The following is a 72,089-nucleotide window of genomic DNA, read 5'->3' on the forward strand; positions in this document are numbered from 1 at the left end:
TGGCGGGTATGTCCAGTCAACACAGAAGTGTGAATGGTGCAGTGATAATCCCCTACTACTTTAATAACATCATTAATATAGTCATTGTGCTTCTGCATAAACAACACAGGCCTAATTTCATCTTCATGGACAACAATGCTCCAGCTCATGCACTTCAGGATGGTGTTTAGAGTTATTGGTTTGAGTCTCTGCACCTGGAAACTGTTGATCTGTCGCACTTTGAAATCTCTAACAGACAAAAAATTTTTTTTTAAATCATAGTTACCCTTTAATAAATACATTGCATTTGCCTCAAACAAAATCTGTTGTGGTTGCATGTAGCCCAATGGTGTCCAAACACCTTTGATAGCTGCTGGCTGGAGATATATTTCTCCTGATTTCTCCAGTTACATGGACACTTATTTCAGTATAACATGTATCTGTCTTCTTTATTGGTTGATAGTTGGTTAATATCAACAAAATGATCCAAAGTGTTTTAATGTATTCAAGAAATTTCATACATGGTACGTTTACCCTAAAACGGAGCTTTCATGACTGACTTCTCAGAATTGTCTTGGTGAAATTGGGACTGTGGAAAGGCATGAGATTTCAGCTCTGAAAACGGCAAACTTGTGAATGCAGCTCTGGACACCAATACAGACTGTAACCCGGGACGTTGGGACTGGACTGTCGCTGGAAGAGGCTGCAACAGAGTAGGTTGAGCCTCCGCTACTGACATAACCAGTAGCGTTCCATAGTTGAAATGATGAACTCTGACTGATAAGTAACGTTTAAGAATGTGCCTCCCTAATGTGGATTGAAAAATCTTGTAAATAAAATGTTTCCTTTTTCTTATAGTTATGCAAATAAATCTCGGGATGTCCTGTAGCTCGGGGACGAGCTACATTTAACCAAGGGGGTATGTGACTCCCCTGGACTATCAGGTCGTTACAGGGTACTGCACAAGCTGCCATCCTGTACAGTATTCTGCCTTCCTCTTGGTTCTGGGTCCCTAACTAAATGGTGTTGCCTCAAACAGCAAATCAAATCCTAGATACACCTTGCACCACACCCACCGCACACACCAGTGGACGGCTTAAGTGGAATAGAGTCACCCACCTGGGGGGTCAGAGAGGGGAGGTGAGGAGTGTAGGCAGTTAGTCAGTGAGAGTGAAAGCGAGAGTAGGTCGGGTGCGGTGGCTCCTGGAAAAGCTGTCTAGGTTGCAGACGGTGGTCTGGGCCTAGAGGAGTCGGACCGCTGGTCGCAGGGGATTGTGGCAAGGGGCCTGGATCTGTCGAGGAGGACAGCCGGCAGCCGAGCACTATCACCGGTCCGGGACTGAAGGCAATTCAACTGAGGAGAACGGAGCCTTTATGATCCGTTCTCACCCGCTCCAGAATCGGGGCATTAGCGCAACGAGGAGGGGGATAGGACTTTCCAAATCCAAAACAGTCCAGAAAATCCCAAGCGTGAGCCCTGAGAGCAAGCTCCCATACTTAGCTATAGTAGGGAGCGGGGCCCGGCTAGTTCCATGCTACCGGACCCACAAGTTGAAGTCAAACTAAGTGCCAGGAGGCAGGTCAGGGATCACCAGGCAGCACAATTGGGGACGGGACCCGGACGAGCTCCCCTCAGCGGCAGCGGTACCCAGAGACTTGGTTTACCCGGTTGACGGTGTCTGCTACTTACCTGTGGAGGGTTACAACACCTTGCTGCCCCACTTCATCACCCCAGGTGCTCTTAACGGCAGTGGCGGTACTTCCCAAATTACTGTACACTACGGGTGGCTTCACAAACTACATGCCAAATACCCTGTAAATATCCGCCTTACATTTGAGAGGCCGTATGACCCCCGGGTCCGAAGACCCTTGAGCCACAGCGAACCCGGATCCGAGCAGCTCGGGTGCGGCACACCTGCACCAGCACTACCTTGATGACTGACCCCTAATGTTGGGGGGGAGAAAGCTTATTTCCAGTTGGGTTTGAAGTGCAGGAGCCAGGCAGTTTCGGAATGCTATTAATCTGCAGATTAACCCCCTAAGTGCAGGTTAAGGCTGAGTTACCATGTCCTGTATGCATGCGCTAGAAGGGATCCTACAGAGATAGGTTGAGAATAAAGTTCTGCAAACATAACTTTTTTGTTAAATAACTGATGTCTCCCAGATCAGTTTTTTTTAACATGGGAGTCTATGGAGAACGGATATGTTAACAGATTGCCATTTAGTCATCCTTTTTTCTTACAATTGTAATGGATCTATTTTCTTCTTACAGGATCCATTACAAATGGAAGATAAATAGCAATCCTTTACTGGATCCAGTATTCATAGACTCCAATGTTAAAAAAACGGATCTGGCAGAAATCATTTTGCCAACGGATCTCTGTAGGATCCATTCTAACGCATGGTTAAAAGATATGTAGACTTAGGTTAAGAGTGAGGGGCACTGCAGCCCGAATGTGGATACTGCCCCCTGACTGCTGGCCCCCCCTCGGTAGTTATGTGCGTTCCCCTTTAAGAGACCCCCCCGACATCTACCACGCCCCCGGAGGCATTTCTTGGTCCTCCGCCCCTCCACATACATCTTAGCACCACCAGTTTCCGGCCACTCCTAGTCAGGACCCGGACCAATTTGGACTGCCGGCACCATGGACCCGCTACAGGAGGCGGTAAGAGAGCGCATCAGCAGGGAGGGGAGAGACTGGCTCACAGGACTTTTACCTGTGGGTGGCTTCCTCTCTGCCCAAGGCTCAAGCGTTCAGCGCCGGTGTGCGGCGTTCTAAGAGACATACCCACCCGCCGGTCCATTTGAGCCCGCCGCAAATTTCAAAAAAGAGCGCGAAGAAAAACCCTTTGCGCTCTTATGTTGTATCCCCGCCCACCTGCTTTAGCTCTGCTGTCGGCGCCATCATGGGGGACGCTCCGAGGGACAGGGTAACAGCGCAGGGTGAAGGAGCTCCTTCTCAGTCAGCAGGCAGCTGCGCTTTGAGAAGGGGAGCTGTTTACCCGCAGCAACCAGCGCTTAGCTCTGCCCCGACCTGCCTGCCCATAGTTCCTATGGGGGCCAACAATGCAAGCCAGGGTCTTCTGGGTCTAGTAGTGGCTCAGCAGACCTGAGAGCCCTGCCTGATCCGGTACCACAGGTTCAGAGGGGAGGGGGAGAGGGGCCCCTAAATGTTACACCGGTTGACGTCCAGTTGGTCCTGTGGCCCCCATCTGATCAGACACCGGCACCATCACAACTGAGCCAGCCTTTGTTTATTGCCCCATTAGGTTCTGGCATAGCTTCCCAACTTAACCCCCTCAGTGCACCAGCATCTACTCAGCTGGCACCTTATGTAAGGGGGGATGGTGCCAACTCGCCAATTTTCCTGCAGAGTGGAGCCCAGCAGGTGATGGCGGGGACGGTTAGTGGAGCCTTCCAGAGCATATCGCGGTCACGTGCTGGGACCCCGGCCACGGGTATTGCGAGTGGTGCGGGCAGCCAACGTGGTGTCGGGATTCATCATCCTCATCCGAGGATCAGCACGCGCGTCGGCGCAGCAGGCGACGTCGCAGCAGCCGTCTCTACGGTAGAACCAGGTCCAGGCGGCGTAGCCGGAGTTCTAGATCTTCGCGCTGGCGCTCTCCCTCTTCCTCAGACGAATCCTCGGAGAGGTCACACAGGGGACGAAGAACACCAACTGGTACAGCTGTCCAGCGAGTGGAGGTGGGTCCGACATCCGGTGAGCAGCTCCAAGATCTGGGGATTACGGCTTCTTCGCCGCATGGTGAGTACCCTTATGTGGGTGTGTGGAGCAGGGTCGGGTCCACCGGGGTAGAGGCCAGGGATCTGTCTCAGGGCCATAGGGTCTTCGTTAACCCGAAACTGTTACAGCTTCCCGACGTGTCAAACCCCCCCCCTCCCCGTCCGGACCTTTACAAACATGGCCTTTTCTGTGTGGTCCCTCCCCTCGGTTCCCATCTTGACGGACAGGTGAAAGAGCTAATTTGGGCTAACAGTTACGTCGATATATGGTCGTTAATCTTGACGGACCAGCATTCGGTAGACCGGGAGCGGCGTCTGGGCGAGAAGGTTTACGACCGTAAGCCGAAAGTTGCCAAGACCATAAATAATTGGTTGCAGGCATTCGCAGTTTTGGGATGTCTTATGGGTCAACGTCACCCGGAAAGGTGTTCGGAATTGTTCATTTACATGGACAGTATCTACAGCTCCTACAAGTCCCATGGAGGGTCAGCATGGTGGAGATATGACGAGGATTTCCGCCGACGCCTTGACCTTCAGCCCCACCTGGGTTGGGGGGTTAAGGCCACAGACTTTTGGCTCCGTTTGATGATGGCACAGAGGGCTATCCAGCCCTTTTCCGGGGCGGCCGCCGTGCCCGGATCTCACACGGGCATGGCGGCCGTCTGCCGGCCAGGAACATGCTGGCTTTTTAATGACGGCTACTGCAAATACCATACGCTGTGCAAGTACAAGCATGAATACTCGGCGTGTGGGGGGCCCCACACTGCCTCCAAATGCAACAGATCTGCCCAAAAAGTCCACGGGGCCAAGCCTGGGACCCAGGAACAGCGTGACCCCAGTGAGCGTCACCAGGATGGCACCATGGTTAAACAATACAATACCAATAAATACCCCAATAAATCGGCGGCAGCCCAAATCAGATTTGTTTTTTTGTTTGTTTTTTTCATACCTTTTGTTTTTTCTAAGCTCCCCTCGTCATCCCCCAACCTGAAATCTGCCAGGGAACATCCTGATGTCATTCGGTCAAAACTGGCCAAGGAGGTTGCTTTAGGGCGCTTCCGGGGCCCGTTTAAGGACCGCCCCTTTCGCAACTTGCGGGTGTCCCCTTTGGGGGTTGTTCCCAAAAAGGAACACGGGCTATACCGCCTCATTCACCATCTGTCCTGTCCCAAGGGCAGGTCCGTGAATGACGGTATACCGGAGGAAGATTCGGCGGTCCATTACGTGTCCTTCGATAAGGCAGTGGAATTGGTCAGGTGGGCCGGTAGGGGTGCGCTCTTGGCCAAATCCGATATTGAGTCATCTTTCCGCCTCCTGCCTGTACATCCGGATTGCCACCACCTGCTGGGGGCAATGCTGGACGGTGAGTATTACTTCGATACCCGTCTCTCTATGGGTTGTTCCATTTCCTGCCAGTACTTTGAAATGTTCAGCTCATTTTTAGAATGTGTTGTCCGCAGGGAGACAGGTTCTGCTGGAATAACCCACTATTTGGACGATTTCTTATTTGTTGGCCCCTCTGACTCACTGCTATGCCAATCGGTTTTGGATCGTTTTCAGTCGCTGATGGGATGTTTGGGGTCCCCCTTTCAAAAGAAAAAAACATTGGTCCAGCCACGGAATTGTCTTTCCTGGGGATAGTCATTGATTCCAATGCAATGGAGTTCAGGCTCCCCCCAGAAATAATCAGCGCCCTGCTCGACCTTATTTCGGTGGTTATTTCCGTGGGTAAATTTACCCTAGTCCAAATGCAGTCACTATTGGGTTCCCTCAACTTTGCGTGCAAAGTCATGCCCATGGGCAGGATCTTCTCCAGACGCCTTTCCCTGACCACTCAGGCTCCCCCACCATAGAATCAGGATAACAACCCCCCTAAAGAATGACTTGGTGGTGTGGCAGAAATTTATGAGAACATACAATGGCCACACTTGCTTCCAAGATGCTGAACGTACAAACTCGGAAGTAGAACTCTTCTCTGACGCCACGGGAGCATTTGGATTCGGGGTCTTTTTCGGTACACAGTGGTGCGCCGGAAGATGGCCGGAAACCTGGGTACAGTGGGCTGGGTACTGGGAACCTAACCCTGCTTGAACTCTTCCCTATAGCGGTCACGGTCGAATTTTGGGGGGAGGCTTTGAGGAACAAGCGGATCATTTTCTGGTGTGACAATTCCAGCGTGGTGCACGCCATCAACCACCTGTCTGCTTCTTCCCCCCAGTCATCAGCCTGATCAGATTTTTGGTCTTAAAATGCCTATCTGTAAACGCGTGGTTTAAAGCAGAGCATGTTTCCGGTTGCCACAACAACATGGCTGACGCGCTGTCGTGTTTTCAATTTCAGACATTCAAGGAACTGCATCCGTCATCACAGGTACAAGGTTTGGAGTGTCCAGCCTGGATGTGGGCTGTCCCGCTCAGCTGATCCCGATGATCCGATCCTCGGTGGCCCCATCGACACGGAGGGCCTATGGTAAGGCATGGAATGATTGGTGTGAGTCGGTGGGGGCAATACCTGGCGTTCCTTCGAGCGAGGCATTATTACAGCTTACACTGAGGTATTTGGTGTCCCTGAGCAACCGCCGGGCATCAGGGGCGGTAACACGTAACCGGCTGTTGGGCTTGGCATTCCATTTTAAACTTAGGAACTGGCCCGACGTCACAAAGTCCTTTTTGGTGCACCAAGTCCTGAAGGGCTGGAGGAGAAGTGACATAAGGGTGGACCACAGAAGGCCCATTTCGTACCAGCTTTTGGCTGCGTTAATTACAGGTGCAAAGGCTTTGTGTAATTCCTCCTACGAGTCCACCCTGTTTTCTGCGGCCTTTGGAATCGCTTTCTTCGGGGCCCTCCAAGTCGGTGATCTTGTACCTAAGGCGCGGGGATCCACAGGTGGCTTGCGATGGGACGATGTTTTGGTTTGTGGCGATGGGTTGCGGGTACGCCTGCGGAAAACTAAGACTGATCAGGAGGGCAGGGGCACATGGTTCCCTCTTTTTTCCATTTTTGGCCCGGTGTGCCCGAGAGCTCTGGTCAGGGCTTTCCTGGCGATCAAAGCTGATGGCCCTCAGATTTTTACGCATGAGGACGGTTCCCCCCTCTTGGCGGGGCAGTTTTTTAATTTTACGAGGCGCATTTTGGTTTCTCTCGGTTTGCCAGCGGCTGAATTTGGCACTCACTCTTTCCGGATTGGGGCTGCCACCGAGGCTTCACGGGCCGGCATGCAAGATTCGGAGATCCAGCGGGTCGGGAGATGGCACTCCAAGTGCTTTATGAGATACATCCACCCCGAGTTGGTTTTAGAAACAGGAACCGCAGCGCAAGCCAACAACACGGAAGGGGAGTGGGTAGCAGGGGCAGGCTGCGGTGTTTCGCGAGCGGACGTCACTGATGTAGCGGGACGTGTGTAGCTTGAACCTTGCGAAGTGCGAGGGTACCAGTTATATTTGGTTTCTGTGGTTTGACATTGTTTTCTTTTTTAGATCTAAGCCATCCCAGTGTGTGGATCCTAGGTCATTCATTCGTGTACTGGGCTGCTCGGAGAGCGGACTCTCGACCTGGTGGCCGGTCTTTGGGTTTACTCGACATCAACATCAATTGGAGAGGTATCAGGGGCCTGTCCTGGCCGCAAGTGTTACTGGAGGTGGTCAAGATAGCAAGGATGGTTTCTTCCCCAGTTGTTATGGTGATACACGCGGGTGGTAATGACCTGGTCTCCTTCCCGCTTGCCAAGCTACTGACCCTCATGCGGTCAGATATGGACAAATTTCCCTGTTTCTTCCCCAAAATATGCTGGTTTGGTCCGAGGTAATCCCCCGGCTCATCTGGCATGGCGCTAGGGAAGGCTTCGCCATAGAACGAACACGGCGAATGCTGAACCAGCGTATCTCTAAATTCATCCGCTTTAAAAACGGGGTGGTGGTTCGCCATCACCAGCTGGAGGGGGATAATGCGGCTTACCTGCAGGCTGACGGTGTGCATTTGAATGATAGCGGGCAGGATGTATTCATGGCAGGAATCCATGAGGGTGTGGTGCAGGCGCTTCAGGCCCTGGGTGGAGGGGTCACAGCTCAGTGAAATTTTGCTGCTCCTTGGTGGAAGGGGTTGGAAACAAGGAAAAATGGAGGCGAAATACCCGCACCGGACGGCCGGACGGTGGTACTTTTACCTAAACCCCTGGTATCTTGGCTGGTTTAATGCCTGTTTGTAGAGCTGTGACCATAATTTTATCCCAAAGTAAAAGATGAGAGCATTTGTTTCCTGTGACTCTCCAAAGCAAAAAGATAAATAAAAATGGTATGTTTTAAAGAAAAAATCTGTGTCGTGGTATCTCTTAAGGGGAGAGTATGTGTTGGGGTCCTGGCAGTCTGAGGGGCACTGCAGCCCGAATGTGGATGCTGCCCCCTGACTGCTGCCCCCCCCCTCGGTAGTTATGTCCATTCCCCTTTAAGAGACCCCTCGACATTTACCTCGCCCCCGGAGGCGTCCCTTGGTCCTCCGCCCCTCCACATACATCTTAGCACCACCAGTTTCCGGCCACTCTTAGTCAGGACCCGGACCAGTTTCCCGTCCACCCTCCCCTCTGTTTTCGGTTCTTAGGGCTGCTTTGCACGTTGCGACATTGCACGTGCGATGTCGATGGGGTCAAATCGAAAGTGACGCACATCCGGCGTCGCAGTCGATATCGCAACGTGCAAATCCTTTTTGATACGATGAACGAGCGCAAAAGCGTCGTTATCGTATCATTGCTGCAGCCTCTGACATTTCCATAATGCCGGTGCAGCAACAGGTGCGATGTTGTTCCTCGTTCCTGCGGCAGCACACATCGCTGTGTGTAAAGCCGCAGGAGCGAGGAACTTCACCTTACCTGCCGCCGGCTGCAATGAGAAGGACGGAGGTGGGCGGGATGTTTACATCCTGCTCATCTCCGCCCCTCCACTTCAATTGGCCGCCTGCCGTGTGACGTCGCTGTGACGCCGCACGCCCCGCCCCCTTAGGAAGGAGGCGGGTCGCCGGCCAGAGGGACGTCGCACGGCAGGTATGTGCGTGTGAAACTGCCGTAGCGATAATAATCGCTACAGCAGCTTTCACTAGTTATTGCACGTGCGACGGGGGCGGGACTATTGCTGCAGCATCGGTAATACATTGTTACCGATGTCGCAGCGTGCAAAGAACGCCTAAAGGAGATGTGGTTATTTGGTTTTTGGTTATTTCAGTCACAGCAGCAGAAGGGGTTGGAAACAAGGAAAAATGGAGGCGAAATACCCGCACCAGACGGCCGGATGGCGGTACTTTTACCTAAACCCCTGGTATATTGGCTGGTTTAATGCCTGTTTGTAGAGCTGTGACCATAATTTTATCCCAAAGTAAAAGATGAGAGCATTTGTTTCCTCTGACTCTTCAAAGCAAAAAGATAAATAAAAATGTTATGTTTTAAAGAAAAAATCTGTGTCGTGGTGTCTCTTAAGGGGAGAGTATGTGTTGGGGTCCTGGCAGTCTGTTTTTTCACAGGACTGGTTCCCTTTAAGAAGAGCACATATCTCAGTCCGATGACCGACCTACCCAGTACTTCTATCCTTCATATCTTCTATCAGGGAAGAGTTTGGACACCCACCTACAAGTCTCTAGCTTATCGTACGTATGTGCTTGGCTATTTGTACAGCAGGTTTGATAAATGCTGACTGCTTTTCTCTATTAGTATATCTAGCCCTATTACTTGGTGGAATAAATGTCTTTTTGCATAAAACCCCCAGTTTATATGAAAGACGTTGGATACACTATAGGCATCCTATCTGTTCTGCAATCAATTATTTACACTCCATGCCAAGCATTCACGTTTCAGTCTTTCTTCCTAGCACATGACTGACCTTCTCATCACCCACCATTGTTTAATAGAAGCATAGCCCATCTATTCTGTGCAATGAAAACCTGCTAAATCCTTAAACAATGCGGAAATGCTATAAATAGAGCTGCCAATTGAGTGATCTTTGTTCTAAAGAGTAGAGAGATTTGCAACAATGCAAAAACACAGCACAATGGTTATTCATTGCTCTGATGTTTATTGATGAGTCCTCTCCAGCCAGGAAGGATTTGGATGTGAAGTTGATAGAACTCAGGCACAATACAGTCATAGGCGGGGTTAATTCACCGAATCATAGAATGACGGGTCACATCTATTTGGTCATTCAAGGCCATAGTGTAAATAGTAGTCATGTCACCTTCCACTATGTTAAAGTGTTAAGCGGGCTTTACACGCTACGACATCGCTAATGCGGAGTCGTTGGGGTCACGGAATTCGTGACGCACATCCGGCCGCATTAGCGATGCCGTTGCGTGTGACATCGATAAGCGATTTTGCATCGTTGCAAAAACGTGCAAAATCGCTAATCGGCGACACGGGGGTCCATTCTCAAATCTCGTTACTACAGCAGTAACGAGGTTGTTCCTCGTTCCTGCAGCAGCACACATCGCTGCGTGTGACGCCGCAGGAACGAGGAAGCTCCCCTTACCTGCCTCCCGGCCGCTATGCGGAAGGAAGGAGGTGGGCGGGATGTTACGTCCCGCTCATCTCCGCCGCTCCGCTGCTATAGGGCGGCGGTTCAGTGACGTTTCAGTGACGTCGCTGTGACGCCGCACGGACCGCCCCCTTAGAAAGGAGGCGGTTCGCCGGTCACAGCGACGTCGCCGGACATGTAAGTATGTGTGACGGCTGTGGGCGATGTTGTGCGGCACGGGCAGCGATATGCCCGTGTCGCGCAACAGATGGGGGCGGGTACCCATACTAGCGATATCGGGACCGATATCGCAGTGTGTAAAGTAGCCTTTATACTCAAGTTTGAATGTTATTCCTTATGTGTTGGATAAGGGATAATGTTGCATCACTGGGGTCTGACTGCTGGGATCCCATCGATCCCAAGATCTGGGGTTCTGAAGAGTCCTGTTTGAATGGAGCAGAGGTTCATCAAGTGCACTTCATTCATTATAGGAGTGGGGAAGATGTACCGTCCCTGCCCATGCTTACTGGCCCACGTATCGGTGGTAATATGAACCTTTCCACTGATGGCATTGTCCAGTGCACACTTGATGTGGTAAACAACATGTTTGTGCAAGGCAGGGATGGCTTGCCTGTTAAAACAGTAGCGGCTCGGCACAACGTACTGTGGTAAAGCCACCACCTTCAGATTTTTTAAACAATCTGTTTCCACAAGCTGAAACGGCAGCATTTGTAAGGTGAGCAATTTTGTAATTCTGTCAGTCAGGACCATGGCTCATGGGTAGGTAGGGGGGTACTTTCTCTTTCTATCGAGGGTTTGTTGGATGAAGAGCTGAGACTGTGGACATGGTTGGTGACAATGATGTTTGTGGTCATGCAGTCACATCCTCTGTTTGCGGGGAGCTCAGTGGCAATGTTGTTTCTTGTGAGGAAGAAGCTGAGAACCCAGCCAAAGCGAGAACAGGACGAGGCTCTGATCTTATTTGGTTTGTCAAGTATATGTAGCGTCCACGGGGCCTCAGGGTACTTGTCACCGGACCAGTGGTTCCTTGGGGTTGCTGTGACTCGTCTGACCCAGTTTCGTGACCCCGTCGGCTACATCTTAAATAAGAACAGCAAACGGACAAGTGTCCAATACAGATGATGATGGAAGGAGGGTGACGGGCCCCTGGAAAGTGTGTCACCAGTTGCAGCGGGTCTCGGCCTCCTCCACTGCCGACCCTTCCTGCAACTAGTCCTCTCCCAGGGGCAGTACTGGATGAGGAATGGGGATGCTTCGCAGCACCACTCGCGGTATACGGCCAGGAACTAGCAGCCGCTGCACAGTCTCTCTCCGGGGCAGGTGTTATGTGCAGCCGGGATGGTATCACTCCCCACGGGCGGAGCGAGGTACCCCGAGAGGTTTGTGAGAATGGGTTCGGCAGTCCACGGGAGCGCCGGAGCGTAGGGCGGCGGCAGTTACTCACAGAGTCACCAGGTGCAGGTTCCAGTCACTTTATTTACTGGCTCAGTTGGTATCGCACCCTGGGTACTGGTCCTCGCCATCAGAGACTCCGGTCGCTTCCCAGGCAGGTCAGAGGCTGGATCTGGTTTGATAATCTGTGACCCCTCTCCTCCATGCACAACTCTGTACTCTCCCCCAGGCCTGGCCCGAACGGCCGGCGGCCTGAGCCTCTCGTGGGTCAGACTCCTATCCCTTTTCCCACGCTCCCTCTCTGCTGTCGTGCCGCGGCCACCGTGACTAGGGCTCTGTACCTCTCTCTTGTGCGCAGTCCCATTCTCTGGCGACTATTCTCTTTTGGTCCACGATTACAGGTACCGGGTCCCGTCTCTATAGATGTTACTGGCCCCCAGCTTGGTGGGGCTGTCTGCTTGATGTTACATCCAGACAGCGCTGCTCTGCCTCCCTGAAGTGAAGACCTGATAGCTTCTCTTCAGGGAGCTGCACACGTCTGCTCTGTCTCGTGTCCAAGCTGTTCTGCCTGGCTAAAAGTGAAACGGTCTCTTTACTACTCCTAGATCCGAAAAAATTTCCGGCACTCCAATATAAGAAGAAAGAACACAGTCTGGGTTTCTTTGGTGCTTTTTTATTGTAAGCAAAGTAAATGAAAAAGTCTGTCTCAACGTTTCGGTCTCGATGGGACCTTTATCGAGAGTTGTACCAGACTAGGTAAAAAGAAATACAAAGAAAATATTGCATAAAGTAAAAAAAGCGTGAACATGACATGAACACAATACATGATATGGTTCAAACACTCAAGTTCATATACAAAGTGTATAACATAGAATACATAATACAGATATCTGTGCCTGGATGGAAAAAACTGCAGACGTAACAATAGACAAATAATACCCAGTGTCAGAATGGAAATAATCCAAGAACAGGGGAATACTATAAGTACATTTTGGTGTATACATGAAGAGATGACTAGAAGGGGGAAAAAGGGGTACACATACCTAAGGAATTAGAATTAACATACGAAATGCACCGACTTGGAACCGTGTGGGTCATCACCAAAAAAGGTAAGTGTATAAGTGTGAGCACTAGATGAAAAGACAAGATGTCCATTAAGCAGTCATATAAATCCTATCGTACACAAATTTCTATCAGGTGTAAGCGGATACCTGTGACCAATATACTGAAATGTCAAAGTTTAGCTAGTGGGTGTTGCCAGATGTATCATGCAGTGGCTTTCTACGGGGGTAGGAGACCACAGTCCAATACTGAGTGAAAAAATAAAAAACAATGAGGGGAGAAGGTTTACATATGTCAAGGTGATCTATAGGGTTGCAGCCTTAAGTCATGAAAAGGCTCTTTAAGGCCCTGTAAAAAATGATAGTAACAGCAATACCTGCCCGATGGGAGTCAAAAGCCTAGTAAGTATTACATAATCAAGTCACCTGATTGATCCAACAGAAATGCCCTAATGAAGAAGAGTGGAAAAATGGATAATTACTGTATACCCAGGTGGAATCTATGAGAGAAATCTATGAGAGAAAAGCAAAAAGGAGTACTGTGAGAGGGGGGGGGGGGGAGTGGGGGAAGGGGGGAAGGGGGGGGGAAGAGGCTCAGCACAATCTACCTGTTAGAAAATGGTGGAGAAGGTACACAGTTGATATTGATATCCTAGCCAGGCTATGTTCTAGAGGTGGCAGGGAATATCCTGTTAAGCAGTGGCGGTCTCCTGTACTTGTTGTAGGCTCATATACTTCCGGGTGGCGAGCATAAATGTGCTACATGTAAAGGAGGAGAGTCTCAATAATAAATCAAGTTGAGAGAGACACAGTGAGACATATCATTGTAATACCTTAAAGGGAGTTAACTGGCAGGAGGACTGGCCCTGTGTTGCAGGATTTTTCCAAAAAGGGGGGGTTGCTAAAGAAACAACAAAATCACACCTGGATATAAAGAGAATGGGTATCACAATGAAAAGGTAGTAGTTGGAAAAGGCTGTACCTTATGGTGAGCTGATCAGAGGACCCATGAGGAACAAGGGGGACCTATATTGATAAAAGGGGATAAGTGAGGAAAAGTACCTGAAAAAATGCCTAATGTTTGAGGCGGTACAGACCTGCGTCCGGTAGAGATCCTGGCTGGCTGGCTGCTACAGGGTCTGTGCCTCGGTGCTGCCTTAAATGGTGGGGATACTGACCGGAGTGGCAGCAGGTAAGCGTACTTCCTGAATGCGAAGTGGAACGCAAACAGGGTCAGGTGGAACGCATAGTGGCGCATCCGCAGACAGGATATAGTCCGCGCCGGCGTACAGCCTGGTAGGGCATCTGTAAGGATGTTGGTGGTGAAAGGTGGAACTACGGCGCTATACCGCGCCTGCGCTGCAGAGGAGATGCATTTCTGCAGGGTGAGGTGAATGGATTATATACTAACCAATGTGGCATGAGGGAAATGGTGCCGTTCAGGTGACCGTTGAGAGAGAAGGGTGAACCAGTGGTGATGAATGATGGGCAGGTGTCACATGGTGAGATGAGCCTGAAAATAGGAAAAATATGTTAGTAGACATAATAAAAGGGAGAACAATATGAGGGAAGTAATTGTGTTAAGGCTACAATAAGACATAACATTTCATAAATCATAAATATTCTCCTCTGGTCATGTGTCACAAGTAATGGCCATGGTTACATAAACATAGCAAATACCCACAAGGACTATTTAAAAGAGCTAGAGCATAAAATACCAATCATGATAGAGGGATAAAAAGAGTACAAGGGATAAGTGAATATCAGAAATGGACCTCATATTCACGATTCAGACCTCGGGGTTCAATAGTGCCCAGTGTGTAAATCCAGAATGCTTCTCTCTCTTTTAATCTACGGATTCTATCACCTCCCCTACGCATCAGTGGGATGGATGTGTTCGATGACCTGGAATCTGAGTTGGGCCACTGTGTGTTGAAAGGTGTCAAAATGGTGGGGGATGGGCAGTAAAAGTTGTTTACATCTGATCGTAGATTTATGTTTACTAATACGGTCCCGGATATGCTGGGTGGTCTCCCCAACATATCCGAGACCGCATGGACACTTAATCAGGTATATCACAAAGGAAGAATCACAAGTATGGTATCCCCTAATGGAAAATGTTCTGCCTGTGTGAGGATGTGTGAATCTGTCGCCTTTAGTGAGGTTATTGCATTGGAGACAATGCAAGCGTGGGAAATTGCCTGTTTTAGGAGGTCCTAAGAAGGTCTGTCGTGATGGAGTGGAGGATCCTATATCAGCCCGAATCAGGCTGTCCCTAAGGTTCCTGGCCCGTTTGTGGCAAAAAATTGGGGGCATGCAGAATTCTTTAATGGAAGGGTACGCTTTCTGTAGCAGTGGCCAATGTTTCAATATTATACCCTTGAAAACTGGAGAAAAAGGGTGATAGGTTTGAACACAGTGAACCCGTGGGGTGTCCATGCTTTTATCACGAGTGCGAGTAGATCGGTTAAGGGCTACAGTGGAGGGGTAGCCTCGTGAGATGAATTTATCGCCCATCTCACGAAACCGGGTTACTTGTTTCTGGGGATCAGAGACAATCCGTTCTATCCTTTTGTGTTGAGAGATGGGTAATGATTTTTTTATATGCGGAGGGTGGCAGCTCAAGTAAAGTAAGAGGCTGTTCTTATCAGTAGGCTTAACATAGAGCTCTGTAGTGATTGTCCCCTCAGGGGATAAAATGACAAGAGTGTCTAAGAAATTAATCTGGAGACGATCACTATGTATCGTGAATGTGAGGCCCGGTCATTATCCCCACCATTTAAGGCAGCACCGAGGCACAGACCCTGTAGCAGCCAGCCAGCCAGGATCTCTACCGGACGCAGGTCTGTACCGCCTCAAACATTAGGCATTTTTTCAGGTACTTTTCCTCACTTATCCCCTTTTATCAATATAGGTCCCCCTTGTTCCTCATGGGTCCTCTGATCAGCTCACCATAAGGTACAGCCTTTTCCAGCTACTACCTTTTCATTGTGATACCCATTCTCTTTATATCCAGGTGTGATTTTGTTGTTTCTTTAGCAACCCCCCCTTTTTGGAAAAATCCTGCAACACAGGGCCAGTCCTCCTGCCAGTTAACTCCCTTTAAGGTATTACAATGATATGTCTCACTGTGTCTCTCTCAACTTGATTTATTATTGAGACTCTCCTCCTTTACACGTAGCACATTTATGCTCGCCACCCGGAAGTATATGAGCCTACAACAAGTACAGGAGACCGCCACTGCTTAACAGGATATTCCCTGCCACCTCTAGAACATATCCTGGCTAGGATATCAATATCAACTGTGTACCTTATCCACCATTTTCTAACAGGTAGATTGTGGTGAGCCTCTTCCTCCCCCTTCCCCCCCCCTTCCCCCCCCCCACTTTCACAGTACTCCTTTTTGCTTTTCTCTCATAGATTTCTCTCATAGATTCCACCTGGGTATACAGTAATTATCCATTTTTCCACTCTTCTTCATTAGGGCATTTCTGTTGCATCAATCAGGTGACTTGATTATGTAATACTTACTAGGCTTTTGACTCCCATCGGGCAGGTATTGCTGTTACTATCATTTTTTACAGGGCCTTAAAGAGCCTTTTCATGACTTAAGGCTGCAACCCTATAGATCACCTTGACATATGTAAACCTTCTCCCCTCATTGTTTTTTATTTTTTCACTCAGTATTGGACTGTGGTCTCCTACCCCCGTAGAACGCCACTGCATGATACATCTGGCAACACCCACTGGCTAAACTTTGACATTTCAGTATATTGGTCACAGGTATCCGCTTACACCTGATAGAAATTTGTGTACGATAGGATTTATATGACTGCTTAATGGACATCTTGTCTTTTCATCTAGTGCTCACACTTATACACTTACCTTTTTTGGTGATGACCCACACGGTTCCAAGTCGGTGCATTTCGTATGTTAATTCTAATTCCTTAGGTATGTGTACCCCTTTTTCCCCCTTCTAGTCATCTCTTCATGTATACACCAAAATGTACTTATAGTATTCCCCTGTTCTTGGATTATTTCCATTCTGATACTGGGTATTATTTGTCTATTGTTACGTCTGCAGTTTTTTCCATCCAGGCACAGATATCTGTATTATGTATTCTATGTTATACACTTTGTATATGAACTTGAGTGTTTGAACCATATCATGTATTGTGTTCATGTCATGTTCACGCTTTTTTTTTACTTTATGTAATATTTTCTTTGCATTTCTTTTTACCTAGTCTGGTAGAACTCTCGATAAAGGTCCCATCGAGACCGAAACGTTGAGACAGACTTTTTCATTTACTTTGCTTAAAATAAAAAAGCACCAAAGAAACCCAGACTGTGTTCTTTCTTCTTATATTGGAGTGCCGGAGATTTTTTCGGATCTTGGTTGACTGTTTTCTCCAGAGCACCCTACCATATAGTGAGCCAGGTCTACTCGATATACTATTCTTTACTACTCTTGACTGCTCACCCCACCACTTTCCAAAGTTGCTATGGCAACCTGGGCCGGCTAGAAGCTGGATGAGTCACTTTCTCTGTCTGTAGAAACATTATTAACTCTTTCCTAGTGACTGCTTCTCCCTGCTGTATGGTGGTGTGAGGTGTGTGTAGAACTTACTAGATTAGCATCTTGACCTGCCAGGGAAGGATATAATGATATACCCTCTAGCGACCAGTCTCAGGGGCGCTACATTCCCCCAGAGCGAAACACAGCACTCCGGAGCTGCAAGGAAAATTACATCGCAAAAATGTTTTATATATAAACACTTAATATGTCCACTTTTACCGGGACCCAGTAAAGGAAAGAAAGAAGCAGGATGGAAAAGAAGAAAAAGCTGGAGAAGAAAAGAAAGGAAAAATAAATATTTGCATCAATCAAGCAACTTTGAAAACAAGTCCTTTAACGTTCTGGAACGACAAGTCTATCTGGGAGTGGGGCTCTTTCTCGCGCCCTTTCTGGGCTCTGCCCACGATGGCACGCCCATTCTTCCCGTGCCAAGATGGTCAATGGTGGGCAAATAGTTCTTGTATACTCCATAAAGCACACAACATTAAACTTCGGTCTGTGCCACCAGATGGAAAGTTCTTTAAGGCACTCAGTACCCATGGTTGCGGGCACGGTCACCCTGCTCGCAGCACCAAGATGTAGCTTCCACAGGGCCTTAGGGTACTCGTCACCAGGCCAGTGGTTCCTTGGGGTAGCTCTGACTGGCCTGACCTGGTTTCGTGACCCCGTCAGCTACATGTTAAATAAGAACAGCAAATGGACAAGTGTCCAATATAGATGAGGATGGAAGGAGGGTGATGGGCCCCTGGGAAGTGTGTCACCAGTTGCAGCGGTGACTGGAGTCTCGGTCTCCTCCGCCACCGACCATTCCTGCGACTAGTCCTTTTCCAAGGACAGTACTGGATGGGGAATGGGGATGCTTCGCAGAACCACCCGCGGTATGCGGCCAGGAACTAGCCGCCGCTGCACAGTCTCTCTCCGGGGCAGGTGTTATGTGCAGTCGAGATGGTATCGCTCCCCACGGGCAGAGTGGGGTACCCCGGGATTTGGTGAGAATGGGGTCGGCAGTCCACGGGAGCGCCGGAGCGCAGGGCGGCGGCAGTTACTCACAGAGTCACCAGGTGCGGGTTCCAGTCACATTATTTACTGGCTCAGGTGGTATCTCATTCCGGGTGCTTGTCCTCGCCATAAGATACTCCGGTCGCTTCCCAGGCAGGTCAGAGGCTGGATCCGGTTTGATAATCTGTGACCTCTCTTCTCCATGCACAACTCTGTACTCTCCCCCAGGCCTGGCCCGAACGGCCGGCAACCTGAGCCTCTCATGGGTCAGACTCCTATCCATTTTCCCAGGCTCCCTCTCTGCTGTCGTGTCGCGGCCACCGTGACTAGGGCTCTGTACCTCTCTCTTGTGCTCAGTCCCATTGTCTGGCGACTATTCTGTTTTGATCCATGATTACAGGTACCGGGTCCCGTCTCTATAGATGTTACTGGCCCCCAGCTTGGTGGGGCTGTCTGCTTGATGTTACATCCAGACAGCTCTGCTTTGCCTCCCTGAAGTGAAGGCCTGATAGCTTCTCTTCAGGGAGCTGCACACATCTGCTCTGTCTCGTGTCCAAGCTGTTCTGCCTGGCTAAAAGTGAAACTGTCTCTTTTCTACTCCTGACTGCTCACCCCTACCACTTTCCCAAGTTGCTATGGCAACCTAGGCCAGCTAGAAGCTGGATGAGTCACTTCCTGTGTCTGTAGAAACATTATTAACCCTTTCCTATTGACTGCTTCTCCCTCCTGTTTGGTGGTGTGAGGTGTGTGTAGAACTTACTAGATTAACATCTTGACTTGCCAGGGAAGGATATAATGATATACCCTGTAGCGACCAGTCTCAGGTGCGCTACATATGCGTTCCACTGAATCGAGTGCTTTGCTTCCAGATGCCTCATCATGGAGGTTGTGCTCAGTTTCAGAACATTTTGTTCTCGCGTCAAGTTCTGATGGCACAGTTTGCAAATTACCCATATCCTGTTGTTAGGACATTGTTTGAATAAATGCCACCCCAGGAAGTTCTTTAGAGCAAGTTTAGGTGTGCTCAGTTCATCATTGCGGTGGGTAGTAGTAGCCGACGTACTGGTTTGGGCTCAGCCATTGTCTTTTTCTACCCTCCTCCCTTTGTGGCTGTGTTGCTGGGTCAGCGTGACTGTCACCTTATCATCCGAACTGGGCATGTCGCTATGATGTCCTTCAATTCATGTGGGGTCTAAGCCCTCATCATAGTCTAGACACTAGTCACTCTTGCACTCCTTGCCGGTATGCACATCATGGACATCCACAGCAGTTGTTACCTGTGTTTCATCATCGAAGCTGTGGTGTGGTGGTCTGCTGACCATGTGCATTGGCCTTCCCATGGACTCATTCTCCAACAGAAAAAATGATTGGGCATCAGGGAACTCAGTATCTTCCACTTCTGAGACAGGGTCAAGTGGAAGGGAAATGAAACCCAAGGCAGCAGAGCCCTCAAAAAGCATTAGTCTGCTGAATGCCTTGTGGCTCAGCCTCAGACAGCTTGGCTGATTTGCAAGGTGGTGAGAAAGATGGATGCCTATGGCCCGCAGGTGAAAAATCTGCGCTTTCTTTAGTAGACTGGGCGGAAGAAAATGCAGAAGAATGTTCTGTCCTCAAATCTGTCCAGCAGTACTTGGGCATACCGAATGAGATAGACCGCCCTGTCGCTGGCGTGCTCCTCGGAAAGGTGTTTTGGTTGGTGGCATAACAGGTGCAGGATCAGCATGTCCTCTCCTTGTAGCTGCTACACCAGCACCTCTAGCTGCACCACTTCCACGTTCACGTCTACGGCCACTATTTGATGATCTCATGTTTATAACTAACTGCTTTGTTCCACAGGCTGTGTGGTACAAAGAAAACAGGCAGCGTGGGTGTGATGTCTTCACAGGGTAGAGCATACAGTGTAATGTGTAGTCTGCTTCAAGGTTAGTGGGCATGACTGGCTTGCTTGGTGGACATGGCTACATTACCACCCATCCACTATAATTATACAATCAATGCAGTGGTTTCCCCAGACCCTCACTTATAGTATAAAAAACTCCTTGTCCATGTGGACTTTATAAAATAAAGTTTATTCAGTCTGGAAACATCGGGCAGCACACATTTTGTACACTTCCCTATCACATGAGGGAAATGACGTCATACCTGGAAAGAGACCATACATTCTGGCATCTTCCTTTGTTCAAGCCCAGAGTGTATGATCTGTCTCTGGGTTAGTGGGTGTGACCAGCTGAGCAAGACTACATGGCTGTCCCCTCCTCTATAAGCTTTATGGCTGTGTGAATTTCTTGCCATTTACAAATGTATGGGCTGGTTTCAGATTACTCCAACAGGCAATCACAGACACACATTCTCTCAGCCGGTGTCTATGATTGCCTGACATCACAGTACTGTAAAAATAAATAAATCATTTAAAAAAAAATGGCATAGCTCACCACAGTATTTTTGATTCTCATTGCAGATAAAGCGGACGGCTATGGACTGCCACCCCATCGGCCTGTCTTTACCTTGGCTGGCAATCAAAATTAAGAGAAGTCCTACATTTTTTTTTAATTATTTAAATAAATATTTAAAAAAAAAAAATTGTATGGGTTCCCGCCATATTTTGATGGCCAGACAGGTAAAACCAGGCAGCGGGGGGCTGCAAACCTCAGCGCAGGGTGGCCCAAGTGTTCGGGGCCCCCCCAAGCTAAAACTCACAGCCGCCCCTGGAAATGGCGCATTGTTTCTTAGTGCCATTTCCAGGCACTTTACCCGGCTCATTCAGTGGCCCTGTTGGTGGTGGCACACTGGGTAATAAAGGGGTTAATACCAGCTTTGTATTCTCAGCTGGTACTAAGCCCCAAATTTATAGTGTCATGTCAAATTAGACATGGCCACCATGAATTTCTAGTAAACAGTAAAAAAAAACACAACACAGATTTTTTTTATTAGAAATAAAACCAAAAAAAAATTAGAGACTCCATCTTTATGACAAAAAAATATTTAGTCTGACGTTTTCCACAGGGACAGCAATGTTAGCTCTGCTTCATCACTTTGTACAGACAAGCATCTAAGAAATGGACTCGGGTGAACCCTGACATCACCGCGAACACAGCTGAAAAAACCCAAAAACTGCTGAGTGATGAGCGGTGCAGTGAATATCACCGAAAGTGATCGGACCCGGAAGCAGAAGCGGCTGGGAGATAGTGGGTCTGCAGGACGTGTCACTGGACCGGTAAGTATAATCATAATTGTTTTTTAATAATTGTGTTTTTTTCAGCCCCTGGACCCAAACTGTAACACGGGTTTCCTGCGGTTTGTTCGGGACCTTGTGCACGAACACTATGTGTTCAGTATGGGTCCAGAACTTTATAGTTCGGGTTCGCTGATCAGTAGTCTTGAGTGGCTTGACACAAGGAATGCGACAGTTGTAGCCCATGTCCTGGATACATCTGTATATGGTGGCTCTTGAAGCAATGACTCCAGCAGCAGTCCACTCATTGTGAATCTCACCCAAAATTTTGAATGGCTTTTCCTTAACCATCCCAACAAGGCTGCGGTTAACCCGGTTGCTTGTGCACCTTTTTTTTTTGCCCCATTTTTTCCTTCCACTCAACGTTCCATTAATATGCTTAGATACAGCACTCTGTGAACAGACAGCTTCTTTAGCAATGAACTTTTGTGGCTTACCCTCCTTGTGGAGTGTGTCAATGACTACCTCATGGACATCTATCAATTCAGCAGTCTTCCCCATTAGGCTATGTGCCCACGCTGCGGAAAATGCGCGGATTTTGCCGCGGATTTCTCGCGGAAAAGCTGCAGATTTTCCGAAAATCTGCAGCACAGCTACTCCCCAGCCATTTCTATGGCATTTGGGAAATGCTGTGCCCACGCTGCGGATTTTTCCGCAGCGGAAATCGTGCGGATTTCCGTGCGGAAAAATCTGCAGCATGTCAATTATTGTAGCGGATTTCTCCGCAGGGTCCCATATACTTACCTGCCTTGATAGAGACCCGAGTCATTTTCTCCTGATCAGTGTAGCGGCAGCGGCAGCAGCGCGGTGGATCCAGCCAGGTACAGGAAGGAAGAGGTGGGCGAAGCTAGTTCAGGCCCGCCCACCTCCAGCACAGTGAAACCAGACACTGTCTGACAGGGACCCGGCCGCCGGAAAGCGAGGTGCTGCATGATGGAGGTAAGTATAAACTTCCCCGATCACGGCAGCACTTGTTCTGCATTGAGGATGCAGTGCCGAAGCCATGGTACTGTATCCTCAATGCAGAATGCCCGCAGCATATCCGCACGACATTCCGCAGCATGGAAACAGACAAAAGTTGTGGTGCTGTTTCCTGGGAGCACCTGCGGAATGTCGTGCGGATATATCTGCAGGACACTTTCCCCGTGGGCACATAGCCTTATTGTGCAGTCTACCAAACCAGACTAAGAAACCATTTTAAAAGCTTAGGAAGCCTTTGCAGGTGTTTTGTGAAAATGATTCTAATTTTCTGAGATAATGGCTAGAGATGAGCCACTCCCCTAGCGTTCGAGATCGGTTCGGTTCGTCGAATGGAGGCTCCATTCGACAAACGTTCGACGAGCCGTTCGACGAACCACTCGAACCCCATTGAAAACAATGGGAGGCAAACACAAACACATAAAACACATTATACATGTACACTTACAGTTAATAAACATTGCCATAACACTTACAGGTCCCCGCGACGCATCCTGCACTCTGTCTCCCGCCGCTTTTCCTTCCGATAATCACTGCGTCTTTCCGGTAACCAGCACTGATGATAGGACCTATCGTGACGTCAAAATAGCATGTGACCAGAACGTGTGTCTATTATATCATTGGCTACAGACTGGTCACATGGCTAGACATCATCCTAGGTCCTGTCAGTCCATCTCTCTGGTACGCAGTGATCTTTCCAGCATCTCCATGCACCGGCGAATTGCTCTGGCACATGGTCGGCTTCCCCGTTCCTGCATGTGGGCGCACTTTACAGAGTCAGCCACATGCAAGGACTGGCTGCCACAGCCAGTGAATTGCGGCACCAGGAACCATGTGATCGGAGCATCGTTGCTATGGTAACCCGCCTGTCAGCAGTAGAGTTGAGCGCGGTTCACGGTTCGTGGTTCTCCAGTTCGCGGTTTGAGTGATTTTGGGGGCTGTTCTACATCGAACTAGAACTTGAGCTTTTTGCTAAAGCTCGATAGTTCTAGTTACGTTCCCACTAGTGCAAATCTATTGCAGCACCTCTGCATTGCACACTCCACCTCATTGTTACTAAGCCATTATACTAGCAAACACTTAGTAAACTTAGTGGCATCCTAAAAGTGTCTGTTGGACTTCCATTAGTGTCCCACTAGTGCAAATCTATTTGCAGCACCACTGCATTGCACACTCAAGCTCATTGTTACTAAGCCATTATACTAGCAAACACTGAGTAAACTTAGTGGCATCCTAAAAGTGGCTGTTGGACTTCCATTATTGTCCCACTGGTGCAAAGCTATTTGCAGCACCATTGCATTGCACACTCAAGCTCATTGTTACTAAGCCATTATACTAGCAAACATTGAGTAAACTTAGTGGCATCCTAAAAGTGGCTGTTGGACTTCCATTATTGTCCCACTGGTGCAAAGCTATTTGCAGCACCACTGCATTGCACACTCAAACTCATTGTTACTAAGCCATTATACTAGCAAACTATGCTGCCAGTTTAAGGGCCGTAGTTGCATTGCCAGGGATAGTTATTGTTGTTTATTCTGCTGTTAATAAAAATAGACCACCGCTGCAATCTACACCACCTCTCAATTTTTACTACCACATTTTAAGTGCACAATCTTGTCGCAATCAAAATGAGTGGCAAAATGACAGATGCTGGTGGAAAGGGGAAGAGGCGTGTTGGAAAAGGAAAAAAAAAAGGGTTTGTCCGTGGGGAAGGTGGCAAAGCTCCATTAACATCTGCTGAAGATAGACCATCTTCCAGCAAAAGTAAGATGTCTACTACTTACCGTGGACAATCCGATGTGCTCCCTTTTTTACGGACACGAACAACTGGAACAAAGGTAGATGATGGCCAAAAAAAGAAAATGCTTGAATGGATCTCAAGTTGTCCAACAAGTGCCCTCTCCGCCACCTCAACTACCGCATTCAAAAAACACCAGTCCTCTGAGTTGTCATCCCAATCACACTTGCTTTCTCCCAGCTCTGAAGTCTCCATCAGCCCTGCACAGTATGGTGGAACTGAGATGGCTGAGTCTGCAGAGCTGTTCAGTCACACTATAGCCTGGATATCAGAGGTCTGCTCCCAAGCTACAGTGAGTACAGACCAGGAAATAGTCTGCAGTGATGCCCAGAACCTTTGTGACTCTGATTTAGGCCGTGAGGACCAAGTTTCTGAGCATAATGTTGACCCTTATTCACAAACTGTAACACCTGTTGTTATAGACAATGAGGAACATACTGATGACGATGAGACGCAGATACCAGATTGGGATGACAACTTAAATATTGGTTCACATCAAGAAAAGGCTCGGTTTGAGGGTGAGGGGAGTGAAAACACAACGCTTGATGAGGAAGTTCTAGATCCCACCTACTGTCAACCCACAGTCAGGCACTTCAGGAGGTCAACAGAGGCGGTGGAGGAGGATGCTACTGACGACGACGTTACCTTGCGCCTTCCTGGACAGAGGATTAGTACTGGTAGCACGTCTACAACTGTATCCTCAGCCACCACTCTGCCTCTGAGCACTAGTCGGGGGGGCTCAGCAGGTTGCATGCCCTCTAAGCCTTGATTAGCCTGGACCTTTTTTGACATAGAAAAAGATCGCCCAAATCATGTGATATGTAAAATTTGTCGTGATTCTGTTAGTAGAGGGCAAAAATTCAGGAGCTTGACAACTTCTTCCATGAATCGTCACATGAATAAATATCATATGTCCCAGTGGGAAGCTCACCATGCTGCAATGCGGTGTAGCGGAGCGAACCATCCACCGGCTGCCCCTTCAAGTGCATCCGCGCGCTCTTCATCTTCTAGGACTGTGGGGACAGCTGTCACACCTGGTTTTCCACGCACAACTTCCACCACTGTAACCGCAACAGGCAGTTTGCTTGGTAGGTCGTCATTTGGTTTGGAAGGGGAAACAAGTGCGTGTGTACAGCTCTCTCAGACATCGATAGCATCAATGTTGGATGAAGGCAACATCATGTCTACGCCTGCACTTTCCTCACAAACCTGCATTTTTTCACGGACACCCTACTCACCACCGTCTACACACAGCAGCCAGATCTCTGTCCTTCAGATGTGGACAAATAAAAGGCCATTTCCTGCGACCCATGACAAAGCTAAGAGGTTGAATTTATCCCTCTGTAAGCTCTTGGCTACCGAAATGCTGCCTTTCCACCTGGTGGACACACAGGATTTTAGAGACCTTATGTCTGTCGCTGTGCCCCAGTAGCAGATGCCCAGTCGCCACTACTTATCTAAGAAAGGTGTGCCTGCGCTACACCAGCATGTCGCACACAACATCACCACTTCCTTGAGAAGCTCTGTGTGTGAACGGGTGCATTTCACCACCGATACTTGGACCAGTAAGCATGGACAGGGACGTTACATGTCGCTGACTGGGCACTGGGTAACTATGGTGATAGATGGTGAAGAGTCTGCAAAACACAAGTCTTGCCGTCCCCACGACTTGTGTGTCAATCCTCTGTCTGTCCAAGTTCCGCCACTGCTTCTGCCTCCTCCACCTCGTCTGGGTCCTCCACCTCCGCCCCAAGCCTGCCTGGTCAGGCCACCAGCGTTGTAACTGCGCAGAAGAAATCACGCACCCCTCATTACTATACTGGCAGCAGAGCGCAACGGCATCAGGCGGTCTTTAGCTTGAAATGTCTTGGAAATAAGAGTCACACAGCGGCTGAGCTGTGGGCAGCTCTGGAGACTGAGTTTAATAAATGGTTGTCTCCACTCAACCTGCAGCCTGGTAAGGCCGTGTGCGACAATGCTGCAAAACTTGGTGCAGCCCTTTGCCTGGGCAAGGTGACACACGTGCCTTGTATGGCTCACGTGTTGAACCTTGTTGTTCAGCAATTTTTAACACACTATCCCGGCCTAGATAGCCTTCTGAACAGGGGATGAAAACTGTCTGCTCTCTTCCGCCGTTCAACCACCGCTGCTGAGCGACTTGCATCGCTACAGAAGTCTTTCGGCCTGCCGGTTCATCGCCTGAAATGTGATGTGCCGACAAGCTGGAATTCAACTCTTCACATGATGTTACAGCGACTGTGGCAGCACCGTCGAGCCCTGGTGCAATACGTCATGACGTATAGCCTGGGCCAACGAGATGCAGAGGTGGGGCAGATCACCCTGATAGAGTGGTCTCAGATCTATGCACCCTTCTGCACAGTTTCGACATGGCGACGAATATGTTTAGCGCTGACAATGCCATTATCAGCATGACAATTCCAGTCATTTACATGCTGGAGCACATGCTAAGTACCATTCGGAGTCAGGGGGTGGGACAACAGGAAGGGGAGGAACCACAGGAGGATTCATACAGTTAGGTCCAGAAATATTTGGACAGTGACACAAGTTTTGTTATTTTAGCTGTTTACAAAAACATGTTCAGAAATACAATTATATATATAATATGGCCTGAAAGTGCACACTCCCAGCTGCAATATGAGAGTTTTCCCATCCAAATCGGAGAAAGGGTTTAGGAATCATAGCTCTGTAATGCATAGCCTCCTCTTTTTCAAGGGACCAAAAGTAATTGGACAAGGGACTCTAAGGGCTGCAATTAACTCTGAAGGCGTCTCCCTCGTTAACCTGTAATCAATGAAGTAGTTAAAAGGTCTGGGGTTGATTAAAGGTGTGTGGTTTTGCATTTGGAAGCTGTTGCTGTGACCAGACAACATGCGGTCTAAGGAACTCTCAATTGAGGTGAAGCAGAACATCCTGAGGCTGAAAAAAAAGAAAAAATCCATCAGAGAGATAGCAGACATGCTTGGAGTAGCAAAATCAACAGTCGGGTACATTCTGAGAAAAAAGGAATTGACTGGTGAGCTTGGGAACTCAAAAAAGCCTGGGCATCCACGGATGACAACAGTGGTGGATGATCGCCGCATACTTTCTTTGGTGAAGAAGAACCCATTCACAACATCAACTGAAGTCCAGAACACTCTCAGTGAAGTATGTGTATCTGTCTCTAAGTCAACAGTAAAGAGAAGACTCCATGAAAGTAAATACAAAGGGTTCACATCTAGATGCAAACCATTCATCAATTCCAAAAATAGACAGGCCAGAGTTAAATTTGCTGAAAAACACCTCATGAAGCCAGCTCAGTTCTGGAAAAGTATTCTATGGACAGATGAGACCAAGATCAACCTGTACCAGAATGATGGGAAGAAAAAAGTTTGGAGAAGAAAGGGAATGGCAGATGATACAAGGCACACCACATCCTCTGTAAAACATGGTGGAGGCAACGTGATGGCATGGGCATGCATGGCTTTCAATGGCACTGGGTCACTTGTGCTTATTGATGACATAACAGCAGACAAGAGTAGCCGGATGAATTCTGAAGTGTACCGGGATATACTTTCAGCCCAGATTCAGCCAAATGCCGCAAAGTTGATCGGACGGCGCTTCATAGTACAGATGGACAATGACCCCAAGCATACAGCCAAAGCTACCCAGGAGTTCATGAGTGCAATAAAGTGGAACATTCTGCAATGGCCAAGTCAATCACCAGATCTTAACCCAATTGAGCATGCATTTCACTTGCTCAAATCCAGACTTAAGACGGAAAGACCCACAAACAAGCAAGACCTGAAGGCTGCGGCTGTAAAGGCCTGGCAAAGCATTAAGAAGGAGGAAACCCAGCGTTTGGTGATGTCCATGGGTTCCAGACTTAAGGCAGTGATTGCCTCCAAAGGATTCGCAACAAAATATTGAAAATAAAAATATTTTTTTTGGGTTTGGTTTATTTGTCCAATTACTTTTGACCTCCTAACATGGGGAGTGTTTGTAAAGAAATGTGTACAATTCCTACAATTTCTATCAGATATTTTTGTTCAAACCTTCAAATTAAACGTTACAATCTGCACTTGAATTCTGTTGTAGAGGTTTCATTTCAAATCCAATGTGGTGGCATGAGAAGCCCAACTCGAGAAAATTGTGTCACTGTCCAAATATTTCTGAACCTAACTGTATGTGCAAGACACAACAACATCACCAAGGTCCAGACAATCATCATCACCAACGCGGCAGGCATGGGACCATGGGGGACAGGGATCAACAAGGGCGCATAGTAGCAGGCAAAATGTTGAGGAAGGTGCAGGAGAACATGAAAAAAATGGAAGACGAACTGTCCATGGACATGGAAGACTCAGCGGATGAGGGAGACCTTGGTCAAATTTCTGTTGAAAGAGGTTGGGGGGAGATGTCAGAGGAAGAAAGAACAGTTAGCACCTCTATGCCACAATCACAGTGTGGACTTGGTCCGCATGGCTGTGCAAGACACATGAGCGCCTTCTTGCTGCACTACCTCCAACATAACCCTCGTATTGTCAAAATTAGAAGTAATGATGAGTACTGGCTTGCCACACTATTAGATCCCCGGTACAAGTGCAAATTTTGTGACATAATTCCAGCCATAGAAAGGGACGCACATATGCAGGAGTATCAGCAGAAGCTGTTACTCGATCTTAGCTCGGCTTTTCCACCAAACAACCGTGGTGCAGGGAGTGAATCTCCCAGTTGTAACTTGACAAACATGGGACGGTCTCGTCATCTTCAACAGTCTACCCGTACTAGTAGCACCATATCTGGTGCTGGTAACAGCAATTTTATTAAATCTTTTCATAATTTTTTTAGACCATCCTTTGCAAGGCCACCAGAGACAACAAGTCTGACACATAGTCAACGGCTGGAGAGGATGATAAAGGAGTATCTCCAAATGAACATCGATGCCATAACTTTGCAAATGGAGCCTTACTCATTTTGGGCTTCAAATCTTGAAAAATGGCCAGAGCTCTCCATTTACGCCTTGGAGATTTTGTCATGTCCAGCTGCCAGCGTTGTCTCTGAACGTGTCTTCAGTGCTGCTGGGTGTGTGCTGACAGATAAGCGCACGCGTCTGTCCAGTGACAATGTGGACAGACTAACGTTCATCAAAATGTACAAGTCATGGATCCACAAGGAATTTACTACTCCTGTGTCATCCTGGGGAGAATAAATGCTTGTGGATGTTGAATGTGCTTGATGCAAATCTAGCTGTGAAGTGTACAAGTGGGGCACAAGTGCTGCCACTGAAGGGGTGGGTGTGTGTGGGGCCCAATTTTTGGAAAAAAATGGAGACTCCGCTTGGAGTCCCTTGCTTTTATTGTTTTTAAAAATGATCCAAGATGAACAGAGCTGGGATCAGGAAAGACTTAGCTACCTACCCCGGTGTCATCCTGGGGATGGTTAAGGATGGTGTATTTTTGAATGTGCTTGATGCAAATCTACCTGTGAAGTGTACACCTGTTGCACAAGTGCTGCCACTGAAGGAGTGGGTGTGTGTGTGGCCCAATTTTTGGAAAAAAGGGAGACTCTGCTTGGAGTAACCTTCCAGGGTTTTACATGATTTTAGAAGGGCATGCCATGCCTATATCTGTGTCTCCTCCTCTTTTTCCTTGTCCAGCTCTTTTGTTTTCGCATGAGTATATGTCCTTGTCACTTTCCCATGTGTTTGTGTTGTGTTGTGAGTTGTTTGTCACCTTTTGGACACCTTTAAGGGTGTTTTCTAGGTGTTTTTATGTGTTTGTGATTGCCTCCTATTGTTTCCTATGTGGTTCGAGTGGTTCGCCAAACCGGTTCGCCGAACCGAACTCGAACGAGACCTCCGTTCGGCGAACCGAACTCGAGCCGAACCGCGACCGGTTCACTCATTTCTAGTCAGCAGTGACATCACCGCTTACAGCCAGCAGCCTCTGCTCACTGAGTGAATAGACTGCACGGGAGCAGCAGCTTCTTCCTCCCATGCTGTGCTGTCTGATGTAGCTGAACTGCATGGGTTGAAGGAGAAAGAAGACAGAAGAGCAGGATCATGGAGGGCTGACAGGGAGTAAGAAACATTGAGTCTTTATGTGTGTCTGTGTATTTATTTCTATTAAAGTATTTTTTCTCTGTGTGGTGTCTTTTTTTAACCCTTTATTGGAGATTCTTAATGGCTGGGTCAAACTTGCCTGACATTAAGAATCTCTGGCTTAATACTAGCTAGCAAAACAAAGCTAGTATTAACCCATTATTACCCAGCAAGCCACCCGGCTTCAGGGCTGCTGGAAGAGTTGTATACAGCGCCAGATGATGGCGCTTCTATGAAAGCACCAATTTCTGGGGCGGCTGCGGACTGCAATTCGCAGCACAGGCGCCCAGAAAGCTCGGGCCAACCTGTGCTGCGGATTCCAATCCACAGCTGCCTAGTTGAACCTGGATGGACACAAAAATGGGGCGAAGCCTATGTCGATTTTTTTTTTAATTATTTCATGAAATTCATGAAATAATTAAAAAAAGGGCTTCCCTATTTTTTTAGTTCCCAGCCAGGTACAAATAGGCAGCTGGGGGTTGGGGGCAGCCGTACCTGCCTGCTGTACCTGGCTAGCATACAAAAATATGGCAAAGCCTACGTCACTGCATACAGTCCTGGATGGAGTATGCTGAGCCTTGTAGTTCTGCAGCTGCTGTCTGCTCTCCTGCATACACTAGTGAATGGAGCATGCTGAACCTTGTAGTTCTGCAGCTGCTGTCTGCTCTCCTGCATTCACTAGTGAATGGAGCATGCTGAACCTTGTAGTTCTGCAGCTGCTGTCTACTTTCCTCCATACAGACAGACAGCAGACAGCAGCTGCAGAACTACAAGGCTCAGCATACTCCATCCAGGACTGTATGCAGGAGTTTTTTCCCCCACCCCAAAAAATGACATGGGCTTAGCCATGTTTTTGTATGCTAGCCAGGTACAGCAGGCAGCTACGGGCTGCCCCCAACCCCCAGCTGCCTATTTGTACCCGGCTGGGAACCAAAAATATATTTCACCCCTGCTGTGACTTGCAGTCCGCAGCCGCCCCAGAAATTGGCACTTTCATAGAAACGCCAACTTCTGGCACTGTATCCAACTCTTTCAGCTGCCTTGGTGACGGTTGGCTCGCTGGGTAATAATGGGGTTAGGGCTAGCTGTATATTATCAACTGGCCCTAAGCCCAAAATTCATGGTGTCATGCCAATATTAGACATGGCCACCATGAATTTCTAGTACAGATAAAAAAAAACACAACACACAGAAAAATATTTTTATTAGAAATAAAACACTACACAATTAGTGACTCCATATTTATTGAATTAAAGAACCCCCCTCCGCAGTAATTCTGGGTCAAGGGTCCTGCACCGTCCAATCCGGATCCAATATCATCTGATCGGTTTGCTGGAAGGCAAAGCGATCAGATGATGTGTCAGGTTCAAGGGCCTGAATCACATGATACGGCTTTTATACAATCAGCTGATGCATCAGTGTAAAAAAACCCCAAAAACTACACACTTCTGTGCAGACTCCTGTTCGACAGCCTCAGCTGATAGCTTAGTCGGCCGGGTGGTAAAAAGCCGGCCTCACCGCTCGACTTATAGTGTCAGCTGATTCCGTCACGTGACCGCATCAGCTGATTATCGCCAGGTCTGAGAGAGAAAGAGAGAGAGAAAGAAGAGAGAAGATACAGAAAAGACAGAGAAAAGAGAGAGAAAAGAGAAGAGAGAGAAATGAGAGAGAAGAGAGAGAGGAGAGAGAGAGGAGAGAGAGAGAGAGAAAGAGAGAGAGGGCAAGGAGAAAAAGAGAGACTGAGAAAAAGAGAGAGAGAGAAAAAGAGAGAGAGAAAAAGAGAGAAAGAGAGAAAAAGAGAGAGAGGGAGAGAGTGGGAGAAAGAAAAGAGAAAAAGAGAGACTGAGAAAAAGAGAGAAAAAAAGAGAGAGAGAGAGAGAGAGAGATAGGAGAGAGCAATGCAGTCTCATTCCGTTAACTGCTCCGATTTTAGAGGTGTGTCCCGTGGCTCACAGCTGATGTCCGGCTCCTCCCCACTGTGCATAATTCAATTAAATTATAATTATACATAAACAATAATTAAATGTTTGACTGGGACAGCCGGGACTCAAACTCGTGAACTAATGCTTCTTAATCGGGAGCTCTATCCATTGAGCCACTGGCTCTAATGAGAAACATAGGCAGATTTGGTAATCTTGACATCTACATTGCAGAGTGAAGTCTTTTGACAGCGCGGTTCACTTCAGCTGCTGCGTGGAGAGGACACAGAGCGCTCCCTGTCATCTTCATGTAGCAGGGCTGACAGTGTCATGTGGATTACTTCGGACCTGGATTGTTGTTTGGGGATTAATAAAAAGCTAAATGAGGTGTTTTTTTGTCTTTTATTCCAAATAAAGGATTTTCATTGTGTGTGTTTCTTTACTTTCATTTACAGTTTAATCATGGAAGGTGTCTCGGGGAGACGCCTGGCATGATTAACTCCTTATAACCCCGATTGCCACCGCACCAGGGCAATTCGGGATGAGCTGGGTAGAGTCCTGGGACTGCTGCATCTAATGGATGTGGCAATGCCGGGCGGCTGCTGGGTGATATTGTTAGGGTGGTGGGCTCCCCATAATGTGGAGCTCTCCATCCTGACAATACCAGCCTCCAGCTGTATGTCTGTATCCTGGCTGGTATCAAATATGGGGGGAACCGCATTTTTTTTTTTTATTTATTTATTTTACTGCACGATATACAGCCGCACACCGCAGCTGTGATTGGTTTCAGTGCGACAGCTGTCACTCATCATGGGGGCGTGTCTGACTGCAACCAATCATGGGCGCCGGTGGGCAGGGAAAGCACGGAATAACTAATTGAATAATGAAGCGGTAGCCATTTTCAAAAGAGGAAAAGCCGCCGGAAATTTGTGACAGCCGTGCAGCGAGACGCCCATGATCGGTGAGTAGGAAAGAGAGATGGATTGTGCTGGGGATGCAGGACGCATGCAGATACGAAAGGTGCGCACATACTTACTATGAAAAGCCATGCTTTTTGTGCTCGAACCGTTCTCGAACGTAACTCGAACTTTTAGCAAATCGTTCGAGTTCGTCGAACGACTCGAGCACCCCCCAAAATCACTCGAACATGAAATTGGTGAACCTAGAACCTCGAACATCTCTCATCTCTAATAATGACTCTTGGGTTTTCACTCATAATCATCAACACTAACTGAAATAAACACTTGAAATAGATCACTCTGTTTGTAATGACTATACATAATATATGTGTTTCCCTTTTTGTATTGAGTTATTTGCTTTGTAATGCCATGTGGAAAAAATGGAAAATATGTGGTCCTGGTGGTCAATAATGGTTAAATTCTGAAGGAGTTAATATATGTAATCTGCGCAGGAGCTTGTATTATATCAGTACAAGGCTCCATATAATGGACACTCTTGTTACATGGTAATGCTACAATGCCTTTATATCAATATGGCCATTGAATTTTAAACATGTCTGTTATGTGATCTTTGACAAATGACATTTTCTATGCTAGACAGCTTTATGGGGTTTTATTCATAATGACAAAGAACAGAGATGACCAAAGGGTCAGACTTTATTGTGTTCATGGAGATTAATAACTATTTAAGACAACTTAATTGGTTGTGAGCCTGTAGCATTAGCGGCGTGCAGGACTGTGGGAAGAATTTCACTTGTGACCTGAGGCTGCTTTATGTGCTGCAGAATATTATTCGCAGTGATTTACGTTGTCTTGTACAGTTAGCTAAAATGGAATATATTTTATAAATTGTATCATAAAAATATCCATTTGTAAACATTACAGTGAAATATCTGGCAAGTAATTATTCAACATTACTCCTGTCACACGTGGGACCTTCTTCAACTAAGAATAATAACATTACTGACTTTTCTATTCCATCTGGAAAGAAGCAGCATCCAGTGCTCTGGAGGAAAAACATGACTACTTTCCCTGATGGGGACAAAGGTACAAAACACTGACAGAACAATCACTCGCAACCTACCAGTTCATGGAGGGGGTGATTTTCCCATATTAGAATGGTACACAGATGAGAGGCTTATAATAGGGTGCTGGTCACACACATGTGAAGCACAGTGCATAGCTAACTACCTATTACACGAATCTACTATTAGGTGGGCTGTCGACACTCTCTCAGTGCACCACAGAGGTACAGCTCCCTAGTTTATAAAGTCACTATTGATGGTTGCACCTTTTAGAAAACATAAAATGTGCAGAAAAATGAATATGAGGCATTGGTGTATATTTTTCCAAAATACACAAGGTCGCAACCCAACATCAAGGGGCCCGATGTCTTGTGAGCCCGTACATACTTGGGATGTCAGAGTTGTGTATATTAGTGAGTCCCCACAAACCTATAACAATTGGGGCTAACTCCCCTTGAAAAAGTGAAAGCGAAACATGCGTCGGATGCTGTAAGGTAGATATGATGCTGCTCCTTATTGGATATATTATTTTTTACACTAATGTACTCCAGTGCACAAATTTGCAATTTTTAAAAAAAAATAATTTTTTCACAAACATTTTCTTTAATTTGGCCACCTTGCCTGTTCAGTCCATATACTTTTTTGGAGGCACCCTTTTTTGTATCCATCATTTTTTTTTACTTTTATACTTTATTTATTCACGGTGGCTCAGTGGTTAGCACTACAGCCTTGCAGAGCTGGGGTCCGGGGTTCAAATCCCCCCCAGGACAACATCTGCAAGGAGTTTGTATGTTTTCCCCGTGTTTGTGTGGGTTTCCTCCGGGTTCTCCGGTTTACTCCATCACTCTAAAGACATACAGATAGGGAGTTTAGATTGTGAGCCCCAATGGGGACAGTGTTCCTGATTTATGTAAAGCGCTGCGGAATATGTTAGAGCTAAATAAAAATAAAGATTTTTTTTATTTTATTCACTGGGTTTGTGCAATGAAGATACACTATTCATTATATTTGTCAATTTTATAATAATTTTAACGTGCATCTACATATCACTTACTAATTTATCCATATGTGGGACACTTTTTGCTATTTTTTTATTATTACATGATTATGTAATTTTATATGTTACTACACCATGTTCCAAATTATTATGCAAATGATATTTTTCTCTGATTTTCCTAAATGGTCGGTGCAAATGACAGTCAGTCTAATAAAAGCCATCACCTGTTAGGCCATGTGCGCACTTTGCGTCGAGGTAGTTGCAGTTCTAAACGCATCCTCTGGCAGAAATGTTTTTTTGTCAAATGTGCTATAAATGCGCATGCGTTTTTACCGCATTTTAGCCGCGTTTTACCACGTTTTACATGCTTTTTCACTGCTTAAAATCAGATGCGTTTTGACTACAAATACAATGCTAAATTAAGTTTAAACATACAAACACTATAAAAAAAAAGGAAAAAAATGATAACAAATATCAATATTAAAATCATACAAAAAATTGCTTATTTTATTTAAATGATAACTGTGCAAATGTTTATGCATAAAATTACATTTATTTATTGATTTTCAAACATTTAATTGTCGGACTATGTGTGTGTGTGTGTAAAGGGACATATCATGCCATTAATATTTTGTCAAAAACGCATGCATTTAATTGGTCCAAAAAGCATGCTTTCTGCATCAAAAAAGGATGTAAAATGCTAGAAATTTGAAGTAGATTGCATTTTGTAACTTCTCAGTGACTCCAATGTTAGCAAAACGCTGCCAAAATGGCAAAAACAATTGACATGCTGCTTCTTTAAACGCTAAGTTTTTGCCAAAATTTCTGCAACTAAAACGCTGCGTTTTTAACAGCATTGTGCACACAAGAAATCACAATTTCCCATAGACTTTGCTTGAAAATCAAAACGCATGCCTTTTGGCATTAAAACGCTGTAGTTCAAAACGATAAGTGCACACACAGCCTTAGAGTATACATCTAATTTTATTGTAGAATCCTCCCAATGATAACAGTATAATCTTCAAAATGTAAAAAAACTCAAAATGCACTGTTCCAAATTATTAGACACAGTAGAGTTTCTAAACATTTTATAAGTTTTAAAGAACTGAAAATGCTCATTTGTGGAATTTGCAGCATTAGGAGGTCTCATTCACTGAAATAAAAAGCTGTTTAAATCCAAAACATCCTAACAGGCCAAGTTACATGTTAACATAGGAACCCTTCTTTGATATCACCTTCACAATTCTTGCATTCATTGAACTTGTGAGTTTTTGGAGAGTTTCTGCTTGAATTTCTTTGCATGATGTCAGAATAGCCTCCCAGAGCTGCTGTTTTGATGTGAACTGCCTCCCACCATCATAGATCTTTTTTTCTTGATGATACTCCAAAGGTTCTCTATAGGGTTGAGGTCAGGGGAAGATGGTGGCCACACAATGAGTTTATCTCCTTTTATGCCCATAGCAGCCAATGACACAAAGGTATTTTTTGCAGCATGAGATGGTGCATTGCCATGCATGAAGATGATTTTGTTCCTGAAGGCACGTTTCTGCTTTTTGTACCATGGAAGAAAGTTGTCAGTCAGAAACTCTATATACTTTGCAGAGGTCATTTTCACACCTTCAGGAACCCTAAAGGGGCCAAGCAGATGTCTCCCCATGATTCTAGCCCAAAACATGACTCCTGCACCTCCTTGCTGACGTTGCAGCCTTGTTGGGACATGGTGGCCATCCACCAAACAACCACTACTACATCCATCAGGGTCACCCAGGGTTGATCGACACTCATCAGTAAACAAGACTGTTTTAAAATTAGTCTTCATGTATGTCTGGGCCCACTGCAACCGTTTCTGCTTGTGACCACTGGTTAGGGGTGGCCGAATAGTAGGTTTATGCACCACAGCAAGCCTTTGAAGTATCCTACACCTTGAGGTTCGAGGGACTCCAGAGGCACCAGCAGCTTCAAATATCGGTTTATAATGGCTTTTTAGTAGCTGCTCTCTTAATCCGATGGACTTGCCTGACAGAAACATTCCTCATTCTGCCTTTATCAGCACAAACACGTATGTGCTCTGAATCAGCCACAAATCTCTTCACAGTACAATGATCACACTTAAGTTTTCGTTAAATATCTAATGTTTTCCTCCCTTGTCCAAAGCATTGCACTATTTGATGCTTTTCAGCAGCAGAGAGATCCTTTTTCTTTCCCATGTTACTTGAAAACTGTGGCCTGCTTAATATGGTGGAACATCCAGTTTTCCTTTTATTGGGCTCAAGTGGCAAACTAATTATCACAGGTATCTGAGATTGATTTCAGTGATCGAAAGAACCCTGAGACACAATAATATCAATGAGTTTAATTGGAAAAAAATAAATAAATAATCGCTATGACACTTAAAGGCAATTTGCATAATAATTTGGAACATAATGTATATATATTAAATAATTTGAGAGATAGCTTTGTATACATATCTGTATATACATATTGTCATGATCCAGGCCAGCTTTTCCCTGCTGCTGGTTACACCCAGCTCTGGCCTACTCATGTCAGTGATTAACTTCTCTTGCCTCGTTCTGGATCCCAGGACGCTATATGTTGCCTCTCTACCTATGGCTCAGTGCCAGTGATATTTGTGCCTTGCAGCTTATATACTGGTTTTGGTGAGTGTTCCCGATCTGTCTTGCCTCCCTGCTGCTGTGTCCTGACTTGTACCCTCCCCCGTTCGTCTGCCTGTCCCGGTCCCTGACTTCCAGCACCTGTATGTTGTTTGTGTTTCCCTCTGCATACCTGATCTCCCGCCTTACGACTTGGTTCTGTTTTTTGACTTTGATATTGATCCTCCCTTTGGAGTGACTCGACTTTCCTGGCTAGACCCTGACTGTTTTACTACTCTATTGCCCCCTGGTGGCTAGCCTGTTAACTGCCTGCTGAAGTTACTCTGCTGTACTTCAGCTGCCTTTCCGTTACAATGTTTCTTTATCTCTCCTTCACTACTCTGCTGCCACCTAGTGGGGATTACGCTGTACTATGTCTTACTAGCCTTTGTACAGCGTGACACATATTCAATTTCTTCTTGTATTTTGTTTAATATTTTTCTTCAATAAAAATCAATTTTATTTGTGTGGTTATCTTTTTATTAGTTTTTTTTATAGTAGTGAGTTCCACTAACCAGAATAGCTTCAACAATTGACTGCAGCCATGATGGGTCCAAAGATACAGTCCCCAATATCCCTGTTCTGTGATATAAGAATTTTAGCTTCATATTAGTTTTAATAGCTGAATATTTTAAATAATTCTAATTGTCTGTATTCATTATTATATGTACTGATTTTAGTTGAAGTCAAAAGTGATTCATGCAAATCTAAGCATTGTACACTGGGGGTCAAAATTAGAGAACAACCCATAATTTCATAAATGATAAGGTAATTGTGTAGTCCTATCTGATTATATCCTAACATGAGTAAACTAGAGGTATTTTAAGCTTTTTTCATAAATTGAATTTTTTCAAAAGCAATAATAATAAAAAATAATAATAATAAATAATAAAATTGTAAATGAGATAAATGAAAAAGAACACAGATTACAATTAGAGAATACTTTCAGATACCTGCAAGTTATTGGTGTTGATCTAGCACCTGGTGTTAATTTCCTTAATTATCAGACAAACCATATTTAACTAGCACCCTAACTTTCCAGTTTGCACTGACTTTGCAAAAATGGTGTGCCATTCCAAAGTGACTGAAACGCTCTAGCGGCAGGTTGTCCAGATGAAAGCCAAAGGGGTGATCCTAGCTGCCAAAGAGCAAAAGAAGTTGGTCGTTCCAAGTCTGTGATTTCAAGAAAATTGCTTCTTTACAACATCACAAACTCTTTCAAGTTCCCCCAAGAAGGCTGGTCGCCCCCAAAAGATAAATGTAAGACAGGACAGGATAATGCGGCGAATCTCCATGGGTAATCATTTCACCACTGTAGCTGGAATTGCTCACCAGTTCAGCACGGAACAGGGTAAGGATCTGTCTCATCATACAGTGTCATAATGTTTAAGAGCATATTGACTGAAAGCCCACTCAGCAGTGACCAAACCTCTCATTAGCACAAAGAATCAAAAGGAGCATGTTGTGTGGACAGAGGAGAAGTGGTCCACAGTTCATTTTAGTGATGAAAGCAAGACTGTTGTTACCTTCATAATATTATAACTAAATCTTTCTCTGTGCTATAGTTATGTTGTCCTCTAATTAAGATCATCACATTTTGGGCAAAATAAAGGTTTTATGTTGATAAAATGTGGATCTATTACAAAACACTGTTGTAGTGGCATGGTGTACCCCCTACAAAATGTAGATTACCGTATTTTTTGCTTTATAAGACGCACCTGATTATAAGATGCACCCCCAAATTTGGTGAAGGAAAAGAGAATTTTTTTTTAATGTTAAATGGGGTCCATCTTATAATGCCAGTGTCCGTCCAACAAATAATATAGGGTATATGTCCCTCATAGCCCCCCATCCTAAAATTAGCCCCCTTAATCTGGATATGGCCCCCTTATATTAAATATAGCCCCCTTGTGATGGCACACCTTCCCTGTGCTGCCTATGGCCCCCTATGGATTGCATACGTTCCCCTGTGCTGCCAATGGCCCCCTATGGATTACACACATTCCCCCATTCCCCTGTGCTGCCTATGGCCCCCTATGGATTGCATACGTTCCTCTGTGCTGCCTATGGCCCCCTATGGATTGCATACGTTCTACTGTGCTGCCTATGGCCCCCTATGGATTGCATACATCCCCCTGTGCTGCCTATGGCCCCCTATGGATTGCATACGTTCCCCTGTGCTGCCTATGGCCCCCTATGGATTGCATATGTTCCCCTGTGCTGCCTATGGCCCCCTATTGATTGCATACGTTCCCCTGTGCTGCCTATGGCCCCCTATGGATTGCACAAGTCCCCCTGTGTTAGATATCGCCCCCATGCTGCTGCCCATAGTAAAATAAAACACTCTTTCCTTACCTCCTCCAGCGCTGATCTCCCTCCTGTCTCCCTCCGTGCTTCTGTTCCTCCACTTCCTGGTTCTTGGTGTCGGTCATGTGATCGGCACAGCAGCGTGAGATCTCTGCATGCCTGCCTGATCACAGTGGAAGCAGGGACACCGGGGAGAAACGCTGGAGGGGGTAAGTAAAGCTTTTTTATTTTAGAATGAGCAGCAGCATGGGGGCCATATCTAACACAGGGGGGGCATGTGCCATCACAGGGGGGCGCAGGGACATATAATATGCACCGCTCCCCCAGCTCGTCACTGCGGTGTGGTTTCAGCACCACGGAGATGGACAGCGGCTGTGCATATTATATGAGCGGGAGCAGGAGATCTAATACTGCCGCCCGCAGCGCTCACCTGCCCCCAGCAGCGCTCCATAGCGGACCCTGCAGTGTATATATATATATATATATATATATATACACACACCCCTGTATATTTGGCTTATAAGATGCACCCCCTACTTTCCCCCAAAATTTGGGGGAACAAAAGTGCGTCTTATAAAGCGAAAAATACGGTACATTATTTCAGAAGCAAGTCCTCATACATTGTTCTGTAATTTTGACCTCGAGTGGACTATTATAAAATAGATTGGGGGAAAAACAAATTCCTTATCTGCTAGCCTTGGACAGTATCAGACATATGCGATGTGTGACTTTTTGTAGCTTTTTCCTTTCTTTGAGTGTATTATTATGAAAGTAGATGAAATTACGGAACAGACATGCTCATCTATTTGAGCTGTCTCCTCATATATGAAAATAAAGTCTTCAATGAGAGCAGATGTGTCCGGCTTCCTTGATTGATAAATAAGAAATTCTCTTGTCATTCTGACCTGGATGGCACATTGTAACTGTAGACATTAAGTGGACACTGTTTGGCTACAGTAGTAACGTGACCACAGGAAATGAAGCAAGAGAACTAGAAGGCAAAAGAGCAGCGGTGTCACTCTAGTGGAGGCCCTGAAACTAGTTGGAGAGACAGCTCCAATATGCAGTAAGCAGACAAACCCACTAGAAGGTGATAGAATACAATAGAGAGCAAGCCAAGTCAGTATCAGGATGTCTCATCAATACCTAGCAAAAAGCAAGTTGTGGTTGGGTGGAAGCCAGGGGTCAGATTCCAGGAAGTCTAGTAAATAACAGAAGGGAGAAATCGAGCCGAAGTCAGGAATAATAATCAAATTCAGGAGCCAGGAGGTCAAAACTACATGTAGGGGCAGAGAAGTCACAGGACAGGATCAGGGTCAGACGGACAGGGTAGAGGAGATACAGGACAGAATCGGGGAGTCAGTGGAATGGATCAGATGAGCAGGACAGGGAGGACAAAGGTCAGGACAAGTTAGCTGAGAGGAAGGACGGATCAGAGTACACTCACAGAAGCCAGACACGCACGCTGCAGATGAAGACTGTTACTGGAGGCGTTCTGGATGTAGCAGCACCAAGATATGGTGGCATGAGCTCCAGAACGAGGCAGAATGGAACAAGCCCCTCGCATGGGACCAGTACCCCTGGACAGAAGATACATGCTAGGGCTCAGCAGGGACTGGGCAAAGCATAGATCATGACAAGCGGTCTGACTTAGCAGTGGGAGTCTTGTTTTATAGGTGAACACATGCGTTTTTTTTCTAATAAGACCCAGATGATTCCAGTTGTAAAATACAATATTCTACTGAACAACCCCTTTAAGTAGACACATTTTCAGCATAAACAATTAACAAACTTAAGACTTAAATACTGCTCCAGAATGAGATTTAGAGATGCTTAAATAGTGCTAAGCTATACTTCTAAGCAAATAAAATGGAAATATGCACGTTCACAAGAATATTTAAAGGGCCACTATGTCCTAATAAGTTCCACAGACCCTCAATTCTACAGATAGATATGATTTCCCTTGATCACACATCAATGAAAAATCCTGATTTCAATTCTTTTCCACTCCTATGTGTGTACTTGTCACCAGAAAAGCAATATTCACTCAACAAGAAGGGACAGTAATGAAGTAGTGAGATCTTTTTTTATGGCCGGTTGCATACTACATGTCCTTCATGATCTGTTTGTGCTTTGATAATACACAAGCTGACAGGCTCATCAGTGCATTTTGCTTTGGCGAGCAAAAGGCAAGATGAGAAAAGTCATATACACAGATGTGTATTTTTATCACCTCCAAATAATTGTGTCTCCTAATTGTGCGTCTTGCCCAGATTGTGCATCCAACATCTGTGTCAACAAGAAACAAGTATATTTGGCAGTTTTACAATCCAGATGCTGAGCTCAACTTTCTTGCAAATGTGTCATTGTGTTTTGGCTGTCATCCTACAGCTGCTCTCATAGAGCTGTTAATGGCATGTGCAAAATTACTATAACTGGCTGCTTTGTCTGGTGCCTTCAGAATTGTGCAGTGAAGCAGCTTCGTGGTTCTTAGCACCCCGGCTAGATATCATGGCTCAGTGTCAGCTGGAACTTTGTAGCTTGGACCAGAGGGACGACGGGTAACCACCACAAGTGTGCAAGAAGGGCAAATGATGATTACAGACAATGAAAAATATAGATGTCAGTGCTTGGTAATTTTAGAAGGAAGGGGGCTGGAATGCAGTTTTGGGATACAGGAGTAGTAGTCGCATCAAGGCTCAGGTGTCTATAGAGGACCCAAACACATCTGTCTTATAAGACACTAGTATTGTAAAGGGCACATGGTAAGTAGGAAAAACATCCACCTGTGATCCACCAAATTCAATTGCTGTCTCTGCATAAGAGGGACTAATTAAAAAAAAAATATTCTCCAAAGTATTTTTATTCCACTTATTGCTATCATAATTATTGATGTTACTTTTCCTTATCTGAATTCTATTATTATATCTTCTATATTGGGAAATAAAGAAATTATTACTTGTCTCCAGAGATAAACGAGGTTTGCGTCTCCTAATGAGTCTGCTAAGTGTCATTATTGTTCTTTATTGTTTTAGTGCACTGTGGAATTGAAGAATTTTACATTTTAGTAATTTCTGCTAATAATCCAGAAGAGATTAGAAAAAACTCGCTCGTCATATCCTAATGAGTCAGGACTGTGGGGACGTGAATGGATGGGTGTAATTTTCTTTTCAGTAAGATACACTTACAAGCAGATTTAATTATGCATTTTGGAGCCTATCTGTCAAGGGCAGTGGGCACACACAGAACTGTGAAATGTGCAATTCAGTATGTGAAAATATCATTATACTACCCTCTCCTTTAAACTTTATGTATGAATGCTTCATGGAGAGGAGCCTTGGAAATGATGTGAGGATCAGAGGCCATTGATATGTAGCTCGTGGGCTCATGATGTGTGATTTGCAGTCCCATGATATGTGGCTCGCAGGCCCATGATGTGTGGCTCGCAAGTCCATGATGTGTGGCTCGCAAGCCCATGATGTGTGGCTTGCAGGACCATAATGTGTGGCTCGCGGGCCCATAATGTGTGGCTCGCGGGCCCATGATTTGTGGCTCGTGGGCTCATGATGTGTGGCTCGGGGGTCCATGATGTGTGGCTCACGGGCCCATGTTGTGTGGCTCACGGGCCCATGTTGTGTGGCTCACAGGCCCATGATTTGTGGCTCCTGAGCCCATGATGTGTGGCTCATGGGCCCTTAAAGTGTGGCTTGCAGGCCCTTGATGTGTGGCTTGGGGGCCCATGATATCTGACTCACAGGCCCATGATGTATGGCTCATGAGCCCATGATGTGTGACCTGCGGGCCCATGATGTGTGGCTCACGGGCCCCTGATGTGTGGCTTGCATCTTCCTTCCAGCTTGGTGCATTAGCATCATGTCTTGCAGAAGAGGTCTCCAGATGGTGGTGACATTTGTGAGTAGCCCCTCACAGAAGTGCAGGTTGTAAATGGGGTATGGTAGGAACCCATGGATTTTGCTATACTGCCTCAGTGTGATTTCTGTGGAAAAGCTTTGGCTATTGTTATATCAGTAATGTGGGTTCTATGTATCATTACTGTTTGGGGGGTGGGCACTGGATGTGGGCACTGAATGTGGCTCATGACCCTCTCTCAGAGCTGAACATGGCTCCCAAGGACAGAAAAGCTGGGAACCTCTATTATGGAGTATGAGGGGCTGGTCAGATTGATATATATATTTGTGGGAAAGGATTCAGTATAACTTGTATTATATTTAATTGAAATCTCTGCTCAGCTGTCGATCACTGAAATTGACCATCCTCTTGACTGCCAATTCTGTGTGCACACTTCTATATGGAAGGCGGTCACTCATTAGTACCACCTACTGGACTACTAAACCCAGCATCGGCAGAGATTTCAATAAAATAATGATGTTATACAAAATCTTTTCCTATATGCTTGTATATTAATCTGCTTAATTCCTCTGGCTTTAAGTCTATCTCTATGATGGAGATACACAAGAAAAACAACACCAAACAAAAGGTATTTACTGTATATAAATAGAACAATACACATTTAAAAAGAAAAAAAATGAACATCAATTAATAAAGGGTTATCAAGATCTCTGCTGGCCATAATTCAGTAATGAATGTATGATAATGTAGATTAAAAATCCAATAAATATAGCTAGGTAACCAAGCTCAAAAAATACGCCTAACTTTTAATAAATATACCCGTAGTTAAAATATCAAAAACAAAACATGCGCAGCATGCGCCACAATAGATATGGTGTTATCCTCAGTGTTACCCTTTAGAATTATAAGGCATATCAAACCGCAGAACACCACTAAAGGAAAACCACAGCGAATCTTACACAGGTCAAATATTTATCCCATATAAGCAATAAACGGAACAGTCTCACCAGTCTTTGGACAGGATATTGAGTCCCTTTACACTGTCAGACAAAATGACATTTGCCAGATCCCTGGTCCTCCCAGGTATTGAATTAGGATCTAGTATATTTGTCAACTAGACCATTTACATCTGGATTCCACTCTAGACACGTTTCCTCATCTTCAGGAGAGCGATTAATGGTGTGTCTGAACATACATTTACGGTCCAAGATAGGACCGACACATGCCGCTGTAAATATAAAAAAAACTATTTTTTACTATCATCATCCAGAAAAGTTAACCGCGGTCAGTATAACTATAGGCAGTGTACTTACTGTGATTCTGACATCAGGCGCGCATACATGCGGCACAGCCGTGCCGCCAATAACCACTGCTTTTTAAAGTTTGAAACCGCTGCGATGTAATGAGAATAAAAAAATCTGTAAGGAGATGGGGATATCAGACAATATGCTAGAGGATATTAGACTTCTATTCAGCCTGGGGGACCAGAATCCTAAAGATGAAGGGAAAGGTCCTTTCACAGACTTGAAGCTAAAAATGCCACCTAACACCAACAAGGTAACATCTATTGATATCTTTTGTAATTTAGTTACTAGAGATTTGGAGTCACTAAAAGTAAACCACAGAAAGAAATTTAACCTGACAAAAACTGAGATGGATTGCTTGGTTAACTTGGAAAACAATAATGAGATTGTAATCAAGCAATCCGATAGAGGGGGAAACTTTGTACTTATGGATGCCAGCAAATATAAGGAAATTTGTCTTGAAATCCTGAATGACGCAGAAAGCTATGAAAAATTAAATGGTAACCCCACTGCAGATTATCGTTCTAGACTCAAAGACATTTTGTTACGGGCACGAGAAAAGAACCTCATCGACAAGACAGAGTTTGATTTTTTGTTCCCAGCATCTCCGATTGTTCCTACCTTTTATTGCCTCCCAAAGGTACACAAAGGTTGGAACCGTTACTTGGAAGACCAATTATATCCGGCATTGGGAGCCTCACCCAGAATGTGGGGATATATATTGATAAGATCTTGAAACCCTTTGTGCTATCTTTGGGTTCATACCTCAGGGACACCACTGATTTATTGAAGAAACTGGAGGGAATGAAAATTGAAGATGATACCCTGCTTGTCAGTATAGATGTGGAGTCTCTCTATTCATCAATTAAACATGATATTGGTTTAAAAGCAGTTGAATATTATCTGAAGAGTAGGGGAAGACAGTGTGACAACCATAACTGGTTCATTTTGGAACTACTTGACATTGGTTTGAAATGTAACACATTTATGTTCAGCGGATACTTCTTCCACCAGCTTAGGGGCACTGCGATGGGGAGCCCTAGTGCCCTATCGTATGCAAATTTGACCCTGGGCTGGTGGGAGGAGACTGTTATTTTTGGAGAGGAGTCACTTATCCCGGTTGAGAAAATTAAAAGGACTTTATGGTGTCGATACATCGATGATGTATTTATGTTGTGTAGAGGCACAGGGTTGGAACGTTTGGAGATGGTGGCAGTTTTGAACGCCAATTCACTGGGTCTAAACTTTACCTATGAGATCAATATGAAGAGGCTGCCTTTTTTGGTTGTACGTATTGAGAAAAATGAGGTAGGTGATATTATCACCAGTACATACCGAAAACCCAATAACTCATTATTAAGGTGGGAAAGTGGCCACCCTACTAGTATAAACAAGGGGATCCCAAAGGGACAATTACTCAGAATAAAAAGGAATGTTCTGAGGATAATCTCTTTTTTGAAACAAGCTGAGGATTTGAATGATCGTCTGCAAAATAGGGGTTACCCAGAGAGAGTGATTAACCAGGCTTTTTCAGAGGTCAAATAAAAAAACAGGACAACTCTTTTGAATGCTCCTTTACAGGAGACAAAAAAAGAGGAGATTGTACGATTCATTACCACATTTAATAACGATGCAGAGGAGATTCGCAGAATACTGGGGAGACACTGGTCTATTCTAAGAATGGACGAGGACATTGCCCCTTCTTTATCATTACTACCTGTTATTACCTACAGTATAAAAAGGCATGCTCTCTAAAAGAAAGACTGGTACATAGTCACTTTACATCCTCTAACAAAACATGGCTTTCTAGTAACATTAGGGGTTGTTTCAGATGCAGTGAATGTGTAGCATGTGGTTCCATCAAAACAGGAAAGCATTTCACTTCTAATGTGACTGATAAACGATACGAGATAAAGGCGTTTATTAACTGCAGAACCAAAGGGGTTATATATAGCCCTCAGCCCAGTAGACCACTGCGCAACCAGCTCTGTCCTCACCTATTGTACCATCACCCATTCCCTGTAGACTGTGAGCCCTCGCGGGCAGGGTCCTCTCTCCTCCTATACCAGTCTGTCTTGTACTGTTAATGATTGTTGTACGTATACCCTCTTTCACTTGTAAAGCGCCATGGAATAAATGGCGCTATAATAATAAATAATAATAATAATAATAATAATAATATATAAGGCCACATGTACAAGCCAAAAGGAATATGTTGGAAAAACAAAAAGAGAATTTAGGAGAAGAGTGGGAGAACACCTTCATGATATTAGATTAAAACTTGATACCCCTTTGGCACGACACATCAATGAGAGACATGGAGGCGACCCTAATGCAGTTTATTTCCAGGGTATTGACATAATATCACCACCTACGAGAGGAGGAGACTGGGACAGGAGAATACTTAGACAGGAAACAAAATGGATTTTTTTGTCTCAAAATAGTAAAACCCCTGGGCCTGAATGAAACACTCTCTTTTGCACCCTTTGTATAGGTTTTTGTTAGGAATAGTTAGGAGGGACATTCGATGGCTGAGTGGGGGCACCATCCACCGTTCTTATAGGGTGCCAACCCCCACATGATAGGTAGGGTAAAATTTGAAGTGATAGCCATTAGGGTATCGGATAGGACGGTGTTGGGTTTTTTCCTTTCATCCCTCTGAGGCCCTGTAATTTCCATAGCTTTTCCTAAATAAGTATTCTCCATTCAATCCTATACAAACTCTTGACAGATAGTTCTATATAAATTTGTCATACAATTCGGTATTTTTCTGTTTTTTTCACATAAAATTGATTCTGTCAGGGTTGTATCGGTTGGGGACTTTTTTTGTTCCTCTGATTTATGTCCAGCACCTTCTGATGTTTCTTGTCCATAAAGTATATGTACATAATCCCATCTGGATTATTGTTTATGTGGCAGGGATCTGCTCATTCACAATATATGTGGCAAAATGTGGGTTGTTTTTGCCCGATTATACACATCATGGAGCACTATCAAGTATATTGTGGTCCTGTTGTATGTAGGAACACTCATCCGATTCTGCGCATGCACAGGTTGGTGCGTTCCACGGCCCCTGAATTACGTGTGCGTCTCATCGGTGAACGGCCCGGAAATAGGGGGGTCAGACCGATGGGCGGACATGACGTCACACGCCATCGCGGCGGTTTCAAACTTTAAAAAGCAGTGGTTATCGGCGGCACGGCTGTGCAGCATGTATGCGCGCCTGATGTCGGGATTTCAGTAAGTACACTGCCTATAGTTATACTGACCGCGGTTAACTTTTCTGGATGATGATAGTAAAAAATGGTTTTTTTTATATTTACAGCGGCATGTGTCGGTCCTATCTTGGACAGTACATGAATGTTCAGACACACCGTTAATCGCTCTCCTGAAGATGAGGAAACGCATCGAGAGTGGAATCCAGATGTAAATTATCTGGTTGACAAATATACTAGATCCTAAATCAATACTTGGGAGGACCAGGGATCAGGTGAATGTCATTTTGTCAGAAAGCGCAAAGGGACACAATTTCCTGTCCACTGAAGACTGGCGAGACTGTTCCATTTCTTGCTTATATGGGATAAACATTTGACCTGTGTAAGATTCTCTGTGGTTTTAATGTTAGTGGTGTTCTGCAGTTTGATATGCCTTATAATTCTAAAGGGTAACACTGAGGATAACACCATATCTATTGTGGCGCATGCTGTGCATGTTTTATTTGTTTATTTAATATTTTAAATATATTTATTAAAAGTTAATTTTTAGGCGTATTTTTTTAACTGGGTTACCTAGCTATATTTATTATTTATACCTATATACCCTATCCAGTGGCTATTTTTCTAGATAAAAATTCCACCTGATAATGTTATCATCACACAGGTATTAGACATCTGTTATTATACCTGGGAAGCATTCACACAACCATATATCCAAGTGCCGCCATGGAAAACACTGACTTCATATGGACAGCACTGGGAGCAATGGTATTCAATAAGGCTATTAAGATGAGTTTTTACATAGTATAAAAAAAATAAAAAATGACAGCATGCATTATTCAAGTCTGTGGATGCACATAACTCCCCACAAAAACGAACTTTATTCGAATCAGCAACATCCGATTTTTATAGATGCATTGCCATTATTAACATAGAAAATATTTGGTCTTGTAAATTTTTGTAACTACTAATGTGTAAAAATGGATACCATACAGATGTAAAAAATACAGACATACAGATGACCATGCAGATGAAAAATGGGTAGTTTTTTCTGGATGAAAATCAGATTATTTTTTTAGTCATGTAAACTTATCTTTCGGGTGAGTTCACTTGCAGAGCCATTTACATGTGGGCTCATTTTTTGGATCTAGTGGGAAATTAGGTCCTATTTGCCTTTTTTTCTCTGTTTGTTGTTCCAATACACACATAAAAAATAAACATGTGCATAACAAAACGTGTAATTGGACATGCGAGAAATAATTCCTTTTCCTGAACAATTTGAAGGGTGCAAACACTTTCAGCCATGACTGTATATGTTTCCCTTAGTAATCCATTGAAATGACAACTCATAAGTAGTGATGAGCGGACCCCACAGATACCTGAGAATGGCGGCTCGAAATGGGCTTAAAAAAAACAAAACCCCGGTCCCAGATATCTGCCCGGACACCGGTCCCCATATAACTCCATGGGATCAGAATACAGTGCTTTAAAATGGTGATAGAAGGGATAGGGGGATTAGAGCAAACATGTTACACTTACCGAGTCCCCGCGCGGCTGTAATGCTACTTCGGGGTTCACTCATTATCCTAAATACATATGCAGTGCTTCCCCCACCCACCAGCAGTCCTTGCGTCTCTGGTTGCAGTCAGATCGCGCCCCCACCCTGTGTGTCAGTGTGTCTGACTGCTTGCAATTACACACACCATCTGTGTATGTAAATTGGTGGAGAAATGAATAAATTGATGTCCCCCATATTATGATACCCAGGACAAAGAAAGCATATGGCTACAGGCTGCAACCCCCAGCTGTGTGCTTATCTTGGCTGTGTATCAAAGTAAGAGGGTATTAAGATAGATTATTCCCAATTAACAATCTTTATTGAGATATAAAATATCACACCACTAGTGTACAATGTAGTAACCAATTAGGTCGCTTGCATAAAAACAAAATCCAAGACAAATTGTAAGATAAACATAGATATTTGTCAGAAGTGAGGGTTCACAATCAAGGGATCACAACAGAGCCCAGAACTTAACTTAAGGGGTGCTTCACACACAGCGAGCTCGCTGCCGAGATCGCTGCTGAGTCACGCTTTTTGTGACGCAGCAGTGACCTCATTAGCGATCTCGCTGTGTGTGACAATGAGCAGCGATCTGGCCCCTGCTGCGAGATCGCTGCTCGTTACACACAGCCCTGGTTCGTTTTCTTCAAAGCCGCTCTCCTGCTGTGACACACAGATCGCTGTGTGTGACAGCAAGAGAGCGACAAATGAAGCGAGCAGGGAGCAGGAGCCGGCGTCTGACAGCTGAGGTAAGCTGTATCCAAGATAAACATCGGGTAACCAAGGTGGTTACCCGATATTTACCTTAGTTACCAGCCTCTGCAGCTCTCACGCTGCCAGTGCCGGCTCCGGCTCTCTGCACATGTAGCTGCTGTACACATCGGGTTAATTAACCCGATGTGTACAGCAGCTAGGAGAGCAAGGAGCCAGCGCTCAGTGTGCGCGGCTCCCTGCTCCCTGCTCACACTGGTAACTAATGTAAACATCGGGTAACCATACCCGATGTTTACCTTAGTTACCAGTCTCCGCAGCTTCCAGACGGCGGCTCCGTGCAAGCGCAGCGTCGCTTGCACGTCGCTGCTGGCTGGGGGCTGTTCACTGGTCGCTGGTGAGATCTGCCTGTTTGACAGCTCACCAGCGACCATGTAGCGATGCAGCAGCGATCCTGACCAGGTCAGATCGCTGGTCGGATCGCTGCTGCATCGCTAAGTGTGAAGGTACCCTAAGGGCCGTGATTCAATTATTCAGGCAGCGCCACACAATATGAAAGGCATTCAAGGGAATTGCAGTCCATATAGGTCCAGATAAGTGTATACTGGTGCTCTCCAGGTGTCCCTTTTTAATAGGAGTGAGCCATCAACTTCAATGATAAACAAACAGTCTCCACCTCAACGCGTTTCCCCACATAAAAGACATGTGGTTCATCAGGAGGCTATAAGATAAATACATTCTATCAGCAATAATTTGAACATATAGTAGATCTAAGATACAGAGTTAAAAGCTGCACCACATATGGTATGAAAAATAAAGAATTCACAGATATAAAAGTACTTGCCCAAAGAGATATGGTATCAGATATGCAGGTCCATGGCGCCAGTCAGAATGGATCCATAGCAGGACAGACGATGCTGGAAAGATAATGCTGCCACAGTCCAGAGAGGCGTCATGAAGCTGCATATCACATGGGGTTTAAATAGCCCACATTTCCATAGTCAGCTGTAAACGATCAGGGCAATCATGTGGTTGCCGTCACCACCGCAAATGTGCATGCCCGATACATTCCAGGCACTGCGCACGCGTGGACGGAAGCCCAAGAGCGCCAACAGTCAGGGCAGTCATGCGCCGCCGTGCACATCGAAACCGCGCATGCCCAGAGCCTCACAGGCAGCGCGCGTGCACATATGGACGGAGGCCTCACAGTGCCAAAATCAACCAATGAATAAGCATCACAGCGCATGCGTGGGACCTCAGATACTACGGCGCAATCACATGATACAACAGAGGGAGGTATTCCCGCGCGTGCGCAGTAGCATAGAAGAGATACTTAGTGTGTTATATTATGCATTGCAAGTACCGCTACAATACTATGCTAGATGGAGCAGGTACTTTAAAGATAAAGGCGCCGTACTAGATGAGGCCCCCGCTTACAACGCTAGGCATATAGATAAATAGATATAATATATTATATGATAGCAAGCAATATTGCATACATTAATAAATAAACCCTAACAAAAGAATATATACAAGATACCATACATGCAAGCAGATATATCCCCCATGCTCCCATTGGGAGAGTACATCTGAAGCAAGAGATCCCAAAGGGCAAGGTCAAGGTTATAGAGATAATGGCCATCAATATGGTCCATCCCTCCAAGGAAGGAAAGGGTCTTCCAAAGTAAGGCATAATGGATTATACAGGACAGTTTAGGGTTCCTCTTAAAGCTAAGTGGGAAGGAAGCAGCTGAAGGAGAGCTGTTCGTTAAGCCCTCCCGGGGTCAGAGATCCCATTTTAAATATCCATGCTCCGGAGGTTTTGCAATTACTAAAATCACCTTGGGTGATAGACTTACGCATAGTATGTACCCAGACCACAAGGAACCTGGTTGGATAGACGTATCTGTGGGATGTTTCGCTGTGGTAATTGTAAATATTGTGGTTCTATGGAACAATGTAAGAGGGTGACTAGTGCAGACACGGGTAGAATTTATTTTCTACGTGATTTTAGTAATTGCAAAACCTCCGGAGTTGTCTATAGGGCTACTTGCACGTGTCCTATGGATTATATAGGCAAGACCCTGAGAGAACTATGGAGGCGGGTGGGTGAACACCTCTCAGACATACGGAATGGACGAGACACGCCAATTTCTCGTCACATCAACACGGTCCATCGTGGAGACATAGCTCATGTTCGGTTCTCTGTATTGGAGGTGGTCAGACCTAGCCCTAGGGGAGGTGATTTTGATAGAATTTTATTACAAAAAGAATCAGCATGGATATTTAAAATGGGATCTCTGACCCCGGGAGGGCTTAACGAACAGCTCTTCTTCAGCTGCTTCCTTCCCACTTAGCTTTAAGAGGAACCCTAAACTGTCCTGTATAATCCATTATGCCTTACTTTGGAAGACCCTTTCCCTCCTTGGAGGGATGGACCATATTGATGGCCATTATCTCTATAACCTTGAGCATGGGGGATATATCTGCTTACATGTATGGTATCTTGTGTATATTCTTTTGTTTTGGTAGGGTTTATTTATTAATGTATGCAATATTGCTTGCTATCATGTAATATATTATATCTATTTATCTATATGCCTAGTGTTGTAAGCGGGGGCCTCATCTAGTACGGCGCCTTTATCTTTAAAGTACCTGCTCCATCTAGCATAGTATCGTAGCGGTACTTGCAATGCATAATATAACACACTAAGTATCTCTTCTATGCTACTGCGCACGCGTGGGAATACCTCCCTCTGTTGTATCATGTGATTGCGCTATAGTATCTGAGGTCCCACGCATGCGCTGTGATGCTTATTCATTGGTTGATTTTGGCACTGTGAGGCCTCCGTCCATATGTGCGCGCGCGCTGCCTGTGAGGCTCTGGACATGCGCGGTTTCGATATGCACGGCGGCGCATGACTGCCCTGACTGTTGGCGCTCTTGGGCTTCCGTCCACGAGTGCGCAGTGCCTGGAATGTATCGGGCATGCACATTTGCGGTGGTGACGGCAACCACATGATTGCCCTGATCGTTTACAGCTGACTATGGAAATGTGGGCTATTTAAACCCCATGTGATATGCAGCTTCATGACGCCTCTCTGGACTGTGGCAGCTTTATCTTCCCAGCATCGTCTGTCCTGCTATGGATCCATTCTGACTGGCGCCATGGACCTGCATATCTGATACCATATCTCTTTGGACAAGTACTTTTATATCTGTGATTTCTCTATTTTTCATACCATATGTGGTGCAGCTTTTAACTCTGTATCTTAGATCTACTATATGTTCAAATTATTGCTGATAGAATGTATTTATCTTATAGCCTCCTGATGAACCACGTCTTTTATGTGGGGAAACGCGTCGAGGTGGAGACTGTTTGTTTATCATTGAAGTTGATGGCTCACTCCTATTAAAAAGGGACACCTGGAGAGCACCAGTGTACACTTATCTGGACCTATATGGTCTGCAATTCCCTTGAATGCCTTTCATATTGTGTGGCGCTGCCTGAATAATTGAATCACGGCCCTTAAGTTAAGTTCTGGGCTCTGTTGTGATCCCTTGATTGTGAACCCTCACTTCTGACAAATATCTATGTTTATCTTACAATTTGTCTTGGATTTTGTTTATATGCAAGCGACCTAATTGGTTACTACATTGTACACTAGTGGTGTGATATTTTATATCTCAATAAAGATTGTTAATTGGGAATAATTGATCTTAATACTGTCTAAATAATATTCCCGGGACCTGTGCCCAATTTAATAATATTATCAAAGTAAGAGGGACCTCATGAGGTTTTCTTTTTAATTATTTAAATAACAAGTTTTAAAAATAGTGTGTAGTCCCCACCAATTTTGATATCCAATCATAACAAATCTGACAGCTTGGGGCTGGTATTCTCAGGCTGGGAGACCCATGGTTAGTAGCCACTCCAGCCTAAAAATAGCAGCCTGCAGCCGCACAGTATTGTCACATCCATTAAATGTGACAATCCCGGAACTTTACCGAGCTCATCACGGTTGCCCTGGTGCGGTGACAATCAGGGTAATAAGGGGTTAATAACACAGCTGGCACTAAGCCCTAGATCAGTAATGGGAGGCATCTATGAGACACCCTCCATTACATATCTGCAACTGAAAAGAAATTAACACTAAAAAATCCTTTTATTTGAAATAAAATACAAAAACCACCCTCTTTCTCCAATTTATTAACGCTCAAAACACCCAGTTCTGACGTAATACAAATGAGGTCCCACGACGATTCCAGCTCTGCTATATACAAAAGTGACAGCGTGCAGGCACAGAACATGACCGTAAGCTGTGGACTTCAGGCAGAGAAAGACTGAGTTGCAGCGATGAGCGGTGACGTCACTCAGTTCATTTGCGGTAACAGCTGGCAGTTCCCACGGTACCCCAGCTTTGACTGCATGTATACTGACTTTAGGTGACCTCATTAAACTCAGTAACCTCACCTCAGGTGAGGTCACTGAGTTCACAGACCTACATCTTCTGGCAAAAAAACACATTTTTTGCCAAAAGATGCAGATTTGGTGCTGAAATTTATACTCCATATTACTGCACCAAATCTGCATCTCCTGGCAAAAAACGCATCAAAATCGCATGCCTCGTTCATCTGTACAAAAAATTATACGCAAGTACAAACAAGATGGGAATGTTCAGCCATCATACCGCTCAGGAAGGAGATGGGTTCTGTGTATCAGAGTTAAACGTACTTTGGTTAGTCAAGTGCATATCAACCCAAGAACAAAAGCAAAAGATCTTGTAAAGTTGCTGGTGGAAGCTGGTAAGATTGTGTCTTTATCCAAAGTGAAACGAGTACTGTATCAACATGAGCTGAAAGGCGACTCTGCCAGGAAGAAGCCATTAGTCCAAATGAAACATAAAAAAGCCAGATTAACATTTGCAAATACATTCAGGAACAAATACCTTAATTTTTGGAGACATGTCCTGTGGTCTAACGAAACTAAAATTGAACTGTTTGGCCATAATGACCTTCATTATATTTGGAGGAAAAGGGAGAAGCTTTGAAGCCAAGGAACACCATCTCAACTGTGAAACACAGGGATGGCAATATCATGTTGTGGGCTTGTTTTGCTGCAGGAGGGAATAGTGCACTTCACAAAATAGATGGCATCATGAGGAAAGAAGATTATGTGGCAATACTGAAGCAAAATCTCAAGACATCAGCTAGGATCTTAAAACTTGGGTGAAAATGGATCTTCCAAATTGGCAATCACCTGAAGCATACTGTAAACCTGGTTTCAAAGTGGCTTAAGGGTAACAAAGTCAATGTTTTGGAGCGGCCATCACAAAGCCCTGATCTCAATCATATTGAAAATTTATGGGCAAAGCTGAAAAGGCCGGTGTGAGCAAGGCGACCTGCAAACATGAATCAGTTACACCAGTTCTGTCAGGAGGAATGGGCTCAAATGTCTCCTATTGTGAGAAGCTTGTGGAAGGATATCCAAAATGTTTGACCCAAGTCATCAGTTTAAGGGCAAAGGTATCAAATACTAATGAAATGAATGTAAACTTTTCACTGCAGAAAGTAATAAAAATGCCTTAAAACATTCTTTCTCTCAATATTTTGGCATTTGGCAAATATAAATAATTTTGGTTCCTAATTGACCTAAAACGGGAAAAGTTTATCCTGATTTTATGTCAGATAGTGAGAAAAACATGAATGTGTCTTTTTATATAGTGTATATAAACTTCTGGTTACAACTATATACCGTTGAAACCAGATGTTTACATACACTAACTCAGGGAAGAGAGTGGAGTCTAGCTTAACGTTTAAAGAAATCCAAGAGAAAATCAGTAGCTTTCTTGATCCATTAAAAACATGCTGAAAACAAGTGCATGGTAGCAAGTTCCACTCTCTCTTCCCTGGAACTCGCCAACCTCTACTCTGCTTTACGGTAAGCTGGTCTACTCTTTCTTTTGTCAATGGGTGTAATTCTCAGTATCTGTATTATTCTGTATATATACACTGCTCAGTACCACTTTTTCTGTCCTGTATACTGGGTCTAATTCTCAACAGGAAAAAGTTGCTCCACTAAACTAGGCGTCTATTCCTTGTACCGTCCACAGATGTCAAGGAGTCTGGATGCTTCATTATATAGGGTGAGCTGAAAAAAAAAATCTTATTTTGTCTTTATGGGTCTAATTCTCCATATCTGGATTATTCTGTATATATACACACTGCACAGTACCACTTTTCCTGTTCTGTTAATGGATATACTGCATTGGACTTTAAGGGGTTATTATTGGTTTATTATTTTCTACATTCCTATAGGCTAATAAATATAAATGTTAACAAAACAAAAAACTTATGGCACATTTTAATGATATAAATGTGGCCATGCAATTCCATAAGAGCAAAGGCTCACTGCCTACTCCATCAATCATTTGAAACCAGGAGGAAAGGAGTTTTACAGGATAAATCTAAAAGTCTTTATTAATGTAGAATATTAAAACCAATACAAATACATAAATACAATAGTGTTGTTATAATAAGACCTACATACAAATGACAACAGTGTGAGGAGAAGTGGGCTGGGCTAGGCTTGGACCAGTGCTGAAAAATTGACCGCCTCTACAATCCTGGAGTATACCCTCCCAAAAATTGGAACAGCCGAAATGGCTAAACTGTAGATCCCAGCGGGAGAAGGAGAGAGTGGAGAGGTATATTTACCAGTCAGGGTGACAGCGCTGGAGCAAGCAGGCGGTAGGAGGGAGCCCCCAGGGATATCCGACATACGTTTCGCAGTACTATACTCGCTTAATCATGGATGATACAGTGGTATACCGGCAGGACCCTTTTATGGGCGTATACGTGACCGCCGTTTTTGACCAATACGTTGAGTGGTGCAGCGCATGCGCGGCTGCACCGCCCATCGTATACACCCACCGCCGGCGTCAGAACCCACGGGAACGTCCGGCAACCAGAGTAACCAGGAAGCACAAGCAGGCATAGAAGACGCCGCGGTGGGAGCAGGAGGAAGTGACTTAGTCGGGCATGCACATATCCAATACATAGTGGTCACAAAATCACAGGAAGAGGGCTAAGTAAATAGATTCAATTTGTGCAGTAATAGGACAGAAAAATAACAAATATAAAAACACATGGTCTGGTGCAGTATTAGAATCATGACTACATAGAAAAAATTCATAAATATTTGTAGCACATCCATGTAGATGGTCCACTTCCATGGATGTCAATAGGTCGAAATGGGAAGAAAGTAGTAGATTTCCAGGTCCATACACATGAAGGGCACTGCCAGGTAGAAATAAATAAATGAATGTGCAGAAAAAGTACACAGATTAAAAACACTGTTAAAAACAAGAGGGACACCTCCAGAACATCTTTACATGTGTGAACATGGACATGCACATCAAACGATTGTACATGTCCATGTGTGCACCCATCAATGTAATAATGGTAGCATGGAAGATTATAAGAAGGGGGAAAAACTCAGGTTTTCATTCAGGCCCTTGGGGCTCAGGGTATCAAGCGTCACTATCCACCTGACTTCCTTCTGGGCCAACACTTTCCTTGTGTTGCCCCCTCTGATGCCCCCATGTACCAGATCGATGCCACGTACTCTCAGAGACCTAGCGTCACAATTGTGGTATTAAATATAAATGTTGAAAAACCTGTTTAAATGGGTTATCCCAGGTTTGGAATTTATCCCCTATCTTCTGGATAGAGGATGACTTTCCATTCGCTGTGGATCTGATAGGTGGGACCTCTACAATCTCGAGAACTGGAGCTTTGAAGATCACCATGTAAATAGAGCTGTGATTGATCTACGCACCATTCACATATGGCACTTCAAATAACTCCTTTAAGTAAACACAAAATTCACTGATAGTTGATGAGGGGTGTTAAAGTATGGGGGCTGGTGGGGTTTGTGTGACGGGGCTGCTTTTTTGCCCAGTCCAGCCCTGCAACTGAGTCCAATGCAACTTGTGACCAGCAGCAACAAAAAATCCAACACATTTGGAAACATTTGCCCCTACATGTCACAGTATGTAGCAGTAAGACACCATACGGAATCATACCATGTCGCAATGTGACACTGCGATTTCACTGTCACCGCATAGCCCTATTCTTCCTATAACTCCTGTGCTGAAGTAAGAATGAAATTCCCTGCAGTCTGTAACCAGCTTACACACTATTCAGTATTGTGTTGTTGTTCATACTTCATAGAACACGATACACAGTGCTCTATAGTTTCAATGGTCTCTATGTGCACTTGCTTGGAATGAGTTTTCCTTCTCGGCTGCTCCTCACTAGCTATCTTTTGCTTTTTGCATGAACGACTAAGCTAATGAAAGTATGGGAAAGACCTAGCAATAATGAGACTCCCTTATGTATTATTATGCGTAACAAAGTATTAACAAAAATGGGAAAACTCATTCAAGTTAATGCAGTAGTACAGATGTACTCTTAACAAATTATATGGAAATCACTGCCTTCAGGTAATGCTTAGCTGCCTCCTTGCTAAAGTATAGGTTGCTGTAATGTGTTTTAACCTTACTTCATTAGAAAATCTATTGTCTGTGACTGACTTACTGATCTCATGTATTCAAACTCTAAGTAGTCAATCTTCCATCCAAGACCGTCTTCTCACATCAAGTTTCGTAGTCCATTAATGGACCTCAATTTTTGGACAGGCTGCAGGTCTCCTCACCTGAACTCACAGCCTCATAGACTTCTATAAGAGTACCTTCATGAGAATGACAGCTTGTCCAGCGATCACGGTCCACACACGATCCATGAGACTTAAAAATGTGAAACCAGTCTTATTTGTTGTCATCCTTGCCTGTGTCCCCCCACCATTCCTTTTACTGCAGTTATGCAAGTTCAAATTGGCTGTGTATTATTGCACTCCAAGATACTGCATTGTAGCACTGGCACAACTATGGTAAACTACAAGGAATTGTACTATAAGCAACAAAAGTTTTTATTTTTTTGAAAGGGGTAGTCCATTCTTTTTTCCTAATCTGTGTGTACACCTAGGTTGCAGAATGCTCATCATTTGTCAGTATTTTGCACTACTGACTAGTTTCCACACTTAGTGATGTGACCAGCTCTCTCCTGATTCTCGAGGATCTGCTCACAACCAAACTGCAATTTTCCTGTCTGGCAGAGACTGGTCATAATGGCACAACTGAAGCCACTACCAGTCTCTTCCAGATCTACCCCTTGAAGTCAAGCCCATCCCCTGCCCAGACTTACCCTCTGATTCCTGTTTCAGCCTTCTGTGCAGCACAGAGTGCAGGCAGCAGGTGAAGGACTTAAGGACTAGACCAAAGCTGTTAGCAGGGGCAGACTGCTGAATTGAGTGGTGGAACAAGGAGTTGAAAGCTTCTTTCTCCACCATTTCTGAGAAACACCTGGAGATCCTGACAAGATCTTTGGGTCACATGACAGGCTCGTGTGACTGGAAGAAAGAAATAAGAAGCTGCTGAACACCCACTGCTCTCCTAAAGCCCGAGGAAGAAAAATACTTTTACATAGTTGAGTATAATGTGCTGTATCCATCTCTTTCTAATTTTTTTTAAATCACTGGTTTACTAATGGGAATGTCTGATGTCTGACAGACACCTGTCCCTTACTAACACCGGGGCTTGATGCCAGCTTACACTACACAGATATCAATCCTATAAACCATTACCTTGATTTCCAAAAGTTGTCTGTAACAGATAGAGGATGCCATGTCGCGTTTGAAGAGCCCCTGATCAGCCTAATCAGTGGAGCTCCCCTACAAGTGACCCTATTTTGGAAACTAGATCCCTCAAGCAATTTTTATAGATATTTGGTGAGCACCTTTTAACCTCCAGGAGCTTCACAGAATTTTATAACAATGAGCCGGAAAATGAAAAAAAAAATACATTTTTACCACAAAATTGTTACTTCAACCAGATAGCTTTTTTCACAAGGGTAACAGGAAAAAAAATCACCATATAATTTATTGCGCAATTTCTGCTGAGTACTTTGATACCTCATATGTGGTGGAAACCAACTGTTTGGGAGCAAGGCAGGGCTCGGAAAGGAAGAAGCGCCACTGAGTTCACAGACCTGCATCTCCTGGCAGAAAACCCCATTTTTTTGCCAAGCGATGCAGATTTTGTGCTGAAATTTATACACCACATTCTTGCACCTAATCTGGATCTACTGGCAAAAAAAATGCAACAAAACACCATGCAGTTTTGATGTGATAGTAATGGGATTTTTTTTGCTAGAAGATGTAGATATGGTGCAGGAATATACTGCATACATTTCAGCTTAGATGGTATGAATAAGCTTGATCTATGGGGTAGATGTTGATCTGCCTAAGAAAATATCTCCAGAGCTCATTTGAAATGAAAGGGGGCATTCCCAGTGACACATGTAATGACTGGCAGTTTGCTCCAATGATCTACATATCTCACACTGGTAATCCCCCCTTTCATTTATGCAACATATTGTGATGCCCGGGTGGTGGATCCTCTGGGCCGTGCACCGGACTCCCCCAGTGAGGCAACACAGAGCTAACCCCTATACAGGGACTGTCCGGTCACCCCACTAGAGGGCCTAGGTGCACGGTTGCCGGAGCACTAATGGTACTGGGTCAGCGTCCTTCAGGGGACTGGTAGCAAGATGTCTCTAGAGTCACAGAGTTCCTGGAGGCAATGCAGATGACGGAGACCAGGTTCAGGTACCAGGTAGAAACATCAGGCGGGATCTGGATCCTGCTGGACGTGAGGGCAGAGGTCACCAGGTGAAGTCGGGGATCGGAGACAGGTTCAGGCTGAAGGCAGATGATGGGATTCACAGCCGACAGTCACCGGAGGACTTCCTGGGCAATCCGCAGTCAGGACCAGGTTAAGGTGGCAGGACTGGCTCTGTGGAAGACACAGGGTTAGAGCGAGGCAAGGCACTAGGAGACCTGAACACCTAGCTTACAGAAACACGACGAACAGGCGACGCCCTCCAGGCAGGGAGCTCCTAATATACCTGACCCTGACTGATGTAATATCCTGTTTAGGGAGTGCAGGGCCTTTAAGAGGAAGTCAGTGACCGCGCGCGCGCCCTAATGCACATGCGTGACGCCCGGGTGCCGGAGGCCAGAGCAGGGAGCGGTGCCGAGGAGGACGTGTGGCTGGAGGCAGGAGACCCGGGGACAGGAGCGGTGAGTGAGAAACGACGTCGGGACCCGGGGAGCGTGACAGTACCCCCCCCCCAGGCCCCCCTCCCCGCAACCGGGACAGAAAGGCACGAATCAGAGGAGTACCCACATTCTCACGGGGTTCCCAGGACCTATCCTCGGGACCATAACCTGCCCAATCGACCAGGAAGTACTGCCGTCCCCTGACGGTCTTCATGGCCACGATATCTCTTACCGCATAGATGTCATCATCGGCTATGGGAGGAGGAGGACAGGCATCAGAGGAGAAGGGACCGAGGACAACAGGTTTCAGCAAGGACACATGGAAGGAGTTGGGTATCCGCATGGAGGGCGGTAGCTGCAGCTTGTAGGACACCTCGTTGATCTTCCTGAGGACCTTGAAGGGACCGATGTACCGCGGACCCAGCTTGTACGAAGGAATCTTGAGTCGGACGTACTTGGAGGCAAGCCAGACCAAGTCCCCAGGAGAGAAGCAAGGAGGATCAAGACGTCTCTTGTCCGCATGTTTCTTCATTCGTGCAGCAGCATGTCCCAGGGAGGTCTTGACTGAGGACCATATAGCGGAGAAGTCTCTGGCCAGGGCATCTGCTGCAGGTACATCGGAAGCTGGAGAGACTGGTAACGGCACAGAAGGCTGAAGACCATAGACAACATGGAAGGGAGAACTGGAGGTGGATTCGCTGACCTGGTGGTTATGAGAGAATTCAGCCCAAGGAAGGAGTGTGGACCAGTTGTCCTGGTGGACATTGACGTAGTGACGAAGGAAGGTGGTCATGATCTGGTTGACTCGTTCCACTTGTCCGTTTGACTGAGGGTGGTAGGCAGAGGAAAAGTCCAGAGACACCCCCAGGTGTTCACAGAGAGCCCTCCAGAAGCGTGAGGTGAATTGGGTTCCTCTGTCGGACACGATATGGGCAGGAAAGCCATGCAGCCGGAAGATGTGCTGTATGAAGGCGTCCGCAAGCTCTTGAGCAGAGGGCAATCCGGCCATAGGAACAAAATGAGCCATTTTCGAGAATCGGTCCACCACGACCCAGATGACCGTATGACCGGAAGACAAGGGCAAGTCCGTGACAAAGTCCATGGCTATGTGTTGCCATGGAATGGAAGGAGTCGGCAGAGGGAGAAGAGGACCAAAGGGCAGGTGCTTAGGCGTCTTGTTCCGGGCACAGGAGGAACATGCAGAGACGAAGGCGGTGACATCCGTACGAAGAGACGGCCACCAATAGTGACGGGCGATGACACCCCAGGTTTTCTTCTGGCCGGCGTGTCCGGCCATTTTCGAGGAGTGTCCCCATTGGAGGACCTTAAGTCGGTCGGTCTCCGTGACGTACGTCTTCCCAGGAGGGATCTGAGCCAGGGAGACGGGAGCCACTGGGATGACCTTGCTAGGACAGATGATGGGCTGGCTTGGCTCCTCCTCTTGGTCTACCGGAACAAAGGACCGAGACAGGGCATCTGCCCGTACGTTCTTGTCCGCAGGCCGATAGTGTAGCTGAAAATCAAACCTGGCGAAGAAGAGAGACCAACGTGCTTGGCGCGGGTTCAGCCTTTGAGCGGAGCGTATATACTCCAGGTTTTTGTGGTCAGTATAGATGATCACTGGGTAAACCGCTCCCTCCAGGAGATATCGCCATTCCTCCAACGCCATCTTAACGGCCAGGAGCTCTCGATCACCAATGGTATAATTGCGTTCTGGGGCTGAGAAGACCTTGGAGAAGAAGCCGCAGGTGACCATCTTCCCGGTGGCGGATTTCTGCATAAGTACGGCTCCTGCCCCTGCGGAGGAGTCGTCAACCTCCAGGGTGAATTGGCGGTTCAACTCAGGACGGTGAAGGACGGGAGAAGAAGCAAAGGACCGCTTCAGAGAGCAGAAGGCGGCTTCGGCCTCGGGTGTCCAAGCCTTCGGATTGGCCCCCTTCTTGGTCAGGGCGGAGAGCGGAGCAGTTAGGGTCGAGAAGTGAGGGACGAACTGGCGATAGTAGTTAGCAAAACCGAGGAAACGTTGGATGGCTTTTAGTCCCGAAGGAGGGGGCCAGTCGAGGATAGCAGAGACCTTCCCGGGATCCATCTGCAGACCGGTGTCCGATATCACATAGCCCAAAAAGGGAAGGGATGATTGCTCGAACACACACTTCTCGTGTTTGGCGTATAAGCGATTCTTCCTCAGCCTCTGTAGCACGATCTGCACGTGCTCTCTGTGAGTCCGTAAGTCTGGGGAGTAGATTAAGATGTCATCCAGATATACGACTACACAGACGTAGAGGAGGTCCCTGAATACGTCGTTCACCAGCTCCTGGAAGACTGCTGGGGCATTGCAAAGACCGAAGGGCATCACGCAATATTCATAGTGTCCGTCCCGGGTGTTGAAGGCGGTCTTCCACTCGTCTCCGGAGCGTATGCGAACCAGGTTGTAGGCCCCACGGAGATCCAATTTGGTGAATATACGGGCCCCCCGGAGCCGATCGAAGAGTTCAGGGATGAGAGGCAGGGGGTATTTGTTTTTTACCGTGATCTGGTTTAGTCCCCGGTAATCGATACAGGGCCATAAGTCGCCTTCTTTTTTCTTGACGAAGAAGAAGCCCGCACCAGCCGGGGACGAGGACCTGCGAATGAACCCCCGTGCCAGGTTCTCGGTGATGTATTCAGACATGGCCCGGGTCTCAGCAGGGGACAAAGGGTATATCCGTCCCCGAGGGGGTGTGGTTCCCGGTAGAAGGTCAATGGCACAGTCGTAAGGCCGATGTGGAGGCAATACCTCCGACTCCTTTTTATCGAACACATCCGCGAAGGACCAATAGGCTGGAGGAAGACCAGGTAAGGAGTCCGGGGCCGGAGGACGACGGACGGGCTGGACTGACTGGAGGCAGTTCTCATGACAAGACGGGCCCCAGCGGATGATTTCTCCAGTACGCCAGCTGACCGTAGGTTCATGTACCCGTAACCAGGGTAAACCCAGCAGAAGCGGATGAGACATGCGTGGTAGAACATAGAAGGCGATTTCTTCGGTGTGTAGCGCACCGATACGCAGTTTCACAGGTTTAGTGACGAACAGGACGGAATCAGAGAGGGGTTTCCCATCCACAGAGGCTATCACAAGCGGTGTCTGCAGCGGGGTGACAGGTAACTGGTACTTGTCAACTGTGGCCTGGTGGATGAAGTTACCCGCTGCCCCGGAGTCGAGATATGCCTCTGCCGTGAAGCGGGTTTCTCCTGTTGTCACCTGTACAGTCCATGTCACTGGGTCAGAGAGCTTCCCAGTACCTAGGGTGGCCTCTCCTACCAACCCTAGGCTTTGGAGTTTCCCGGTTTCGCTGGGCAGGCACGCACCTGGTGTGCGCCATCTCCACAATAGAAGCAGAGACCCTTGGCGGCTCGTTCCGCTCGACGCTGCTCGGAGGACCGTAGCCGGTCCACTTGCATGGACTCCATGGGCTCATGGATGGAGGAGCCAGACAGCCCGGATGAGGAGAGGATAGGCTTCTGTGGAGAAGCGGAGTGCCTTACAGGGCGCCGCTCGCGGAACATTTCCTTAGACCTTTCTTGGAAGCGGAGGTCTATCCGGGTTGCGAGGGCGATCAGGGAGTCCAAGGTGGAGGGGACGTCTCGACCGACCAGCTCGTCCTTGATACGACCGGTAAGCCCCTCCCAGAAGGCGGCAGTCAAGGCTTCATTGTTCCACCCCAACTCAGATGCCAGCGTGCGGAACCGGATGGCATACTGACCAACTGTCAAAGTTCCTTGGCGTAGCCTGAGGAGGGATGAGGCGGATGAAGAAGCACGTCCGGGTTCATCGAACGCGGTGCGGAAGGCGTGCAGGAAGTCCTGGATGTTGGTGGTTACTGGATCTTCCCTCTCCCACAAGGGGTTCATCCATGCCAGTGCTTCACCCTCCAGATGAGACATGACGAAGGCAACCTCAGCTTGGTCGGAGGCGAAGAGATGTGGGAGCAGTTTGAAGTGCAGCGAACACTGGTTCAAGAACCCACGGCAGTTCTTGGGATCCCCGGCAAACCGAGGCGGAGAGGCTAGTCTCAGTTGCGAGGTCGCAGACGTTATCCCTACGGAAGCCGTGGATGTGGCGGAAGTGGACAGGGACGTGGCTGTGGATTGCAGTGTGTTCAGACAGGTGTCCACTGACGTCATGAAGGCCAACATACGGGATTGGGTCTCTCGCTGACGTACCAGCTCCTGCTGCAATCCGGCCAGTTGGGATGCTAGTGCTTCGGCGGGATCCATGGCCTGTTCGTTCTGTGATGCCCGGGTGGTGGATCCTCTGGGCCGTGCACCGGACTCCCGCAGTGAGGCAACACAGAGCTAACCCCTATACAGGGACTGTCCGGTCACCCCACTAGAGGGCCTAGGTGCACGGTTACCGGAGCACTAATGGTACTGGGTCAGCGTCCTTCAGGGGACTGGTAGCAAGATGTCTCTAGAGTCACAGAGTTCCTGGAGGCAATGCAGATGACGGAGACCAGGTTCAGGTACCAGGTAGAAACATCAGGCGGGATCTGGATCCTGCTGGACGTGAGGGCAGAGGTCACCAGGTGAAGTCGGGGATCGGAGACAGGTTCAGGCTGAAGGCAGATGATGGGATTCACAGCCGACAGTCACCGGAGGACTTCCTGGGCAATCCGCAGTCAGGACCAGGTTAAGGTGGCAGGACTGGCTCTGTGGAAGACACAGGGTTAGAGCGAGGCAAGGCACTAGGAGACCTGAACACCTAGCTTACAGAAACACGACGAACAGGCGACGCCCTCCAGGCAGGGAGCTCCTAATATACCTGACCCTGACTGATGTAATATCCTGTTTAGGGAGTGCAGGGCCTTTAAGAGGAAGTCAGTGACCGCGCGCGCGCCCTAATGCACATGCGTGACGCCCGGGTGCCGGAGGCCAGAGCAGGGAGCGGTGCCGAGGAGGACGTGTGGCTGGAGGCAGGAGACCCGGGGACAGGAGCGGTGAGTGAGAAACGACGTCGGGACCCGGGGAGCGTGACACATATACTGTAAGTAATATGCTCTCATTGAAAAGGTTGTATAAAGTTTCTGATTATTAAATATTCTGGATTACCTACCAGCCATCAAAAGTTTTTTTAAAATGTTTTTATTTTTATTTTTGTTCAAATAGAGAACCTTTAAGTAACCGATAATACAACACTAGTGATGAGCGAGCATGCTTGTAACTACTCGGTACTCGCACGAGTATCGCTGTACTCGGGCTGCTCGGCGGGGACCGAGTAATCTCGCGATACTCGTGCTGTACTCGTGGTCTTCATTTCTGCATGTTGGCGCTCTTTTGAGAGCCAGCCCTCATGCAGGGATTGGCTGGCAGACCACTGCAATGCCACAGCCCTGTTAGTTGTGGAATTGCAGTGATTGGCCGGCCTGCACAGCGTGACCGAGCCTTTATACCGGCCGGCGCGCTGTGCTCTGCTCACAGCTATCCAGACAGTCAGTGCAGGGAGAGTGTCGCTGATTCAGGGAAAGGTTTGCGGCCCTTTATAGTTAGTTCCGGAGCAGGGCTGCAAACAGTGTGACCAGAAGTCCTTCTCAGGACTATTCTAGTTGTATACAGGCAGGCAGGGTATAGCCAGGTCGGAGTACAGTAGCAGAGTCCTTCTCAGGACTATTGTTGCTATATACAGGCAGGGTATAGCCAGGTCGGAATACAGGCTAGTGACCAGAAGAGTCCTTGTCAGGACTATTGTAGCAGTATACAGGCAGGCAGGCAGGCAGGGTATATAGCCATTCCTAGTGGTGACCGTATACCAGCCTTCATCATATCTGGGGCTGGTGTACACAGTGTAAAACAGTCCAGATAGTGTCAGACTTCTCAGTAATTGTTGCTCCTAAAAACCAGTTAGGTTCTTATTGCGTCCGTGCTTGCATTTAAAAACAGCACGTGTGTGTCTGTCGGTGGCAGCGTACAGGTGCGCGTTTTGCACAAACAATTATATAACGCACAAGTCTAGTGTATAATACACGTCAGTCAGCAGTGTCTGATAGTGTCAGACTTCTCAGTAATTGTCGCTCCTAAAAACCAGTTAGGTTCTTATTGCGTCCGTGCTTGCATTTAAAAACAGCACGTGTGTGTCTGTCGGTGGCAGCGTACAGGTGCGCGTTTTGCACAAACAATTATATAACGCACAAGTCTAGTGTATAATACACGTCAGTCAGCAGTGTCTGATAGTGTCAGACTTCTCAGTAATTGTCGCTCCTAAAAACCAGTTAGGTTCTTATTGCGTCCGTGCTTGCATTTAAAAACAGCACGTGTGTGTCTGTCGGTGGCAGCGTACAGGTGCGCGTTTTGCACAAACTATTATATAACGCACAAGTCTAGTGTATAATACACGTCAGTCATCAGTGTCTGATAGTGTCAGACTTCTCAGTAATTGTCGCTCCTAAAAACCAGTTAGGTTCTTATTGCGTCCGTGCTTGCATTTAAAAACAGCACGTGTGTGTCTGTCGGTGGCAGCGTACAGGTGCGCGTTTTGCACAAACTATTATATAACGCACAAGTCTAGTGTATAATACACGTCAGTCAGCAGTGTCTGATAGTGTCAGACTTCTCAGTAATTGTCGCTCCTAAAAACCAGTTAGGTTCTTATTGCGTCCGTGCTTGCATTTAAAAACAGCATGTGTGTGGCAGTCGGTGGCAGCGTCAGGCTCCATATTGTCCCTGGATAGAGACGTGCATGATGGCCTGTAAACATGAAGTGCCCATTGTAAGGAAGTGGGTCTATTGTAGTATAGCCCTTAGGCAGGGCAGCCAAAAATTGGGAGGCTCCACATTGTCCCTGGATAGAGATGTGCATGAGGGCCTCAAAACATTGTTTCCATTGCAAAGGAGCGGGTCTCCTGTCGTTGTAATGCCCATTCAGAAAGAATGGGCGAAAAAATTTACCACTGGGGGTATACCTGAAACAACGGCTTAACTATTGTACCGTATTGTACCGGTCACCATGATGGCGCATGAGGAGAAGGAGGAGCAGTCCAGCGATTAGCCAAAGTCCAGAAGTGTGTTACCATGGGTGAGTGGAGGTACATGGCAAATTCCCGTTACAAACTTTAAATTCCGCTGTAATTTGCTGTTGGTGTGTGTGGTGAAGTCTGGCCAAATCCAACCCTTGTTCATCTTGATCAGAGTCAGCCTGTCAGCATTTACAGTTGACAGGCGGGTGCGTTTATCTGTAATGATTCCACCTGCGGCACTAAAAACACGCTCTGACAAAATGCTAGCGGCAGGGCAGGCCAGGACTTCCAAGGCGTAGAGAGCCAATTCATGCCACGTGTCCAGCTTGGATACACATTAATTGTAAGGCACAGAGGAATGTCGGAGTACAGTTGTTTGATCTGCAAGGTACTCCTTGAGCATCTGGCCAAACTTAGGATTTCTTGTGTCACTACCCCTCACCTCAGGGGCTGTGGTATGTGAGGGGCTGAGAAAACTGTCCCACATCTTAAAGACTGTTCCCCTACCTCTGGCGGATTGGACTTGTGCCCCTCTCGGCTGTACGCCTTGGTTGTCCAATGATTCCTGACCTATGCCGCTAGCGTTTTGTGAGGGGAATGCTTTGCCTACTTCCGTGACTATGGCCTTCTGGAACTGCTGCATTTTGCCTGACCTCTCCGCCTCGGGAATAAGAGACATAAAGTTCTCCTTTTAGCGTGGGTCTAACAGTGTTACCAACCAGTAATGATTGTCGGCCAAGATGTTCTTAACGCGAGGGTCACGAGACAGGCAGCTTACCATAAAGTCAGCCATGTGTGCCAGACTCTTAACAGCCATCACTTCAGTATCCTGACCAACACGATGACTGAACATGCTGTCCTCCTCCTCCTCCTCCTCATCATCTACCCTGTCCTCTGGCCAGCCACGCTGAACCGAGGATATGACTGCATGTCATATCCTCAATTTGGCCAGAGAGTTGCTCCATGTCTTCATCCTCCTCCTCGTCATAGTCCTCCACTGCACGTTGTGATGAGACGAGGCTGGGCTGTGTGTTATCATCACCCACACCCACTACTGTTTCTTGCTCAAACTCATCGCGCTCCGCCTGCAATGCATCATGGTTGTTTTTTGAGCGGAGACCATTTTAGAAGGCAGAGAAGCGGTATGGTGACGCTAATAATGTCGTCATCGCCGCTCACCATCTTGGTGGAGTCCTCAAAGTTTTGGCGGATGGTGCATAGGTCGGACATCCATCTCCACTCCTCAGGTGTTATGTGTGGAGTTTGACCCATTTCCCGACGGCTTAGGTGATGCAGGTACTCAACAACTGCCCTCTTCTGCTCACATATCCTGACCAACTTGTGCAGAGTTGAATTCCAACGCGTGGGGACATCACACACCAGTCTGTGTGCCGGAAGATGCAAACGGCGTCTTAAGCCGGCAAGGCCGGCTGAAGCAGTAGGTGACTTTCGAAAATGTGCAGACAGGCGGCGAACTTTTACCAGCAGATCAGACAGCTCTGAGTATGACTTTAGAAACCGCTGAACCACGAGGTTGAGCACATGGGCCACGCATGGAACATGTGTCAGCTGGCCTCGCCTCAAAGCCGCCACCAGGTTCCGGCCATTGTCACACACGACCTTTCCTGGCTTTAGGTTCAGAGTTGTGAGCCAGTGATCTGCCTGCTGTTTCAGAGCTGTCCACACCTCTTCTGCATTGTGGGGTTTGTCACCTATGCAGATTAGCTTCAGCACTGCCTGTTGCCGCTTCGCCGAGGCAGTGCTGCAGTGCTTCTGTGTCGCCCTGGACAAGCCAGGGGCCACAGAGCACAACACTTAAACACCCCACACTCCCTGCAGGCATATCATAGTCAAAACACAAAATCCTTGTTGCCTTCCCCAGGGGCTGTTGTCCACACCAGGGTGTGGAGCCAGGCGGTTGGTCTCCACCCACCGAGGAGGAGGGAAAACACAGGCAGTGAGAGTTAAGCTAAGGAAGTGGAAGGAGGAAAGTAGTAGAGAGGAGAAAAGTGACAGCAAAGAGCCTGAAGTTGGTCCGGGTGTGTGGCCCGGACAGGACAGCAAGGTTGGCAGGATGTGGTGACCGTCTGCAGTGGAGGCCGATTGGAGTCTGCCGTAAGGACCGTGGACGGGTGGTGACCCGGCCGTACCGGACCGGTATACAAAGAGAAGCCAGCACCATTGGCAGAGGACTTTCGGATCCCGGCAAGGCTTGGTGTCGCCGTGAATTTGCCAAATCCGTTAGTGAAGGGAACCTCAGGCTTTCCAAACAGCCAAGTCCAGATAGAAGGCAACCGTACAACCTTGAAGGGGAGACACCGCCACCGCTAAGGGCAACCGTCTCCCAGGGCCAGCGCCTGTGGGCAAAAGGGGCTCCTCCGGCCCATATCCAGGTCGGGGAGCGGGTTACCGTTGGGAAACCATCACTACCAACACTTAACTTAGGTGCAGGGAGAGACAGTCATCACTAACCTGCAGGGAGGAACAACCGCAGCCGTCCGAGTGACCCGTCCATCCAGCCACTTGTTTTACCGTGAACTGTGTCATCATCATTGGGCTGAGTGAGTACCTCCGTGCCGTGCGGCACAGCGCTGCCCCTGCGACCCTGCACCTCATCAGGCCCCGCAACCCGCCTGTCATCCATCTCTACCCCATCACCAGGCCCCGGGACAACCAACCCCCCTACCCACGGAGGGGAGAAATAACAACAAAGCTGCTCCCTGTCACAGGCTCCCGGCATCCCCGTCCAGAGCAGCGGTGGTGTCCACACACAATCACCACAACCATGGGTGGCGTCACGGACAATATCCCCAAAACCCAAACCACCCCTTTTCACTCACGGGCGAGTAGCGCCGCTCGAGTCCCCGGGATCCGGCCATTGCTCGAGCCAACGAGCAGCAGCAGCCGTAGAGCAGCGTCAGCCGGACCCGAGCAGTGGGAGAGCGCACCGTCCCCTCCTCCGCCCGCGACACTTCCAGCTTGGGACTGGTGTGGAGGGTAAAGTGGATCAGGATGCGCAGGAGGAGGAGG

Source organism: Anomaloglossus baeobatrachus, chromosome 3, assembly GCF_048569485.1.
Source record: "Anomaloglossus baeobatrachus isolate aAnoBae1 chromosome 3, aAnoBae1.hap1, whole genome shotgun sequence".
In the NCBI taxonomy this organism is placed as follows: Eukaryota; Metazoa; Chordata; class Amphibia; order Anura; family Aromobatidae; genus Anomaloglossus; species Anomaloglossus baeobatrachus.